At 34.1% G+C, this 66651-nt stretch overlaps 2 protein-coding genes, 1 long non-coding RNA gene and 1 pseudogene across 4 annotated transcripts; 3 read left to right on the top strand and 1 right to left on the bottom strand.

Moving 5' to 3' along the window:
• The first annotated feature begins 31879 nt into the window (after positions 1 to 31879).
• Positions 31880 to 36294, top strand: LOC126695409 (tricyclene synthase EBOS, chloroplastic-like). Of its 2 annotated transcripts, XM_050392139.1 has the most exons (7): positions 31884 to 32174; positions 32710 to 32977; positions 33439 to 33811; positions 33942 to 34160; positions 34245 to 34383; positions 35211 to 35459; positions 35590 to 36294. In XM_050392139.1, exons 1-7 carry the CDS (start codon positions 31944 to 31946, stop codon positions 35884 to 35886), a joined length of 1776 nt encoding a protein of 591 aa, XP_050248096.1. In that variant the 5' UTR covers positions 31884 to 31943; the 3' UTR covers positions 35887 to 36294. The 2 variants fall into 2 exon arrangements, with proteins under 2 accessions (XP_050248097.1, XP_050248096.1); XM_050392140.1 differs by lacking the exon at positions 35211 to 35459 and having other exon boundaries at positions 31880 to 32174.
• An 8559-nt stretch (positions 36295 to 44853) lies between these two features.
• On the top strand, positions 44854 to 45291 carry LOC126696247 (uncharacterized). Its single transcript, XM_050393016.1, has one exon. The coding sequence runs from the start codon at positions 44854 to 44856 to the stop codon at positions 45289 to 45291; it is 438 nt and encodes a 145-aa protein (XP_050248973.1).
• A 3425-nt stretch (positions 45292 to 48716) lies between these two features.
• Positions 48717 to 52454, bottom strand: LOC126695404 (probable terpene synthase 12; annotated as a pseudogene).
• Positions 52455 to 56666: 4212 nt separating this feature from the next.
• Positions 56667 to 58193, top strand: LOC126695408 (uncharacterized). The gene is made up of 3 exons (XR_007646023.1): positions 56667 to 56840; positions 57868 to 57968; positions 58065 to 58193. It is a non-coding gene; the product is annotated as an uncharacterized LOC126695408 (long non-coding RNA).
• Positions 58194 to 66651: the final 8458 nt, after the last annotated feature.

The raw sequence follows: 66651 nt of genomic DNA, 5'->3' as shown, positions 1-66651 counted from the left end.
ATCACTTCCCTTTGTCCCATTTGTGCTCCTTCACACATGACTTACCAAAATATGCCACGAAAAAATCTCATCTTATGCACCACCACCACCACCACCACCACCACCAATTCCGATGCTTGGCAAGTGCACCAACTTCACATGACCAAGATGGAAGACAATGCGCCAATTACCAGCCGAGCATTTGGAGTTACAACTTTGTGCAGTCCTTAGAGAGTGATTTTGTGGTAACTACATCTCTTTAACTCCTGTGTGTCACCTCCCCCCCCCTTCATTTCTCTTCTTTGAAAAGCAAAGAAAGTTTGTTAACTATGATTAATAATAAGAAGTTTGTTAACTGCTAATTAATAACGTACTAGACAAACCATATTTAACAGTTCAATTAAATATTTATTCACACTTGTACACACAATATCCACAAATGTACACGCAATATGCACATTTTAAAATATCAAAAAGGTGATACCCGTGTTTAAATGTGGAAAGGGCTCAAACAAGAATGAAAATGTGAAATGAGTTGTGTGGGAGAATCATTATCCTTAATTAACAGTTGTATATCTTTTTTTTTTTTTTTTTTCCTTACAATAAGTGGGGAATAAAGGGTTGGAACCCAAATTCACCATGGGAGATATTGGGTAGTGTCTTTGAGCCACAAGGTTGTTGGCATTTTTGTCATATTTTGCTATAACTCATGAGGTAGACAATAAGTGTATAGTGTTACACTACATTTCTCCTATAATCATGTTGTGACCATACAGGATGAACCATACGAAGATGGGGTAAAGAAAGTGGAAGAAGATGTGAAGAGTATTGTAGGGTCACGTTTCGCGATGAACCGCAGTAGAGTTGGGTTCGCACGTGAATGGGCCCTAACAATATCATTTGTAGAGAGTGGATTCGAAAGGCTAGGCCTTAGTTACCCAGTGGTGGTTCTGGTGGTGTTCATAGGTGATTTAAGCGCTTTCACCCTTGGAACCTTTCCTCTGGAGGTAGACTGGGAGCCTTTCTCCTTTCTTGGCCAGTCGTCCCCGCCCCCCCTCTATATTACTTATTTTTTCTTTTATACTAGTCTGCATTCATTTTCCTTCGTCCACGTGTAGGGTCGACATTTCCAAGACTGATACTTGTCCTGTCAATCCCAACCTAAAGTTGTTGGGAGTGGTTAATAAAGTTAAGGATAAGGCTCTGTTAGGCGCAGAGATATGCATGGGGAAGATGGTAAAGGCGGCCTTTCCTAGATATTTTAGATTTCCCATGTCCCTTTACCGTTTTGCCCCTCTTCTTGGTGGATCTTTGGGTCAGCCGAGGACTGCACTGTCCTCGGCTGCTTCTCCGGGCCAATTGGACCTTATTATTCTTGAACTCGGGCCATGACCTTTTTCGGCTTAGGCCTTTGAACTCTCCATCAGCAAGTGGGCCTGGCCCATCAATTATTGGACCCCACAATAGCCCCTCAAAACCCTGCTGTTCGACATCATGGTTGGAGAGGGAGGTTTTGGTAATACCGAGCCTTTATTATGGCTCATTTAATTCATCCCTTGACTGGTGCTGGCGACTCTTCACCTGCCCAGGGAATGTACCGGCCTACAAGACGTTTCCCTTGATTTGCGCACGATGCGTTTATGCCGTCTGGTTATCTGAAGCGCGTCTTTAATGTCTTCCCTTTACGAGGCCTCCTAGATTCAACGGTTTTTGATGGCGTGGAGGAATGAAACGGACGCATTTATGTTTGCAGATTTCCTTGGAGATCTGAACGTATTATGTACTCTTTTCCTCGTCCCCTATATAAAGAGAGAAGACAAAAGCTTACTTTCTCATACCTGAGTCCCTCAAATTCCTCCCAGAGTCCACTTCTTCTCTTTGGTTATACCTTATTCGATAGAAAGTTCACCACAGTAGTCAGCCATGAATAAACCACTTCATTCCCAAAAACACCATGTCCTAATAAAACTCGAGATGGCTCGGTCAGGGCAAGGATGGCGGAGACTCAAGATTTGTCTCCCCTTCCTTTTAGCCAAAATCCGAAGCAGGGACTCGTCACCTCTCACTTTCGGTGTGATCGAGTCAAAGACATCCATTATCATCACCCTCCGCTCTGTCATGAGCATATCTAACATGGCACCAGTGTGTTAGGAGTCAGGACTGGGGCAGGGACTAAGTGCCCCTGCTTCTTCCTCTCTTCGTTCACTGGCGCCTCCTTCTGCCTCTCTTCGTTCACTGGCGCCTCCTTCTGCCTCTCTTTCTTCTTCCTTCCACCACCAGATCCATCCTGGTGCTTTTCCTTTTCCCTCTTTTGCTCATTTTTCTTTCTTTTCATCTCTTCCTTCTTCTTCTCCTCCTTCTTTTACTCATGTCCTCCATCTTCCTCATTCATCTCCTCCATCTTCTGCTCATGTCCTCCATCTTCCTCGTTCATCTCCTCCATCCTCTTCTTCCTTTGCGCTCCTTGATGACAAGAGCTTGCTGAAGTGCTTCCATGTGTTCCAATTCTTCTTCCTTCTCCTTCATCTTTTTCTAAAGAAGGTTCTTCTCCTGATATGAGCAGCACTGAGGCAGAGATTGGAGAGACTTTGAAGGCGAGTTTAAAAGACACTTGACTGTTTACCTATCTGTATTGCGGATGCTATTGTTGCTTTGACAGTTCATCTTTTGTATAGGCTTGTTTAAGCCCTTCTTTGTACGTTGTAATAATTTTTCATATTAATAAAAGTTGCTGTTACCTTATTTCGCATGTTATGTTTTTATGTTTTTACGAGTTTACAAACGCTGCTCGGCACCATAATATAGCATTTGAATCAATGATGACTAAGACTAAAATGTTTGCTAATAAAAAGGTGTCACCATAGCTTTAATAAAATTATTTAACATAGCAAAGCCAACCAGTGAGGAACGAAACTCACCTTAAAATTAGCCAAGATGAGGACTAAGTGCTCGATACGGTGTAGGAAGTAACTATCCGAGGACATGTCACTCGCCAAATGGACAGTTTCCTTAGGTTAATGAAAGTTGGGTCGTTTCGCCATCTTCTTAACACACTGGTTTTAACCTTTTACAGTATTTGAGCCGAGAACCTTCCCCGTTCGAGTAGTCGGTTTCCCAAAAGGCTTGAGTCCGAGGACTTCGTAACGCCTGGGTTCTGTCTAAAACTTAGATTTTTTCTCAGTACTTGGTTTCCCCATAGGCTTGAGTCCGAGGACCATGCAAGTCCTAGGTTCTGTCCAAAACTTTTTGAGTTCAGTTTCTCCCTTTCCTCAGGTATTTCACGAGGTGCCGAGCAGGAGGTTGTCCTCGGCAACGGTTATTACTCGGCGTGGGCCATTGTCCCTGGGCCCCCATGCAGAACAGGCCTGGGCCGCGAATTCACTTGGCCCACAACTTAAAGGGTATTTATGTAGTTTTTGGTTACGCAGTACCTTTTGGCGTCCCATTGTTCGAGGTGCACCTTCCAGAGACTCCTTTAATCCCCTGGTTGCAGGTGGCGTTGGAGATTGAGCCAGAGCCATCTTGTCTGTAGCGTTCCTTAGGACGCTGCGTGAATTAAATGCCACCACCTTATCTCTTTAAATAAATAGAAGAGAAAGTTACTTCATCTTCGCACCAATTCTTTAGTTTTCTCCCAAATCACAGCTCCTATACTCAGTGCTGTCCTCCCTTAGCACAACATGTTTGAGGCGAGGGTTGGGAAGAAGGAACTCTCTCCGCCAAGGAAGCGCCGTGCCCTCCTGAGACTCAAAATGGTGAGGTATGGGCACAGGAAGCATAAGTTCAAGAGAATACTCCATTTCGATCGAGGGGAAAGGATGTCTCTCCCTCTTTTAGTCAAAATCCGAAGCAGGTTCTGTTCATGCCAGAATTTGGTGTGTTAGAAGAAAGATTCTCCGCCATCAGCGCCTTTGCCTTGTGGCAGGCGAATATTTAGAGAAAGCCCCTCAACTTCCAACTCCCTGCACCTTTCCTTCGGCGGTGTCAGGCTCAAGTTGGGTCTCTTTTGCTGTTTGAGTTGTGGGCATGTGAAAGCATTGAGGAAGAACGAGGTCTCGGAGCTGTAGCCAACCTCTCCTCTGATTTACTTCCTCGGTTTTATCTTATTCTCTAGTATCTTCCTTTCTTTTTGGTTATGTAGTGAGCTTTGACACAAACTGATTCCAGCTTTTCACTGTGCGCTGTACTATTTCTTTGTTTTAGTAAAAAAATGGAAATTTCTTTACTTGTTTTGAATACTGTTCCTTTGACAACACTACTTTGTGAATGGGTGTGCTTCATGTGTGTGTTTCTCCTCGGCGGTATTTAAAGCAAGAACTCTTGAAACACAATCCAACTAATTCTAATTTACCGACTCTACCAGGCATAATAATAATAACTCATAGTAAGTTAAACTTAGGAAACTAACCGAGATAACGGTTGAACGTTCTGTAATAAGTGCGAGAATACTGTCTGAGAATGACAGATTCTAAATAATTCATCCGAGGGAGTGACCGAGCATTGCATGACTTTGATTATGCTTTTGGAAACACGTTACTCCATTCCGTACTGGTCCCTTTAGTGTTGAGGATCCGAGGGCAAACTAGAGAATCCATGTAACGTAGTTTTTCCTTTTAAGTAGTTGGTTTCCCTAGAGGCTTGGGTCCGAGGACCATACAAGGCCTTGGTTCTAGGAATGGCAACGGGTCGGGTTCGGGTCGGGTTTTTTCATATTCGGACCCGACCCGCGGGTCTGTCCCAAAAACCCGGACCCGGCCCGTTTATTAAACGGGTTTTTTTCTTAACCCCAAACCCGGCCCGTCGGGTACCCGCGGGCCCCGTAGCCATGCCACGATTTGGGCCCAAACCGTGGCCCAATCCAAAAAAAAAAAAATTCTGCCTAAAGCCCATACCGTGGCCCAAAAATTAAATAAAAAATGTTTGCCCAGATTTTTTGAGAATGTGTTTGCCCAGATTCAAGCCTTGATTTTGGGCAAACATAAATTTTTGTTTTTTTGTTTTTTTTTTTTTTTTTTTTTTTTTTTTTTTTTTTTTTTTTTTTTTATATACTAGTAGGAGTATACTTAGGTAGAGAAAATCAAAGAAATCAAAGGATGAAAATAGAAAAATTGAAAAATAAAAAGAACCACCAGGAAATCATGGATGAACAATGACCAAAGATTTATGATTTTCCCTTTCAAAATCACAAAAACAAACACAAATCCTGAACAAACACAAACCCAAAAATTTCAAATTTATAATTTTCCCATTCAAAATCACAAACACAAACACAAATTCAGATTTATGATTTTTCCCATTTAAAATCACAAACACAAACACAAACACAAAAATTTCAGATTTATGTTTTCCCTTTCAAAATCACAAACACAAACACAAACACAAATCCTAACACAATCACAAACAACTCACATGATTGAGACGAAATGAACCCAGAAAAAAAAAAAAAAAAAGGAAAAAAAAAGATAGAGAACGAGGTGGTCCGGTGGAGACAAATGGAGGAAGCGAGGCGACGAAATGAACCCAGAAAAAAAAAAAAAAAAAAAAGATAGAGAACGAGGTGGTCCGGTGGAGACAAATGGAGGAAGCGAGGCGGTTGGAGGTGCAAGTGATGGCCGGCGGTGAAGGGCTTCAGGCTAATCAGGCCGGCGGTGACAGATGTTCAGGCTGACGGTGACAGATCGGAGACTAGGTGTAATGAAGAGGGACTGACCAAGTGAGAGTGGGAGAGGAGAATAGGAGTAGGCAGGCGGCTGATTGTGTGAAATGGGAATATGGGGTTAGGGTTTTTTTTTATAACTTATATATATACGGGGGTATTTTAGTATTTTTAACTTATATATATAAACGGGTCGGGTCCGGGTCCGGGTTCGGGCCGGGTTTTGACAAAACCCGGACCCGCTTCGGGTTTTTTTTTTTAAAACCCATACCCGACCTTATAATTAATCGGACCGGGTAAAATCCGGCCCATTAGGGTCGGGCCGGACCGGGTATCCGCGGGTCGGATATAAATTACCATCCCTACTTGGTTCTGTCCAAAACTTGTATTGTCTTTGTAAGTAGTTGGTTTCCCCAGAGGCTTGGGTCCGAGGACCATACAAGGCCTTGGTTCTGTCCAAAACTTGTATTGTCTTTGTAAGTAGTTGGTTTCCCCAGAGGCTTGGGTCCGAGGACCATACAAGGCCTTGGTTCTGTCCAAAACTTGTATTCTTCTTTGGTAAGTAGTTGGTTTCCCCAGAGGCTTGGGTCCGAGGACCATACAAGGCCTTGGTTCTGTCCAAAACTTGTATTGTCTTTGTAAGTATTTGGTTTCTCCAGAGGCTTGGGTCCGAGGACCATACAAGGCCTTGGTTCTGTCCAAAACTTGTATTCTTCTTTGGTAAGTAGTTGGTTTCCCCAGAGACTTGGGTCCGAGGACCATACAAGGCCTTGGTTCTGTCCAAAACTTGTATTGTCTTTGTAAGTATTTGGTTTCCCCAGAGACTTGGGTCCGAGGACCATACAAGGCCTTGGTTCTGTCCAAAACTTGTATCGTCTTTGTAAGTATTTGGTTTCCCCAGAGGCTTGGGTCCGAGGACCATACAAGGCCTTGGTTCTGTCCAAAACTTGTATTCTTCTTTGGTAAGTAGTTGGTTTCCCCAGAGGCTTGGGTCTGAGGACCATACAAGGCCTTGGTTCTGTCCAAAACATGTATTGTCTTTGTAAGTATTTGGTTTCCCCAGAGGCTTGGGTCCGAGGACCATACAAGGCCTTGGTTCTGTCCAAAACTTGTATTGTCTTTATAAGTAGTTGGTTTCCCCAGAGGCTTGGGTCCGAGGACCATACAAGGCCTTGGTTCTGTCCAAAACTTGTATTGTCTTTGTAAGTATTTGGTTTCTCCAGAGGCTTGGGTCCGAGGACCATACAAGGCCTTGGTTCTGTCCAAAACTTGTATTCTTCTTTGGTAAGTAGTTGGTTTCCCCAGAGACTTGGGTCCGAGGACCATACAAGGCCTTGGTTCTGTCCAAAACTTGTATTGTCTTTGTAAGTATTTGGTTTCCCCAGAGACTTGGGTCCGAGGACCATACAAGGCCTTGGTTCTGTCCAAAACTTGTATCGTCTTTGTAAGTATTTGGTTTCCCCAGAGGCTTGGGTCCGAGGACCATACAAGGCCTTGGTTCTGTCCAAAACTTGTATTCTTCTTTGGTAAGTAGTTGGTTTCCCCAGAGGCTTGGGTCTGAGGACCATACAAGGCCTTGGTTCTGTCCAAAACATGTATTGTCTTTGTAAGTATTTGGTTTCCCCAGAGGCTTGGGTCCGAGGACCATACAAGGCCTTGGTTCTGTCCAAAACTTGTATTGTCTTTATAAGTAGTTGGTTTCCCCAGAGGCTTGGGTCCGAGGACCATACAAGGCCTTGGTTCTGTCCAAAACTTGTATTGTCTTTGTAAGTATTTGGTTTCCCCAGAGGCTTGGGTCCGAGGACCATACAAGGCCTTGGTTCTGTCCAAAACTTGTATTGTCTTTGTAAGTATTTGGTTTCCCCAGAGGCTTGGGTCCGAGGACCATACAAGGCCTTGGTTCTGTCCAAAACTTGTATTGTCTTTGTAAGTAGTTGGTTTCCCCAGAGGCTTGGGTCCGAGGACCATACAAGGCCTTGGTTCTGTCCAAAACTTGTATTGTCTTTATAAGTATTTGGTTTCCCCAGAGGCTTGGGTCCGAGGACCATACAAGGCCTTGGTTCTGTCCAAAACTTGTATTGTCTTTGTAAGTATTTGGTTTCCCCAGAGGCTTGGGTCCGAGGACCATACAAGGCCTTGGTTCTGTCCAAAACTTGTATTGTCTTTGTAAGTAGTTGGTTTCCCCAGAGGCTTGGGTCCGAGGACCATATAAGGCCTTGGTTCTGTCCAAAACTTGTATTGTCTTTGTAAGTATTTGGTTTCCCCAGAGGCTTGGGTCCGAGGACCATACAAGGCCTTGGTTCTGTCCAAAACTTGTATTCTTCTTTATTTATTTATCTTCCGAAGGTTTAGCTCCTCGAACAAGGTGGGGGAAGCTAGCTTGATGTTTGAAGCCCCTAGACTTGCCCATGCCATTGACACTGTGAGACGTAGCCCCTAATGGGAACTTATGTTGGAATAGCAACAATGTGTCGCCGGTCATAAAGGCACCCTCATAGACCCTTGTTCGACAGAAGCTCAACTTCACCACCGCTCGAGCTAAAGCGCAAGCCGATTCCCACAGACGGCGCCAATTGTAGGGCCACGTTTCGCTACGAACCGCAGTAGAGTTGGGTTCGCACGTGAATGGGCCCTAATAATATCATTTGTAGAGAGTGGATTCGAAAGGCTAGGCCTTAGTTACCCAGTGGTGGTTCTGGTGGTGTTCATAGGTGATTTAAGCGCTTTCACCCTTGGAACCTTTCCTCTGGAGGTAGACTGGGAGCCTTTCTCCTTTCTTGGCCAGTCGTCCCCGCCCCCTCTCTATATTACTTATTTTTTCTTTTATACTAGTCTGCATTCATTTTCCTTCGTTCACGTGTAGGGTCGACATTTCCAAGACTGATACTTGTCCTGTCAATCCCAACCCAAAGTTGTTGGGAGTGGTTAATAAAGTTAAAGGATAAGGCTCTGTTAGGCGCAGAGATATGCATGGGGAAGATGGTAAAGGCAGCCTTTCCTAGATATTTTAGATTTCCCATGTCCCTTTACCGTTTTGCCCCTCTTCTTGGTGGATCTTTGGGTCAGCTGAGGACTGCACTGTCCTCGGCTGCTTCTCCGGGCCAATTGGGCCTTATTATTCTTGAACTCGGGCCATGACCTTTTTCGGCTTAGGCCTTTGAACTCTCCATCAGCAAGTGGGCCTGGCCCATCAATTATTGGACCCCACAAAAACAATACAATTTTTTTAAGAATTCAAATGGTAATTTAGCAAAAATATTAATTTTTTAATAAACATTATTCATAACATTTTGTGTATCATTAAAAAATATATAAAATTTTAAAATTATTCTTTTAGTTTTAAAAAAACTTTTTAAAACCCAATTTTTTCTACCATACAATAAAAAAATCCCGAAACATATCCAGAAAATCAATAAAAATCAACCAAACTACCATTCAAAATAAAAAAGAAAGGGAAAAATAAAACTCACATCAAAGTAAAACTCCTTCGCTTGAATATGTAAAACATATCAAATATGATATAATCAACCAAAATATCCAATGCATTATCAAATTCAAAATTTTTAATAAGGCTTTGAAGTAATGCAATAGAAATATGCCATTGTTTCCAAGCAAGAGTGCGGGTTATAATCCAATCTAACATCTAATTCAACATGAATAATAAATAGATAAATAAATAATTTTAAACACAAAATTGAATTTGTTTTCTTAAAAATCTCAAATGATACACTAATGAGATAATGATATTCATAAACACTTAAAAAAAAAATTACTCAAATACCTAAGAACATTATATAACAAAGACATAATAATTTTTTGCTAATATGTTAAACAAAATATTTAGAAACAGGGAAAGGATGCTGTACAAAGATCATTTTTGTCAATATATAGTCTAGACAATATATTGTCTAGACCATATCCTGTTATTTTCCAAATAAACTAAAACTTGACAACAACACAAAATATGACATATATATGATTTTCTCCAAATTATATCAACAACAAAAATATTCATTAAAAGTATTTAGTGTTGTAAATAAAATGATAAAAAAATATTTGCATCAAGGAACACTTATATATTGACTAATGACATGCAACAAATTATGAAATGCAATATGTTGTGTTAGTTTTCCCAGATCTATGAATAAATGTCATTCAAAAATCCTAGACCTACACCTTGCTCCATGCAAAAAAAGAAAAACGTTTTATTTATTTTTTTATGAGAATACCATGACTTCATGATAGAAAATCCCAGATCTAATTTTATGATGAAAAACTGTGAATTATATTTGTAAGGACTCAATTTGTAATGAGCCAAAATTGGTTTATTGGGTTCGAACGTAAAGGCCCAAACAATAAAATTGTAGAGAGTGGGCTAAAAGGCTAGGCCTTGGTCACCGGATAGTGGTTCATCGTGGTGTTCATAGTGGACGCACAGAGGTGAACTAAGTTTGTCCATGGACTTTGCCCACTGAGCTTCATATTCTTATTATTCCTCCTTTTTTTTTGGGCGCATAAGCCTTACATTATATAACACTTCTCAGTTGATCCTGACCTTTCATCTGTTGATCAGACAAGTAACTACTCGAGTGCCTGTCTCATCAGCCGCCTCCCCCCACTTTCTGTTAGTTGCAATAACCGAAACCACAGTGTTTAGGGGTCTTTTCCCATCAATGTGGCTAGGACGTTTGTTGGCGCATTCAATGCGGAGGTGACGTCTTTTCCTTGAACCATTCGCACACTGCACCCTCGGGTGAGTCCCATTCCACTCGTCTTTTCTTCTGGGAGTGCTTTGGAGGCTGCCTTTGATGACGTGTCGCTATTCCTTTTTAGTCTTTAGGATGCCGAGGACAGGGTCATTCTCGGCTGCATCTTTAGGCCATTTGGACTTTCGCTACTTGTCCTCGGCAACAACTCTCCTCAGCGCGGGCCTTGGGCCCTAATGGAAAGTGTGCCGGGACCACAAATTTTCTGGCCCCATAATAGCCCCTCAAAATCCTATTGTTCGGATCTTCGGACGGAGAGAAGAGTTTTGATGACATTAAGCCGCTGTCATAGCTTGTCAATTCTTGTCATCTATCAGTTCCAGAGACTCTTCGTCTGCCCGAGATATGTTCTTGGAGTCTTGGAAGGTGAAACGTGTCTTCATTAAATGCGGACGGTTCTGTGCTTCCCACGTTTAACGGCGCTTTGGTGATCTAATGATGGAGATTTCCTTACCTTTATGGGCGGGAAAATTCATGCAGTTACTTTCGATGGGAGGTATAAATAATTTTTAGAACTGATTTGTCTCTTCACTTTTGCGCTTAAGAGTTCTAGCGCACATATCCTAGGTTCAGTCAAACTTTCATCCAAATTTAAATCTATCTCCAGCACAAAAAGCCTGTCCTAGGAACCTTTCCTCTTTTCTGTAAGTTCTCTGCCCTCATTAACTCGTACTTTTTCTTTTCTGGGTTTATTTTTCTCTTATTCCTCTCCTTCTCCTGTCACCCTCTAAGTCTGTTTAGTAGTTCCTAGAGATGGTTAAATTGAAAAAGTTGGTTGAAACCGAAGAGACGATAGAAAAGTTCATCGCCGACTATAGGATTCCCCCCAACGTAAGTTTGAGGTATTGCAAGGAGGGGGAGTGACATCTTAAGAGAAGGACGGGCGAGGTGGTAATTCCCCTTCTCGCCTTTATAGAGGGGAGGTATGAGAATCCCCATGGGGCCGGTAATGAGGAGTTACCTTAGGTATTTCCGATTAGCTCCCACGCAGTACGCTACCAATATGTTTAAGATTCTGGGTTGTATGGATGCCTTAAATGAAAAAATGGGGTTAAGACTAACCCATCATAACGTAAATTGGTGCTACAATCTCCAAAATTTGAGGGGCAAATCCTACTACATGAAGACGAGAGACGATAGGGTTCGGCTAATCCAGTACCTTCCCGAGTCCAACAAAGGGTTGAACAAGGACCTTCTTTTTGTATTTGGGGAGTGGCACGATGGCCTTCCTTGCCCAATTATGGAGGGAGAATCAGGTGGGGTGTATAGAGTAGGAGGGTGTCAATCCTTTGCGCCGTTCTAATTTTGTGTGGTTCGGTTACTAACCATGTACATGCCTTTTTTTTGCAGATCCACATGCCTTTCACCGACACTTTCATCTGGTCAATCGGGTGGATTTGGAGACTGTTCTCCAAGCGGCGGTTTTTGTAAATGACGAGGATGGTCAAGTTAGAGCCGCTTATAAAATCTTAGGGTACTATCCCATCCAGAAGTCATTTGCCGCCCCAAAGCATGTGATTAGGGCTAACGATCCTCGGCTTTCGAAAATCACTGTAGTCGAGCATGGGTTTTTGATCTCTGAAGGATCTCCTATCCCGGAGGATATCCCGTTGGCGGGCTCTTCCTCGTCTCACCAAGTAGCGGAGGACGAAGGTGATTTGGATCTGTCCGAAGAGGGATTTGGAGTATTTGACCAAGCTGACCCATCCGAGAATCCTCCCGGTGATCTGGGTGATCCTGACTTGTCCGAAACGGAACTGTTGTCAGTGGGAGCATCCTCTCGAGCCGAGATGGGTCTTAAGAGAAAGCTCTCGACCAGCTTATTCGACCTCATTGAGGGTCAGCCGGGGAAGGGTGCACAGGAAAAGTCGCAATCCAGTGCTCCAACTCCCCCACCCCAGCCCAGCCTGTCCAGACTAGGTCTACCTCTTCCAAGTCGCAGCCATAATCTCCTTGCCCCAAACTTCCTGCTCCTCCTCAATTAGCTCTACCTCCTCGGCCTGAGCCAACTGACCCAAAGAGAAAGAGGAGTCCCAAGGATAAGGAACCAATGGATGGGGGGAAATCCTAATCCTCTCGGGAGGGGGATGAAGCCCCACGAGCGCAAAAACAGTTAAAGATCGAGCACCAAGGCCAGGGGAAAGGGATCGATGCCCAATCCGCGCCGAGTGCTTGGCTTCTCCCCCCAATGCTCCACGGGGAGCCATTGCTAGAAGACGCATCCATGAGGAGCCTTGGAGACAGTGAAGGCGGTTATATGGCCGACACGCTAGAGAGAGCCCTGCTGCTTCCTACTGATATAGAAGAGTTGAAGAATATGAGGATGCATAAGGTTTTCCTCAGCGTGAAGAGGTACCTGGGTATGGTAAGGCTCCTAAAACCTAAGACTCCGTTGATTCCTGCTCCTAGATTCTCATTCATAATGTGTTTGTCTCAATTGACAGGCTATCCAGGCCACCTATAGGATGGAGGAAGAAGTTAAGGGGCAGAGTAAGACCGTAGAGCTTGAGCGCAATAAACGTATAGACGCTGCGCAAACCTTCAAAACTTTCGAGGCTGACCTCACGAAGGCCAGGGAGGACTTAAAGAAGGCTACCAGAGCTAGGGATAGTGTCGAGGTAGGTCTGATTGGTGCTTAAAAACAAGCCGAGGAACAGACGAGGCGCCTACTTGCTGCCGAGGAGCAATTGGAGATTGCCGAGGAGCAGATCAGTGATTTAAAGAAGAAACTGATCGAGGCAGACAATGCTAAGGGCGTGGCGGAATTTGCTAGGGATAAAGCCATGAGGGCCAAGACGGAGGCTGAGTTTGCCAGGACTGAGGCTGAAACTGCTAAAGACAAGGCCGAGAAGGAGGGTTATGAGGCGGGGGTGGCTGAAACCCAGGCCCTCCTTAAAGCTCAAATCCCTAGAGTATGCAGGCTATACTGCTCCTAGGTTTGGGACAAGGCCCTCAAACGAGCTGGGGTGAAGGCTTCGTTCGATTTGTGGAAGGCGAAGAGCGTATTTTACCCTCCAGCCATCCGTGAGACCGCCTCCGCCAGTTCTGAGGCCATGAGCGTTCCACAGGAGGCTGAAGCTGCTCAGTCAGAAGCTGCTCAGCCCATTGTCATTCCGGGCGAGTCGACTGAGGGAGGAGAGCCTTATGAGGTGACAGAAGCACCTGGAGGCCTGAATCTTGAGATGCCTCAAGAGGCTGCCAGGTCTACAATCAGTGCTCAGATCTCTGGTGCCGAGGAGCCGACCCTCTTTGTTCAGCCCCTTTAGGCTATTCCCTTTGCTGATGTCTCCAAGGGCACCGAGGCTAATCCTGCTCAGCCTTCCCAGGAAGGGGATGTCTCCCAGGGTCTTGAGGATAGTCCTGTTCGGCCTTCCCAAGATGTGGCAAAAACGAAATTGAAGAAGTAGAAGCCCTGGCCATCTTTTGTATTTGTTTCTAATTTAACTGTTAATTAGTTTCCCTTTTGTTTTGAGGACTTTAGAGTTTGCATGTAATTAAACTCTTTGACCACATGTATGAAATTTTTTTTTTCTTTTTCCTTTAAATTACATGTTCGTTGCCCTTGCCGATATTTACTATTGTTGCGAATCTCATGGTTTTTGAACCAGTTATCTTAACATGTATGAATGACTGTGCATATGATATATTTGGGATCACATCCCGGAATTCTAACTTACCCACGCCCATGGGGCATTGAACTTGTATCTAAACATATTTCTGGGGAACTAAAAGCATCATCTGAGGTGCCGTGTGTGTTGTTGAGTCGGGCCTGGTACTTAAATTTTATTGGAGTATCTAGTTTCCCCATAGGTTTTAGTCCGAGGACCACGCAAGACCTTGGTTCTGTCTAGTACTTTCTTTTTGTAGTGGTTCTTTAAGTAGTTGGTTTCCCAATAGGTTTGAGTCCGAGGACCATACAATACCCTCGTTCTGTCCAAAACTTAGATTTTCTTTAAATAGTTGGTTTCCCCATAGGTTTGAGTCCGAGGACCATGCAATATCCTGGTTCTGTAAAAAACTTAGATTTTCTTTAAGTAGTTGGTTTTCCATATGTTTGAGTCCGAGGACCATGCAATACCCTGATTCTGTCCAAAACTTAGATTTTCTTTAAGTAGTTGGTTTCTCCATAGGTTTGAGTCCGAGGACCATTTAATACTTTAGTTCTGTCCAAAACTTAGATTTTCTTTAAGTAGTTGGTTTTCCATATGTTTGAGTCCGAGGACCATGCAATACCCTTAGTTTGTCCAAAACTTAAATTTTCTTTAAGTAGTTTCGAGGATTAGCCCCTCAACCAAGGTGTGGGGCGTTGACTTGATGTTGGAAGCCCCTAGAACTGCCCAAGCCACTGGCACTTCATAGTGTAGCCCCCAGTGGGAGCTGCGTTAAGGCAACCATCGTGCGCTGCTGGACCTAGTAGAGGGGCTTTCACAGATCTTTGTTTGACAGGAGCTTTATCCTACCACCGCCTGTGCCAACGCATAAGCTTTCCCACAGACGGCGCCAATTGTAAGGACTCAATTTGTAACGACCCCAAATTGGTTTATTGGGTTCGAACGTAAAGGCCCAAACAATAAATTTGTAGAAAGTAGGCTAAAAGGCTAGGCCTTGGTCACCAGATAGTGGTTCATCGTGGTGTTCATAGTGGACGCACAGAGGTGAACTAAGTTTGTCCATGGACTTTGCCCTCTGAGCTTCATGTTCTTATTATTCCTCCTCCTCTGCTTTTGGCGCATAAGCCTTTATATTATATAGTCCTTCTCAGTTGATCATGACCTTCCATCTGTTGATCAAGCAGGTAACTACTCAAGTGCCTATCCCATCAACCGCCTCCCCCCACTTTTTGTGAGTTGCAATAACCAAAACCACACTATTCAGGGGTCTTTTCCCATCAATGTGGCTAGGACGTTTGTTGGTGCATTGAATGCGGAGATGACGACTTTTCCTTAAACCATTCCCACACTGCACCCCCAGGCGAGTCCCATTCCACTTCCCTTTTCTTCTGGGAGCGCTTTGGAGGCTGCCTTTGATGATGTGTCGTTATTCCTTTTTAGTCCTCGGGATACCGAGGACAGGGTCATCCTCGGCTGCATCTCTAGGCCATTTGGACTTTCGCTACTTGTCCTCGGCAACTACTCTCCTCAGCGCAGGCCTTGGGCCCTAATGGAAAGTGGGCCGGGACCACAAATTCTCTGGCCCCACAATATTTTTAATAGAAAATACATATCTAGTTTTATGATGCAAGAAAGAATGAGTTTTATAAAAATAATTTTAGATCTGTTTTTGAGATAGAAAATAAAAAAATGAATTTTATGAAAAGAATTTTAGATATGTTTTTTGGGACAGAAAAAAAAAGAATGAATTTTATAAAAAGAATTTCATATCAATTTTTGAGATAGAAATTAAAAGAATGAGTTTATAAAAAAATTTCATATTTTTTTTTGAGATAGAAAACAAAAGAATGAATTTATAAAAGGAATTTCAGATTGTTTTCAAGTGAAAAATAAAAACAAAAACAGTTTGTCCTGCAATGATCCAGGTGATAATTAAGACTGGTTTGAAAAAAGGAAAGGGAAAAAAAATGACAATATGTAATCAACATCTAAATTAACAAACACTTACAATGTGCATTCTTACAATAAAAATTAATGCAATCAAACATTTGGATACAATGCATAGACATTACAATTAATCCTAAATTAAGACGCTGATTGCAAAATTTTGTAGATGAAGATATATATTACAAAATAGCTATACTTTAGGTGTCTATCTTTTTCATTCATTAGACAATCATTAAGTTTATGAGTTATGTACATGATGAATTAGATAATAGGAGGTATAGTGACTAGCCTTTTATCTTTTCATTTTCAGTTATAATAAACCAAAAGTAAAGTTTTAGAAAACACAAATATTCATCAATCTAAGGTAGAAATAAAAAAATCCAACAAAAAATGAAACAAATGAGAGAGAGAGAGAGAGAGAGAGAGAGAGAGAGAGAGTACCTTTTTAGATGGAAAAACTATGCATAGAATGGAAAAGAGTGACAAAGTTACAGTAAGAGTTTGGGAATAAGAAGAGCCAAAATGAATGAAGATAAATTGGCAAAAAATTATATGTAAAGTTAAACCACCCAAGATGAATATGTATAGACAATACTTTTGTTTTGAATTATTTATTTATAACATCAAAATTAAAGTTCTTGAATATGTAAAGTTAAAACAGTCTAAGATGAATTTGTAAAGACAATATATTTCTACATTTAATATTGTAAAAAAATTAAAAGTAAAAAATAAATGTGAAAAAGAATAATGATATGGTGGATGAGGTGGCTTAACAATAGCGTAACAATAATAAATACTATGCTTCAGCTTTTAGATATATAAAGATTTGGAGTTAGTCAAAGATTTAAATTGTTTGTTTTGAAGGATATTGTGATTTTGGTTTCATAGGTCTCCTGATGATGTTGTGAAAATCTTCTGGGAACTACTCATAAATTATTGAGGTTTTGATGTAAGAGATAATATCTTGAATGATTCATGAGTATAATGGAAGTCTATGCCTTGTAAAGTCATTGGTTAAGTAACTTTGGAAGTGGAAAATATTATTTGTGAGGCTAAATACTAGGCTTCTCTAATTTAGTGCTTATTTGGTAATTCCTAATTTGTAGGTAGATACAATTTCAAGTTTTATGCTTATTGTGATAGGTTTGCTTGATATTGTTTAGGTTCTAGCTAATCTCATTTGGAACTTGGAGAGTTAAGTTTTTTGCGGGTTGCAGGGTAAGTAGCTTTTTAATGAAAATTTTGAAAAATAACTATGTTTCATAAACATTATTTTTGAGTCGAACATATTTTGGAAAATTATATATGAATATATGTTTTCTTAAAAGTGTTGTGTTGTGACCCTATTATATATTATTATATATGAAAAATGCATCATATTTGGTAATGCGAATGGGAAAATGCATGATTTGTTAACTTGGAAATGATAAGCATCTTTTATAGAATTCTTAGGAATGGAATTTATGGATTTATTGCATTATTTGAAAATTCTAAAGATGTTTTTATATTGACTTGTGATATTTGAGAAATTGATAAAAAATATTTTTGACAAGAAACAATTTTGGAAAATTTGAGAACCTTGTGACCATATTGGGTACCGTGTTTTGATTTCTTATAAACTGTGAACTCTTTATGTTTTTACCCTTGGGCTGTGACATGTGATTACCCAGCTAGATACTATAGTCTGTATGACATTGGTATCTTAGCACCCATCTTTGTGATGGTTATTAGTTCTGGCTTTGTGTCGGCAAATGAATTCTGGTTTTGTGTCAACGATTGAGTTTTGGCTTTGTGTCGGCGACTGTCATGTGGCCTTAGGTTGGATTTTTTAGTTTTGGAATGGTGTTATTATTGCTCACAGTATATCTTATCGTTTCACATTGAGATATTTCAAAAAAGTTTTGTGCTATATTGTTTTAATCATTCTTTTCATATTATAATTGAAAATGCTCTTGTAATATTCAGTTAGAAATTTCCCAAATCAAAATATGCTTTGTAAACTGTTTGTCATCATGAAACTTGCATTTCCCCATGCCCCATTAATTATGCTACTTACTGGGTTTTGTCTCATCTCATTATTTTACAAACTTTTCAGAGTAGGCAACAATCGTTTTGAGATAGCTTTTTGGAGGCTAGTAGTAGTAAGACTAACTACTGATGGAGGATGAACTTTTGTAATGGAGCTATTTAGATGATGTACATCATAGAGTAGATGTCACGACCCAAATCCATGGAACACAAATTTAGATGCATGACTAACTTGCTGAACTTATATAACTAAAAAAAACATAATTGATCCAAAATAAATTAAAACTCCAAGAGACAAGTACTCTTAAAAACCTCTTACAAAAATCTAAACTCCACAAATTGAAAATAATCTCCACTATATAAAACATGAATTACAAAATAAAGATAACTGAAATTCTATAAGTTTTCAAGTAATACTGAAGTCGTCTATAACTTCCACACTCTACCTTGCACCTTACAAAGTGATCCAAAGGTTCTATTTTCCCAACTACACTTTAATCTGAAAATAGTAATTGATGGGATGAACCACACATCTAGTAAGTAATTATACAAAATACATAACAGAATAGAGTCAAGAAAAGCACGAGTATTTTGATTTTTCACAAACTCATTCAATGATATCAAAAATAATTATTCCAAAACATATAATGAATCACTTAATACATATGTAATCACATCTCAAAATCATTAAAAAAAACACATACATATAATTGATCAGAACACAGTGTTACATATACACATCACATTTTTCTCACATACAATCCTATGAGTGGATACTAACATCTAACCCCTGCTGATGAGGGATCAACACATATTTCTCACATACAATCCTGTGAGCAGATTTACACACAAATCTGATCAATTCTAAAAACACTTATTTTGGGTCACATATCACAAAAGCAAAGTTTATACAAAATATAATAATTTACTTGATATTAACAATTATTCCAAATATAGAGGCATATCAAAGATCACAATATCAATTAGAACATAAATCAAAGGATGCTTGACTCTCTTAGGGAAAGAATAAAAACGGAGGAGTTTATATATATAAAATACAATTCTTGAGTAAATCTGAAAATTCAATTTGCAAAAAGAAATATTTTAAATACCATTTGGAGGATAGGAATATGACTTCGAAATCACTTGGTGTTAACAAATTTAAAGAACAAGAACCTTTTTAGAAAACTTACATTGGAACTCAATTATTTACGAAAAATAGTTTAGTTTAGAAATCATCTTTTAAGTGAGATTTGGGCATTCAAAACGTTATTTAAAATTCGAAGTATCTCTTTAAAACATTATTTAATAGTCAAAATTTCTCTTTCAATGATGCAAAAATACTTTTGACAAACTTTAGAAAATATAAGTTTAAAATACAAAACTTTTGAAAACTTTTAACTTCTAAGAACCTAATGGACAAAACTTGTGCATATTATGCATAATTACTTGTAGCACTTGAATCCCTCTCATAGTCCAACCGAAACAACCTCCAAAAAGCCTCAAAATACTCTTAAATAAGACCTATATTCAATCATATAAATTACTTAGTATCCTCTGCAAAATATAAAACTTATTGAATTGTATAAAATATAAAAATACTGTGCTGAACTGATAACACTTTAACACTAAATTAAGGTTTCTCTAACCAATAATAATCCCTTGCATTAATCAAAACTCATATTGCCATGAGGAAGGCAGTAGGCAAAATATCATTGACCTAGGATTTAATATAAAACCCCAATGAAAAAGTAAGAGCCATATACCTGAATAGAGATTCGTAATGCATGACTTGTTCTAGAGACACACAGTGGGCAACCTAGGATTTAATTATATAACTCCGTTGAAAACGTGAAGGTCATATACATGAATAATATTTTGATCCATGACTATTTTCATGGATACACACGGTGGCCCAAAACTAGGATTATAATTATATATATATATATATATATATATGTATCCCAACGAAACAACGTTAAAGCCATCCTCTTTTGTTTTTCCAAATTGCAACTATCTCTAAAGATTCAGCAACTTTTGGATTAACCTTATTGAGGTCTTTAAAGCCATCCTCTAATGTAGTGATGGATACTGCTATGGTACAAACCTTTGAACGGTATCGGTAAACATCTCCAGTTCTTCCAAAGTGGCATAAACATCGTAGACATCATCAATTATGGTTATTAGTGAAGTCAATTTTGTTAGCCCCTTACGGCAATTACTAAATTGAGGCTCAAAGACCATTCCAACCGTCCAAAAGAAGCATTCCATTAATCTGTCTCTGGCGAAGCTCAATTTGTTTCCAAGCCCCATTTCCTCCAACCATCTAAGTAATACAATAGAAGCTAGCAGATGTTACGACATCAACAGATGCAAATTTATTATAGCATTAACACTGAATAAATATTTAAAAATTATAGGAATAATTTTTTTGATTCATTTTCTGAAGAAAAATTGGTCTCTGGATATGGACAAAATGCAATATATATTTAGGTAAAATAAACTTTGTATGGACAATATGCAATATTATAGGGACATGTTGTGAATTGTACCGTGACATGTCTTTCAGGTCTCTCTGGTGTGGTCAATAGCTTCGTATCTTTGTTAAGATAATATACCTGACTGTTTTGTTCTTATTACAGAATCTGAATCTAAATTCCCAAATTTTTAAATGTTTACATAAATTTATGATCTTTTTCTCTCATTTTTATTGTGTCCATGCTTTCATTTAAAAGATATTGCATTAAACGACGTCGTTGGGTTATTTTGGCATTTTAAAAGGTGTAGGAGTGGGGGAGAAAGTAGAAGTAGAGGTGAAGATAAAGGAATATAAGTATGAGAAATTAGTTAAAGCCCTTGAAAACTTTGAAAATAGGTATTATATCTTTCTATTCTTTTTGTTTGTTTATCTAATTCTTTGACTGGATTGAAAAGAATTAGATTCCTATAGGTGTATAAAATTTGTTAACCCTGACAAACTTTAGTAGTTTTGGAAATCCTTAAACATTTTTGGCAGTTATAAATAAACAGTTAAGTTCTTTCTCAATCTAACATTTTAATCTATTTAGATTTTTATAATTTTGGGTGTGTTATTCATGGTTGATATACGTGCCAATTTGTTTGTTCTGTTATTCGCTCATCCTGTAACTCCCTTGATATCCTTGCTCCAGGAGGTATAAAACAATGCAAGAAAGCTTGGCAAGCTAAAACTTTTAGAGTTACTTCCTTTCCAATTGAGTCTAAAATCTTAACAATTTATGTTAGGTTTGTTGATTCTACTCCCAACAATCTCCCTCTATGTTCTTGATATTTAGTTCTTCATTTTGTGAATTTTAATTATTTTTATTTTGCTTCATTCATCTCTCTTCAAATAATATGATTATTTGTTGGTGATATTTCTGCATTATGGTGTTTTTAAAATAAGGCTGCTTTTGAATCAATTTGTATCTATGCTAATGGTGTATATATTGAGAATTTTAATAATAAAGGCATGCAAGATTTTGATAAAATCATGAATCTTAACTTTTGTTGAGGGCTGCAAAAGTAGGAAATGAAAATTCTGGAATTCTGCTTTTGTCTGCACAGTTTTGCAAGGCAGGAAGCTTATGATGGGGGAGCTTTAGTTGTAGAGCACAGAGAAGAATGAAGCAATCCAAGAGAGACTCTTTGTGATACTGTGTAGAGTCAACAACAATATGCTTACACCTGTTTTCTCATATTTAATATGATAACTTAAACAAGTCTTATGAAGAAAATAATTTTTATTGATAAAATATAGTTAGTGAAGATGCCCCTAGCAATTTAATAAGATTTTGTTGTTGATCTACAAAACTCTTTGAATATTATGATCATTTGTTATTTGTTATTAGCACATGTCATATATTTTACTTTTTGTTAGTGTTTCTTTTAAATGTGATATGTAATCTTTTGATTTGAAATTTTACCCTTTTTTGTTGTGAAGGCAATAACCAGTGATAGAACATCATATTATTTTTCATCCACTCAAATTGTAAATCACAACAACAAAAAGTATGTAAGCTTCTGCCTAGAATGAACATTGTAAATTGCTTCAAATGAGCAATAATTTGCTTTGTTGGCAGATTAAGAAATATTTGACAAGGTCACTCTCTCTCTCTCTCTCTCTCTCTCTCTCTCTCTATATATATATATATATATTTATATATATATAAAAAGACACACGCACACCTACCTTGGTTGACCAGCTCAAATCCTAATGAAATTTGTATATTCCTTTTTGTGTGAGTTATTCCTTAAAATCCAAAGCGAAAAGGTTCATTTAAGTTGACTCAATTTCTCTCAACCCGACAAAAAATGCACTTAATTTGATTAAAAAAATATTTAGCATTTTTAAGAACTTTCTCGTGCACCGCACGGGTTAGCGACTAGTATATAAATAAATTGGAGAGGTATCCAAACTGAAAAAGGTGCTAGAATATTTATGGACACAAATCCTTTGTATCATATTTTGTGTTCCACTTTATGTTCTAGCAATCATAATTTGTCACATGTTTATTTTTTTCCATTTTAAACTTTGGCTATTTTATAAGGAAGATTAAATAAATATATGACAAGTTGTGATTAGTGGAACATAAAAAATGGTATTGAGGATTTGTATTCAAAGTGCTTTAATGTATAGGAAACTCACTCAAGACGCACCAATAAAATTTTGTACCTTTTACTTTTTTTGCAATTTGTGGCGCACACCCACACGGGTGCACACACAAACACACATGCGCATGCATGCACCCATGATTGCATGCACACGCATACATGCATGTGTGTGTGAACACACAAGACTTACTCCACCTTAAATCTCGATTAAAATCCATATATCCTCAAGCACATTTTTAAAAATTATATAATTTCTATAAAAAAAATTATAAGGTTATTTATATTTAGGCTGAAATGAAAATTGTACATTTTAAGTTTGACAGGAATTTATTTCAAGCTTTTAACTTTATTTTTATTCAATTGAGTCCTTTCAATTTTTTGTGTATACTCAACACCAGAAAATGTTTTCTAGCTCATTTTCAAGGCACCATACACGAGAAATGAGATGGTTTTCTAGAAAATTCTTTTTGAAAAATTACTCATTTTTCAAAAAACATTTACGTTGAACCCAGCTGCATTGGGTAAGACCTCATTTTTATGAAGTATAGGGGTACTGTCGCTTCATTAGCGGAAAAAGGCCCAAGATCTAAGGCCTGAAATGTTTAATAAATGAAAAATCTTAAAGTCACAAAATTATTTTACAAATTAATATTTTTTATAATATAATTATATATTGGTTCCTTCGAAATAATCAATAGAAAATTATTTATTCAAGATATTTTTATTTGGCCCGGCTCGGCCGCTGGACAAAGATTTGGTAAGTACATGCTGGGATGGAAGCAAAGAAAACTGACGGAGACCTGTCCGCCACAAGTCTACTACTAAGTAGACTTGGTAGGTTGCCTTCTTGTGATTTTGTTTTCTTATGATGGCTAGACTTCGTTCCCATTCTCACTTCTGGGCAGGGGTGTGTGAGTAGGATTGGGAGTTTTTTCAACATAACCCATTATATTAGGTTTAAAAAAAATCTAATTTAACTTAACCTATTATAGGGGTCCAACCTAACCCACGTGGATTAGATTGGACTTATGGGTTAGACAATTTTTTTAATTACTATTATTATTATTATTAATGCTTCGTTTGTTTTGATGGAAAACATTATGCAAAAATAGTTTTTTGTATTTTTCAGTATTTGGCAGCATCAGAAAAAATGAATCAAAAGAAAACTATTTTTGATCAATTGAAAAAGTATGACTCATTTTTAGATTTTTTTTTTTTTCCCACTAAATTTTAGGGTTGCTACCAATCTAAATACTTTTCAACTTATTTAAGGTTGCTACCAAACATAGGAAAATGAGAGCTTTATAGAAAATACTTTTTGAAAAACAACTTCTTTTCTAGAAAACATTATCACTGAAACAAATAAAGCGTTAAATTGAGCATTAGAACAATACTATCACAAATAAGAACAAATTTATAACCAAATAATCTTGAGCATAACAATAAACTAACACAAACTATATGAGGACAACATTGGTTTTAGGTTTTATTTAGGAAGAGGGAAAAAAAGTAAATAACAAAATTGTATAATATATTTTTAAATATATTTTTTAAATTTTAAATATATATTAATAATAGGTGGGTTGAGTTGGGTAGGCGGATTTGTGAATTTTATGATCTGAACCCAGCCAAACCCACTAAAAAAAAAAAAAAAAAATCTTACAACCCAACCCAATCCACCAACTCCCAAAAATCGACCAAATTCGACAAGTTTAGTTGGATCAGGTCGGTTTTAGCAGGTTGACTGCACACCTCTTCATTTTGATAGAGACAATTTTATTTAAAGCAAGACAAAAGCTTATGTCGTCACTAATGATGCTGGCAATGTTTCTTTGAGAGAGTGAAAGAGACCACATACATGGAAAGTGAGATTGCGAGGTACGAATCGATTGAGAGTGTTAGGCATCTAATTAATTTATTTTAGTAAGTATTTGGTAAATAATGATAGAAATATGTTTAATATAATAAAAAATTAATTTGGATTAAGATGAGTTAGATTAGTTTTGGATGAGGATGAGGATTAGTTTTATTTTTATTTTTTGATGGGCAAGATTAGTTTTATTGATAGATTTTAGGGAATATTATTATTATTTTTTTCATTTTTTATTTGGAAGTCTCCATTATATAAATTTTGATATTGACAATGAATAAAAAAGGGTCATGAGTTTTTAAGTTATAAATTATTTATCAATTCGGAAGACTTGGTTTCCTAGAATCATTCAAATAAATAATTAGGTGTAATAAAAAGAGTATTTTTTAGCACAAAAACTAAGAACTAAACAATTGTGATAATTTTCATTGTACTATTTTTTTTTTAAAATTATGCGTTTTTTTTAATAAGTAACAATATTGAATTGCATTTTATCAAGGAAAAAGTTTACTTATAAAATTGGTTGTAAGCTACAATCTTACTCAATAAAATAAACATTATTACATATTTTAAAAATCTAACCGTTGAATTGCATGTTCTTTACGCTTTTTATACATATTTCAAATTTTGTGTTAATTGGATATTATTTACTATATGATCTATAAGTTTATATTTTTTGCATAATTTTAAATTATGAAAACTTGCAATTTAAATAATTTATTGATGACATAATTATTGATCTTTAATTTTTTAGAAATTTTGCAAGCATGGAGGATATAAGAATAAGATGTAGTCTAATGGTGAATTTGTTAAAATTCACCTCCAATAAAAAGATATTTGGTAAGATTGTAGTTTTAGGTTACAACTAATTTTGTAGCTAAATTTTGTCTTTTTACCAAACACATTTTGGTGTTAAAAAGAAGAAATTATTTTATTTTTTCTTGTTTTTATTAACCCATTTTTGAAAATTGATATCCACCCTAGTAATAGAGTTAGGCCTTCAGTTTAGAGGTCAAATTTTATAACAGAGATACATATGTTACCATGCATATGCAGACATACGCAATTTATCTATTACACTGCCTTTATTTATTTATTTATTATTATTAAACCATATATATATATATATATATATATTTTTATAATCAAACTTTTAAGTATAATTCTCATCTAATGGATTTTAGTAGCTGAAAAACTTTAATTACAATTTACGTGACTCTTTTTTATATTTAAAATAATTAAATTGTAATTAATTTTAAAATTATGTTGTAAACATTAATAATCTAAAATTTTAGATTTTAACTTAAAAACAATACCAAAATTTGAAATTTACTATATAATTGTTTCTAAATCTTATTGCTTATAAATTAAATTTAGTGAAGAATAATAGTTTTTTATATAAAGAACTTTAGCTCCTACTATAATAATTTAATAATTTTTAAAAAGTTAATATATATATATATATATTCATTCAATTATGATTCTTACTTCTTTATTTTCCTATTTTTGTTTTTCCTTTTGTAGAAGACATTGATATATAAAAAATATTTATTGAAATTTCCGTTATAAAAGAGGTAATAATCATTAACTATAACATAAAACAAACACATAATCAAGTATAAAATGAAATAAAAAGGATAAATTTTGATTTCTTTGAGTCCCCTTTTCAGTTTAAATTAAGAAAATTTATTTATTTTCTCTAAAAAAAAATATCATATTTAATATGAATCATGCATGAAATAGATATATATTCAATTGAAAATTATGAAAGGAATACATTTCAGACAATTTTCGTTTCTTCTCATTCTTCTCATCCACGTGAAAGTCCATGCGTTCCATGTTTTTTTTTTGTGCTGTCAGTATCTTCCCATGACGCTTCTTGCAATGTCGCAACCATGTCCACGTGTATAGGGTAAAACATATATGATATTTGTCTTCTTTTAAGCAGATTAATCGTATACGCCAGTTGCTTCTCAAAAAAAAAAAAAAAAAATCGTATACGCCAGTTGTCCAGTGACTCACTTTTCAACATTTTTTTAATGTGATTGTGAACACAGAAAGTGACCTCACCTGCTGCGTCTCAGTGTCCAAAGAACTAGAATAAAGGTGAGTTTGGTTCAGCTTTTTATAAAAGTACATAATAAAAAAGTGAAATTTTGTTAAAAGTGTATAATGAAAAAGTGGAGTTTCAAAAAATTGAGTGTTTGGTAAAAGCTGTTAAAAAGTGCATAATGAAAAAACTGAGTGTTTGGTAAAAACTGTTAAAAAGTGCATAATGAAAAAGTTGAGAGATAAATTACCAAAAAAGACAATGTATATATAAGGGAATTTATTTCATACTTTTTTTTTTTTTTTTTTTGTTTGATGTGAGTTTATTTCATCTATTTCATATACTTACTAAAAGATGATAATAATAATAATATATTATTAGTATTATTTTAACAGACTCAATAGCAAAGGTTGATGTCTTTCTGATTTTCTATTTTCCCTAGTGCAATTAAGGGGTTCCTAAATTGTGAATACTGTATCTTTTCAGCCAATAAAAAAAAATTAAAAAAAAAACTATAAATCAAACAAAAAATGAGCCAAGCTAATTAGATGTAGCACAAAAGGAAAATGAAAATCCATAAAGAATGTCACCCCAATCTAATGTACTATAAGGAAAAAACTTCATAAACAAACAAGGCCAAGAACTGTTCTGGTCAATCTCAAATGTCATTTCCTCATGCAGGTAAGAATTAAACGCAGCACATTTCATTTAGGGCCAATAATACCAACGGAATAGTAGATGATCATGGGTCCAACCCTGGATCCAAACAAGAAATCAAGTTGCTATTAAGAAAATGGAAATGCTCTCTATGTTAGAATGAGAAAATTAAACATGTAAGTGAAGATTAAAAAACTTAAATATCACATATTATTAAAAACATGTACAGATTATCAATGTAAAATTTGAAGCCACCCTCCGGTCACTTCTCAGCCTGTTTGTGCACAAGAATAGCGTTCACAAGGATAAAGCTTTGAGACTGCACATGAATCAGATATTCCAGCTACTAGGTCCACCAAAACTTTCTCAGAAGATGTAGCTACCTATTTCCTGCAAAACTAGCAATGTTAGAGATTGATTGATTCCAAAAGATTTATTTATGTTTTTATTTTTTAAACATGATACTCATATATGAAGTCAATGAAGAAGCAAAATAGACTCTGAAAATAGCTGCACCTTGCAAGAAATTAGAAATGATCCCTATATCAGTGACTAATTTTCTCGGCTCCCAATCCCAACTCAAAACAAAGCCCGTCACTTTTCCTTAACATTCAAATACTGAAAACCTATCATTAAGCCATAAATTGGGCATGTAATTGCCACATCAATCATGATATGAATCCAACTAAATCCAGCTGAAAAGGATAGCTTGTTTAAATTTCCTTTCTCCCAAACAATTAATTTAAACAAACTTTAGTACTGTTCTTATTCAACCGAACAGCTTATCGGCTCATCAGTCAAACTTATCATGCCTTACACAAAGTTTATGTAAAGCCACCAATTCCTAAATTTATGATAAGCCATCAATCATTAGAGCTATAGTTGCTAATCAAATTAGCATATTGACTAGTCAGCTTAATCTAATTCAGTGAACATGTTCACCATTATCTCGCAAAAACCACCGAATTTGACCAAGTCAATATCAAACAAATCCAAATTACTCAAATTCTAGTATCACATAGTCCGCTATTTCAGACTCACAAACTATACTCATTAAACACTTCATTATATATTAAAATAGCACACTCGGTAAAAAAAAAAAAAAAATTCAGATCAGTGTTAAACACTTCATTATATATTTTTACTAACTAAATACTTCATTATATATTCCAATCAGCAAAAACAAATAACACAACAAGTAAAGGAACAATACCCATTCATAGCAAGATCCGAAATTTTTTTTCCCACACTCGGTAAAAAAAAAAAAAAAAAAATTTCAGATCAGTGTTGGTACCTGGTGGTTTTTGGTAGCAGATCAGTGTTTTTGATACCTGAGAAATCAACCAAAGAACAGAGAAATCAAAACCCAGAACCATAAGAAATCAACCAAAGAACAGAGAAATCAAAACCAACTCAGACCCATGAGAATCAACCTAGGTTCGGTCCAAATCAAAACAACCCATACCCATGAGAAATCAACCCAAAGAACACACAGAAAAATCATTACTCATAAAACAAACCACAATCCAAAACTACAGAAAGACAGAAAGACTTACGGAGAGGAAGAATAAGAAAGAAAGAAAGAAAGAAGAAGAAGAGGAAGACGAAGCAGAAAAAGAAAAGGAAGACAAAGAAAAAAGACAGAGAGTAGAGAGACTTACGGAGAGGGCAGAGCAAGGCAGAGAGAAGAGATGGAGGCGTCGTGCAAACTGCGAAGGGAGAGCAGAGATGAGAGATGAGGGGCGTGAGAGAAAGTGCTGGGTATTTCGGTATTTTTCGGGTTTGCAACGGTAATATACAAAACGCGCATAGCGCGTTTTCATTTATGGACCCCTGAGGGTCCATAATCCCTTCCGTGTTTGTCCTCAATTTTTTCTCAATGCTCAAAACGCATTTTTTGGTTGAGCTTTTTTCAAAACGCCCTTTTTGGGCTCAAAAAGTGGAAACAAACGAGGTCTAAGTCTAGGGCAACATATTGGCACAATAAATACCACAATTTGCCTATATGATGTGTTGTGGTTAGTGGAGGTATGATAGTGGATCCATGTGAAGACACTGCTTTTAAGAGAAATGACCGCACCATTTCATACAACTTTAGCCGTAACTTGTCACATGGTGAGTTGTGAGTGATAGAGGTATGATCTCATATGGACCCACCACCACACATCTAATACTCACAACTTGCCATGTGGCTAGTTGTGGCCAAAATTGTGTGAAATGGTTTGTAACAAATTATGGCAAAAAATTGTGTGAAATGGTGTGGTCTTAGTCCTGCCTTTAAAAAGCATTTTTTATTCTATAATTCTCTGCGGAGGGAATTAGCAGAGCCAGCCCAAGGATTTTAACTAAACAATATTTTTTTACTAATGTAAAATTCTGTGAGTTGTTCGTCTATAATTTTTTATACCTTTTTTTTTAAAAAAAAAAATTCTTATTTGTTCGTGAGATTTTTACCTTTTCAAAAAATTATATTGGAGCAAAAGTTTCAAAAAAGAAAAAAAAAAGTTTTTCCAACAAAATAAATATTACAAAATTAATGCTTATGTATACATGTATCATTGTATCTCACTATTTCTCATTTATTAGGGAATATGTTTGGTAAACTATAATAGGTAATGTAATATGTAGTAATAGTTATTTATATTATTTAGCTATTTTATAGTTTGGTTATGTTTTTATGACACAAGATAATCATTTTTTTATGAATAAATATTCTTTAAAATGAGGAATAACTATTCTTCTCTAAAATAGTTGTAATGATTATTTCTTAGTAAGTGTAATAATTTCTAAAATTAATATATTTTCAAATAAACAAACTTTTCATATGCATATAACAACTACGAAATTAGAAAAACATAAAATAACTAATCTCTCTCTCAAATTAAAAAAAAATTATATTTTCTAAGAAATATAATTGTATGAGTAAGATATTTTCTAAAATAGATCTTAAGTTTATTCTAATGTTTCAACTCACAACTAAACTTATGATTATGTTTAGTTATTTCATTATGATATATTTTATTCTCAGTAATAAAGATTGTAATTCTTGTTGTAAATTGTAACCCCATGCATTCAATGTACTAAACCTACCAATTACAAATAATATTAATGACTTAATTAACAAGATAATGGATAAATTAATGTGATATAAAAATTTTGTGACTACTATTTGTCTTAATGTGCTATATTAAATGTTTCATAATATATTTTATAACAAAAAAATTATTACTATAATTTTTATATATTTTTAATTAAATTACACCAACATGCATGGCAACATGTATTATTATTATTTATTTTTGACAAGAACACCAACGTATTATGTTATGTAGAGTAGTAACAAAATATATGGAGTAAGATAGGAAGTTTAGGGCTTTTTTGGTTAGTTTTTTTTTTATCACTCAATTTTTGTCACTCAGTTTTCGTCACTCGTCACTCATCACTCGTCACTTAAAATACCCCAACTCACACACCCCATCCGTTTGGCACCATCACTCAACTTGTCATCACTCAAATTTTTCAACTGTTTGTGGGCCTCATATTTGTAACTTGGTGCAGCTTTTACTTTTTTTTTTTTTTTTTTCCTTCAACCCCCAATACCCAAACTCACTGAACCCACAAAAAAAAAAAAAAAAAAAAAAAAAGAAAAAAAAAGCCAAGAACCCAAACCCAATGGAAGAAGAAGAAGAAGAAGAACCCGCCTAGTGTGAAAGGAAAAAGAAAAAAAAGAAGATGAAGAAACCAAACTCACCAAACCTAGTGAAGAAAAAAAAGGGTCAAAAATTGCGGCTGACTTTGACCGTGGGACCCAATATGTAGTTTTAATTACTGAAATGCCATTGAAAATAGAGTTATGGAAACTGAAAACACATTCCATAACTCAACACTCAAAAATTAAAGAATTGAGTGATGGAAACAATCATCCATCTGTGAGACCCACTTGTTTTGGATGATAGATCATGAAAACTGAGTGATATCACTCAGTTTTCATGCTATCCAAACAAGCTCTTAGTCTCTTTAATTCATATTTTTCACAAAGAAATTTTTGTTTTTTTGAAACTCACAAATAAATAATTTTAACGTGTGTGTTCCTATATATAAGGACTATTCTTCAAATAACTCATCACTCAAAAATTAAAGAATTGAGTAATGGAAACAATCATCCAAAACCAAGCCAAACAATCATTCATCTGTGGGACCCACTTGTTTTGGATGATGGATCATGAAAACTGAGTGATATCACTCAGTTTTCATGCTATTCAAACAAGCTCTTAATCTCTTTGATTCATATTTTTCACAAAGATTTTTTTTTTTTTTTGAAACTCACAAATAAATAATTTTAACGTGTGTGTTCCTATATATAAGGACTATTCTTCAAATTTGACTGTTTGCGGCCCCCACAGCCTCGGCCCCTCTCCATGCGTTCCACGTTTTGCGAAGTATTGAAGTTCTATATATGGCTTTCATGTGTCAGTGTAGAAATCATGAACATATAAGTTAGCTAGCTATAAGTGGAATTCATCATTAAAAGAAAGAAGCTATAAGTGGAATGGCAATATAAGGACTATTCTTCAAATTTGACTGTTTTCGGCCCCCACAGCCTCGGCCCCTCTCCATGCGTTCCACGTTTTGCGAAGTATTGAAGTTCTATATATGGCTTTCATGTGTCAGTGTAGAAATCATGAACATATAAGTTAGCTAGCTATAAGTGGAATTCATCAAAAAAAAGAAAGAAGCTATAAGTGGAATGGCACTAATCCATCACTTCCCTTTGTCCCATTTGTGCTCCTTCACACATGACTTACCAAAATATGCCATGAAAAAATCTCTTCTTATGCACCACCACCACCACCACCACCAATTCCGATGCTTGGCAAGTGCACCAACTTCACATGACCAAGATGGAAGACAATCCGCCAATTACCAGCCGAGCATTTGGAGTTACGACTTTGTGCAGTCCTTAAAGAGTGATTTTGTGGTAACTACATCTCTTTAACTCCTGTGTGTCACCTCTCCCCCCCTTCATTTCTCTTCTTTGAAAAGCAAAGAAAGTTTGTTAACTATGATTAATAATAAGAAGTTTGCTAACTGCTAATTAATAACGTACTAGACAAACCATATTTAACAGTTCAATTAAATATTTATTCACACTTGTACACACAATATCCACAAATGTACACGCAATATGCACATTTTAAAATATCAAAAAGGTGATACCCGTGTTTAAATGTGGAAAGGGCTCAAACAAGAATGAAAATGTGAAATGAGTTGTGTGGGAGAATCATTATCCTTAATTAACAGTTGTATATCTTTTTCTTTTTTTTTTTCCTTACAATAAGTGAAGTGGGGAATAAAGGGTTGGAACCCAAATTCACCATGGGAGATATTGGGTAGTGTCTTTGAGCCACAAGGTTGTTGGCATTTTTGTCATATTTTGCTATAACTCATGAGGTAGACAATAAGTGTACAGTGTTACACTATATTTCTCCTATAATCATGTTGTGACCATACAGGATGAACCATACGAAGATAGGGTAAAGAAAGTGGAAGAAGATGTGAAGAGTATGATTAATGATGAAAATGCGGACTTAGTGGAAACACTTGAACTAATTGATGATGTTCAACGATTAGGTTTGGGGCACCGCTTTGAGAAGGACATAGCAAGAGCCCTTGTAAAGTTTGCATCTTCCAAAGGTTGTAACGAGAGAGTAGAGAAGAGTCTGCACGCTACTGCTCTCAGCTTTAGGCTCCTCAGACAACATGGCTATGAGGTTTCTCAAGGTATAATTAAATATCTACCTTCTGGGACATCATGGGTTCTTTTCAATATATGGTCCTCATGATTTCTAGATTTTGTGATATTAAGGTAATACAAATTTTACTGCATAATTTTTTTTTTTTTTTTTACAAAGTAATGCAATCACCAGTCATAGAAAATGTAATTGGGACATACATATATTATATTATTAAAATTTGCCCATTATATTTATTTTCATATCAATTTATAATTTTTACTACATTTTATAAAGTAAAAGTTTTTCAAAGTAATACAATCATGAATCATAAAAAAAAAAAATTGGGACATATATTTATTATATTGTTAAAATTCACAAATCGTATTTATTATCATATTAATTTGTTATTTTTATTATGGTAAAATTTGTAATGTCTATAGCATTTTTCGTCTCGTGTCAACCTCATAACCTCATAATCTTATTGGAAAATGTTTGTATGGAGTCCAGATGTATTCAACAGATTCAAGGACGACAGTGGCAATTTCGAGGAATTCCTTGGAAAGGATGTTAAAGGAATGCTTAGTCTATATGAAGCCTCGTATCTTGCTTTTGAAGGAGAAAATCTCTTGGATGAGGCCCTGGCATTTACAAGAATGCATCTCAAGGACCTCAAAAGGGATGTATGTAAAAGCATCGCAGAACAAATAAGTCACGCATTGGAGGTTCCATTGCACCATAGAATGCAAAGGCTGGAAGCTCGATGGTATATTGAGGCATATGGTAAGAGGGAGGATGCCAATGGTGTTCTACTTGAACTTGCCAAGTTGGATTTTAACATTGTGCAATCAGTACATCAAACTGAACTTCAAGAAATGTCGAGGTAAGATAATTCTCAATGTATTTATATGTGATCAATTAGATGGGCTTTTGCTAAATAACGTTACCAAAGAAAAAAGAAAGATTGCATGTTAAGTGGGAACTAATTAATTTTGCTTCCCACATGCATTTAGGTGGTGGAAGGGTATGGGTCTAGCAAACAAGTTGAGCTTCAGTAGAGATAGACTGATGGAATGCTTCTTTTGGACCGTTGGAATGGCCTACGAACCTCAATTCAGTCATCTTCGTAAAGGGTTAACGAAAGTGACTTCTCTTATAACCGCCATTGATGATGTCTATGATGTTTACGGTAACCTGGATGAACTGGAGCTATTTACTGATGCCGTTGAAAGGTTTATACCAACCAACTCTTCAACCTTCCAATTTTTATAATAGCAAGTCATAGCTTTAATTTGAATTCTTAATGAATTTTTCAGATGGGATATCAGTGTGGTGAAAAATCTTCCCAACTGTATGAAATTGAGCTTCCTAGCTCTCTATAACACAGTTAATGAGATGGCATATGACAATCTTAAGGAGAATGAAGAAGACAGCCTTCCATACCTAACAAAAGCGGTAGATATATGTAGCCATTTAATCGTTTCTTTTAATGAATAAATAGCATGTAGGTTTTCTTTTATAGTTAATGGGTGTTCTAGTTTATTTGATAACAAAGCCGTTAATGCAATATGATGCAATCCTACTACAACCTTGTAGTAATTTTTTTAAAATGATAGGATCATAAAAAAATTTACAATTTTTGCCACAATTCTCAATTTTTTTTGTGGTCTTAGAGCATCTACAACAGATGTGCCAAATGTGCCACAATTCTCAACATTTGGCATACCAAACACCAAAAAACTGCTTTTATAAGATGTTCCAAATCTCATAATTTTTGCCACATGTGAATAGTATTGTTCCATTTTAGAACGGTACGGACAAGAATGCTAAAAAAGAAGAAGAGTTTTTTATTCATTTCTCTCTCATCATTTTTTACTTTCTCTCTTCTCTCTCTTTCTTAGTGTTTGGTGGGAGGAGTTAATATATTATTTTAATATGTAGTAAATATTATTTTAATGTATGTAATTGAATGATAAAATATCTTATAAATGAAATATTGTAAAATGATGTGGTAAAATAATAAAGTAGACTTTTAATGTGTTAAAATGACATTTTTTATAGAACATCTGCTGTAGATGCTTTATGCTTTTATAATACATACATGCACTTGCCAATACATTTTCTCGATTTCATAAAAGAAAGGTATATTAATATATATATATATATATATATATATTGAAACCTCAATAGTTGCAGGGACACATGTTAATAATTGCTTTCTGTTAACACATAAATAGCAAGTGGAGAAATCTAATGCATGTATCTTGTATGTTTTACTTTAGTGGGCTGATATGTTAAAAGCTTTCCTACAAGAAGCAAAGTGGAGTTACAACAAAGATGTGCCAGCATTCAGGGACTATCTTGACAATGCATGGGTATCAGTATCTGGGGTTGTCATACTAGTTCATACTTATTTTTTATTGAACCAAACTGTCACAAAGCAACCACTTGGGGGCTTAGAAAAATACCACGATCTCTTACGTTGGCCATCCATGATTTTTCGACTCTCCAATGATTTGAGTACTTTCGCGGTATTAATTCTATTTTTCTTTTTCCACCCCCATGTTGTTCTTTTTTGTGCTAAACTGGATTTTAAAATCTATATCATAGTTGGTAAGATTACTTTACATTAATATATTTTGTCGTTTGTTTGAAAAACAGGCAGAGTTAGAGACAGGTAAAACTGCAAATGCAATCCATTGCTACATGCGTGAAACTAGTCTTTCAGAGAAACGTGCTTGCAAAGACATCAGAAATATGGTTGAGAGAACTTGGAAAAAGATAAATGAAGAGCGAGTAGCTGATTCTTCATTTGGAGAACCGTTTGTGGAAATAGCAATCAACCTTGCTCGGATTGCCCAATGCACATACCAGTACGGAGATGGGCATGGGGCCCCAGATGAGAGAGCGAAGAACAAAGTATTATCATTGATGATAGAACCTGTTTCACTAATTTAGAGATAAAATATGTGTGGCCTATGTCTGAGCTTAAGATAAAAATTGTAATCTTATCGATCGGCCCAAGTCAATAGTGGCTACGAAATGGGTGCTAGAGGGTGCGGTGGATGGAGTGTGGGGTCTAATATTTGTTCTTTGTGTTGAGAAGTTGAATAAATAAGGACAAGAGTATCTGGGGTTCATACTTCAAATTGATTAAGTTTGATTATTGCCAAGTGCTAAGCAATGTGGCCTACGCAACAAATGGAAAAGACATTTAAACTACTAGATTGATGAATGTGGCCTAGATTGATGAATGCTAAGGATTTAGTTTCCATTTAGTCTCACATAATTTAAAATCTCATGCTGGGATAATGGTATTAATTTGTAATTTAATAATAAAAAATCCTGAATGATGGGATAATGGTATCTAGCTCTTTGTATCTAAATTTTTTTTTTCCTAGTAGGTATTTATACTTGAAATGAAAATTCTAGAAACTAAGAACTAAATAAAATAAAAAAAATCCTGTACAGGATATTTTTTATGTACAGGATACCTATGTACGCACAGGATTTTTCTTTTTTATGTTCAGGAATTTTTTTAGCTTCTAGAATTTTCGTTTCAAGTATAAATACCTATTAGTGTAAAGCCTTTATGTATAACAGAAATTCAGTCTTCTCTGCGGCAAAAGAAACTGAACTCAATCCATTGTGTTGTAACCAGCCCTTAAAAAAAAAAAACAGATTTTTTATGGAGCCACACGTGACCCTCACCTATCCCCTTAATTCCTCACCAATCCTTTTCACTCAAAATATCTCACTCCCTCCCACTTGGGCCCTTGGCCGGCCATCTCACTTCTCTTTTCTTTTCTGTTTTGTTTCTCGCTCAAATACTCTTCTTACTCCCTCGTACACTCCCACCGGTGCCACTCCATACAACCATTTTCACCATCATTTTTTCAGCAAGATCACAGAAAAATCTTTAAGAATCTCTAAACACCTTCACATATTTTATTTGAGATAAAAGTTTTTAATATTTTTGGTGGGTTTTACACTTTTGCTTTAGCTTATTTTAATCTAAGTCTTGATAATGATATTCATGCGATTTATGAGCTTTGGAAGTGATATTTATGTGTTTATATGTATAAGTTTTGTATTGGTGGAATTATTTAATGAGTGGTTTTATAGTTTTTACAATGGTGGATATCTATGCGGTGAAGATTTGAGAGTTTTGGCTTTTTAATGTAAAATAATGGTGAATATAATTTTTATTGATTACTAGTCGCTAACTCGGAGGCTGCGGGTGATAATATTTTTAAGGTGGTTTCATTAAATTTATTTTTTTACAATTTGGCCTCATTTAATAAATAGTAATGCATTTCATAATTATATTTTCGTTTATTATGGGGACCATCACAAATGTAATATATATAATTTATGTTGTATCAAAATAAAAACAATACAATATTTTTAAGAATTCAAATGGAAATTTAGCAAAAATATTAATTTTTTAATAAAAAGTATTCATAACATTTTGTGTATCATTAAAAAATATATAAAATTTTAAAATTATTCTTTCAGTTTTAAACAAACTTTTTCAAACCCAATTTTTTCTACCATACAATAAAAAACATACCGAAACGTATCCAGAAAATTAATAAAAATTAGGGAAAGGATACTGTACAAAGATCATTTTTGTCAATATATAGTCTAGACCATATCCTGTTATTTTCCAAATAAACTAAAACCTGACAACAACTCAAAATATGACATATTATAATATGATTTTCTCCAAATTATATCAACAACAAAAATATTCATTAAAAGTATTTAGTGTTGTAAATAAAATGATAAAAAAATATTTGCATCAAGGAACACTTATATATTGACTAATGACATGCAACAAATTATGAAATGCAATATGTTGTGTTAGTTTTCCTAGATCTATGAATAAATGTCATTCAAAAATCCTAGACCTACACCTTGCTCCATGCAAAAAAAAGAAAAACGTTTTATTTATTTTTTTATGAGAATACCATGACTTCATGATAGAAAATCCCAGATCTAATTTTATGATGAAAAACTGTGAATTATATTTTTAATAGAAAATACAGATCTAGTTTTATGATGCAAGAAAGAATGAGTTTTATAAAAATAATTTTAGATCTGTTTTTGAGATAGAAAATAAAAGAATGAATTTTATGAAAAGAATTTCAGATATGTTTTTTGGGACAGAAAACAAAAGAATGAATTTTATAAAAAGAATTTCATATCTATTTTTGAGATAGAAATTAAAAGAATGAGTTTATAAAAAAATTTCATATTTGTTTTTGAGATAGAAAACAAAAGAATGAATTTATAAAAAGAATTTCAGATTGGTTTCAAGTGAAAAATAAAAACAAAAACAGTTTGTCCTGCAATGATCCAGGTGATAATTAAGACTGGTTTGAAAAAAGGAAAGGGAAAAAAAATGACAATATGTAATCAGCATCTAAATTAACAAACACTTACAATGTGCATTCTTACTATAAAAATTAATGCAATCAAACATTTGGATACATTGCATAGACATTACAATTAATCCTAAATTAAGACGTTGATTGCAAAATTTTGTAGTTGAAGATATATATTACAAAATATCTATAGTTTAGGTGTCTATCTTTTTCATTCATTAGACAATCATCAAGTTTATGAGTTATGTACATGATGAATTAGATAATAGGAGGTATAGTGACTAGCCTTTTATCTTTTCATTTTCAGTTATAATAAACCAAAAGTAAAGTTTTAGAAAACACAAATATTCATCAATCTAAGGTAGAAATAAAAAAATCCAACAAAAAATGAAACAAATGAGAGAGAGAGAGAGAGAGAGAGAGAGAGAGAGAGAGAGAGAGAGAGAGAGTACCTTTTTTGATGGAAAAACTATGCATAGAATGGAAAAGAGTGACAAAGTTACAACAAGAGTTTAGGAATAAGAAGAGCCAAAATGAAGGAAGATAAATTGGCAAAAAATTATATGTAAAGTTAAACCACCCAAGATGAATATGTATAGACAATACTTTTGTTTTGAATTATTTATTTATAACATCAAAATTAAAGTCCTTGAATATGTAAAGTTAAAACAGTCTAAGATGATTTTGTAAAGACAATATATTTATATATTTAATTTTGTAAAAAAATTAAAAGTAAAAAATAAATATGAAAAAGAATAATGACATGGTGGATGAGATGGCTCAACAATAGCGTAACAATAATAAATACTATGCTTTAGTTTTTAGATATATAAAGATTTGGAGTTAGTTAAAGATTTAAATTGTTTGTTTTGAAGCATATTGTGATTTTGGTTTCATAGGTCTCCTGATGATGTTGTGAAAATCTTGTGGGAACTACTCATAAATTATTGAGGTTTTGATGTAAGAGATAATACCTTGAGTGATTCATGAGTATAATGGAAGTCTATGCCTTGTAAAGTCATTGGTTAAGAAACTTTGGAAGTGGAAAATATTATTTGTGAGGCTAAATACTAGGCTTCCCTAATTTAGTGCTTATTTGGCAATTCCTAATTTGTAGCTAGATACAATTTCAAGTTTTATGCTTATTGTGATAGGTTTGCTTGATATTGTTTAGGTTTTAGCTAATCTCATTTGGAACTTGGAGAGTTAAGTTTTTTGCGGGTTGCAGGGTAAGTAGCTTTTTAATGAAATTTTTGAAAAATAACTATGTTTCATAAACATTATTTTTGGGTCAAACATATTTTGGAAAATTATATATGAATATATGTTTTCTTAAAAGTGTTGTGTTGTGACCCTATTATATATTATTATATATGAAAAATGCATCATATTTGGTAATGCGAATGGGAAAATGCATGATTTGTTAACTTGGAAATGATAAGCATCTTTTATAGAATTCTTAGGAATGGAATTTATGGATTTATTGCATTATTTGAAAATTCTAAAGATGTTTTTATATTGACTTGTGATATTTGAGAAATTGATAAAAAAATATTATTGACAAGAAACAATTTTGGAAAATTTGAGAACCTTGTGAATATATTGGGTACCATGTTTTGATTTCATATAAACTGTGAACTCTTCATGTTTTTACCCTTGGGCTGTGACATGTGATTACTCGGTGATTACCCAGTTAGATACTATAGTCTGTGTGACATTGGTATCTTAGCACCCATCTTTGTGATGGTTATTAGTTCTGGCTTTGTGTCGGCAGATGAATTCTAGTTTTGTGTCGAGATTGAGTTCTGGCTTAATTTGTGTCGGGGACTGTCATGTGGCCTTGGGTTGGATTTTTTAGTTTTGGAATGGTGTTATTATTGCTCACAGTATATCTTATGCAGTTTCACATTAAGATATTTCAAAAAAGTTTTGTACTATACTGTTTTAATCATTCTTTTCATATTATAATTGAAAATGCTCTTGCAATTAATATTCAGTTAGAAATTTCCCAAATCAAAACATGCTTTGTAAACTGTTTGTCATCATGAAACTTGCATTTTCCCCATGCCCCATTAATTATGCTACTTACTGGGCTCTGTCTCATCTCATTATTTTACAAACTTTTCAGAGTAGGCAACAATCATTTTGAGATAGCTTTTTGGAGGCTAGTAGTAGTTAGACTAACTACTAATGGAGGATGAACTTTTGTAATGAAGATATTTAGATGATGTACATCATAGAGTAGATGTCACGACCCAAATCCATGGAACATGAATTTAGATGCATGACTAACTTGTTGAACTTATATAACTAAAAAAAACATAATTGATCCAGAACAAATTAAAACTCCAAGAGACAAGTACTCTTAAAAACCTCTTACAAAAATCTAAACTCCACAAATTGAAAATAATCTCCACTATATAAAACATGAATTACAAAATAAAGATAACTGAAACTCTATAAGTCTTCAAGTAATACTGAAGTCGTCTACAACTTCCACACTCTACCTTGCACCTTACAAAGCGATCCAAAGGTTCTATATTCCCAACTATACTTTAATCTGAAAATAGTAATTGATGGGATGAGCCACACATCTAGTAAGTAATTATAGAGAATACATAACAGAATAGAGTCAAGAAAAGCACAAGTATTTTGATTTTTCACAAACTCATTCAATGATATCAAAAATAATTATTCCAAAACATATAATGAATCACTTAATACATATGTAATCACATCTCAAAATCATTAAAAAAAACACATACATATAATTGATTAGAGCACAGTGTTACATATACACATTACATTTTTCTCACATACAATCCTATGAGTGGATACCAACATCTAACCCCTGCTGATGAGGGATCAACACATATTTCTCACATACAATCCTGTGAGCAGATTTACACACATATCTGATCAATTCTAAAAACACTTATTTTGAGTCACATATTACAAAAGCAAAGTTTATACAAAATATAATAATTTACTTGATATTAACAATTATTCCAAATACATAGGCATATCAAAGATCACAATATCAAATAGAACATAAATCAAAGGATGCTTGACTCTCTTAGGGAATGAATAAAAACCGAGGAGTTTATATAAATAAATTACAATTCTTGAGTAAATATGAAAATTCAATTTGCAAAAAGAAACATTTTAAATACCATTTGGAGGATAGGAATATGACTTCGAAATCACTTGGTGTTAACAAATTTAAAGAACAAGAACCTTTTTAGAAAACTTACATTGGAACTCAATTATTTACGAAAAATAGTTTAGTTTAGAAATCATCTTTTAAGTGAGATTTGGGCATTCAAAATGTTATTTAAAATTTGAAGTATCTCTTTAAAACATTATTTAATAGTCGAAATTTCTCTTTCAATGATGCAAAAATACTTTTGACAAACTTTAGAAAATATAAGTTTGAAATACAAAACTTTTGAAATCTTTTAACTTCTATGAACCTAATGGACAAAACTTGTGCATATTATGCATAATTACTTGCAGCACTTGAATCCCTCTGATAGTCCAACCGAAACAACCTCCAAAAAGCCTCAAAATACTCTTAAATAAGACCTATATTCAATCATATAAATTAATTAGTATCCTCCACAAAATATAAAACTTATTGAATTGTACAAACTGACTCACTAGGAAAAATACTTTGCTGAACTGACAACACTTAAACACTAAATTAAAGTTTCTCTAGCCAACAATAATCCCTTGCATTAATTGAAACTCATATTGCCATGAGGAAGGCAGCAGGCAAAATATCACTGACCTAGGATTTAATATAAAACCCCAATGAAAAAGTAAGAGCCATATACCTGAATAGAGATTCGTAATCCATGGCTTGTTCTAGAGACACACAGTGGGCAACCTAGGATTTAATTATATAACTCCGTTGAAAACGTGAAGGCCATATACATGAATAATATTTTGATCCATGACTATTTTCATGGATACACACGGTGGCCCAAAACTAGGATTATATATATATATATATATATATATATATATATATCCCAACGAAACAAAGTTAAAGCCATCCTCTTTTGTTTTTCAAAATTGCAACTATCTCTAAAGATTCAGCAACTTTTGGATTAACCTTATTGAGGTCTTTAAAGCCATCCTCTAATATATATATATATATATATAACCCAAGAAAAACGATAAAGCTACCTAATATATATAACCCCAAGCGTTAAAGCCATATTCATAATTAAGATTTGAAATTCCATGATTTTGTTTTAAAAATACTAACCGTAGGCAACCTAGTGAAATCGTGCACTGACTACTATCAAATTAATCTTATATATATATATATATATATATATATATCATCTCTTGTTAAACCCAAATTCCTCAAATTCAATGGGCAACCAATATAAATTACAACACCACCATAAACATAAGAGTATAACCGTCAGATCTTTATTTGAATAACACTAATATATAAACATCTTTCCACTGTAATCGAATTAACATGACTTAATCTTACCACGTTGCCAAAACCATAAATATATCTCAAGGTTTATAAACAATATGGTAATATTAAGATGGAGTTTTCACCTTGATTTTATAACCAAACCTTGTGCCCTTAAACAATTTTGCCTCCTTCTGTCATGCCACCTCTCTCTCCCCCTCTCAAATTTTCTTTGGCGTCCACTTTTACTAAGAAACCCTTCTAATGAAAACCCTAATTTATCTTTTCCTCTACCTTATATTTTAATGCATCAAAGATGTGGGTTTGGTGGGAGAGTGGGCTGGAGTTTAAAACCCACTTGAACTTATCTCTTTAGTCTCCAAGAAGCCCGTAAAACATCTTCATTTTTTATTTCTTTATTATTTTAATTGCCGCACTAAATTGTATGCACTAAAACTTTAATTTTCTTACCTATTTTTAGCACCACAAAATTGTCTACTCCCATTTTACTATGCATACACATATAATACCTCAACTCTATATTAAAAATGACAAGGTACGATGATAATCATAAAAACAAAATTGGGATATTACAGTAGACTTGACTCTTTTTTTGTATATATAGTGGTTATGATTTTATTTTCACTGATGGGACAAGTTATTGATATGTAATTATATTTATTCAGACCTCCATTCTTTTGTGGCCAATGGTCCTTATAATTATTGCATAGATGTGGGTTTGGTGGGAGAGTGGGCTGGAGTTTAAAACCCACTTGAACTTATCTCTTTAGTCTCCAAGAAGCCCGTAAAACATCTTCATTTTTTATTTATTTATTATTTTAATTGCCGCACTAAATTGTATGCACTAAAATTTTAATTTTCTTACCTATTTTTAGCACCACAAAATTGTCTACTCCCATTTTACTATGCATACACATATAATACCTCAACTCTATATTAAAAATGACAAGGTACGATGATAATCATAAAAACAAAATTGGGGTATTACAGTAGACTTGACTCTTTTTTTGTATATATAGTGGTTATGATTTTATTTTCACTGATGGGACAAGTTATTGATATGTAATTGTATTTATTCAGACCTCCATTCTTTTGTGGCCAATGGTCCTTATAATTATTGCATAGAGCTCTGACTTATTTTGGGAGTATTGTTAATGAAATTATTATGATAATTCTTGATGTTGGTACTTGATATGAATCATTTGGATTGAATTGTCAAAAAAAAAAAAAAAAAAAAAATCTACCAATACCTTCGAGATGTGTTTTCTCATGCTTTGAACCCTTTTGGGTTTAGGGCGTGACTTGTGTTCTAAATTTTTCCTTGCATTCCCATCTTGCTTCCTTCAATTAGCCAACATAGAATTGATCACATTCACAAATAATTGGCATTAGAACTTTAGTTGTCTAAACATTAATAAAACGAAAAAAAAAAAAAATCTATTTTGGCATATATACCTATCACAAAAACTGTTGAAAAGAATCCCAAACCAGATATGTGTCTTCTGCAGCAACAAGCTTTTAAGCAGGAAACTAGCACCCAGTATCAGGGGAAGCTGCAGGTCTGTGTAGCTAAGCGTGCATTGAAGCATTAGGGTGCAATCAAGCATGCACCACAGGAGTAGGGAAGGTTGCGATTGAATGTAGGACACAATGCATCATAGTATCAAAGGAAGAATAGAGGTGTAATGTTGAGCAATGAAAACTTAGAAGACTTAATAGAATCAATCCCTTATCATGATTAGATTATGCATTCTATACAAGGAATGATGCCAAGTGACTGGTAGATACAGGTTGATGTACACGTGTCATAGCTAGGTAGTTTTAGTTGTAACAATTTTCTCCTTGAAATCAGGGGAGTTAGTTATTGTGTTTTCTCTGTACATGATTGTTTATAAAAAGATAGGCATAGTTAATTAGTTGCTCAGTTGGATTGTAATCTTTTTCAATCAATAAAATCAGTTTCTATTTAGAGAGAGAGAGAGAGTCTAGAATTTTACATGGTATCAGAGCAAAGATATTTTCTCTTCTAGAATCTTCTTTTTCTTTCAATTTTCTCTCTCTCTGCTTCAAGGTCCTTCAATGGCGTCCTTAGAGATTGATGCTCACTCTGATTCTCACAACACACAATCCACACATGCAAACACAAATTCCAATAGTGAATCCAATGCTTCTAATCCGTATTTTCTCAATTCCAATGGGAATCCAGGAAATACTCTTGTCACTCAGCCAATGCTAGGGATGAGAAACTATCATTCTTGGTCCAGAGCAATGGTGCTTGCTCTCATTGCCAAGAAGAAAATTGGCTTCGTGAATGGAAAGCTTCCAACGCCAGATGTTGATTCACCTCTATATGAGGATTGGCAAAGTTGCAATACCATGGTTTTGTCATGGTTGATTAATTCAATGCCTGCTAATGTCTTTAGCAGCATCATGTATTGCGAAACAACAAGAGAGATGTGGCTTGAGTTGAAGCATTTGTTTTCACAAGGAAATGGACCAAAGATCTACAACTTGTAGAGGGAAATTTCTCACATTTCTCAAAATCAAATGTCTGTCACTGAGTATTATACTAAATTCAAGCGATTGTGGGATCAATTGCTGAATTTTGAGCCTTTTCCTGAATGTTCTTATGGAGCAATGAAGATTTTGAGTGCTTCACATGACAAGGCTTATGTTATGAGGTTCTTGATGGGATTGAATGAGAATTATGAGACTTCGAGAAGTCAAATTCTCATGTTAGATCTATTTCCCTCAATGAGCAAAGTCTATTCCTTGGTACTTCAAGAAGAATCTCACAAGAACATTGGTCATGGAGTTGTTGGATCTTCCCAATCAAATGCTATGGCTATGTTCACCAATTCCAAAGGAAATTCCAATTCCAATTGGAACAAAGGGAATGGTAAGAAAGAGAGACCTTTTTGCACTCATTGAACATGCAAGGGCATACAATTGAGAAGTGCTATAAGTTGCATGGGTACCCTCTTGGTTACAAGCCTAAAGGGAAGCCTAATGCAAATGCTAATGGAAATCAAGCATCTTGCAATTCAATCAATGGAGCAGACAAAGCCTTGGTCACAACAAGTCAATGTCCCATTTCTAAGACATAATATAAGCAACTTCTGGCTTTTCTCAACTCAGGAAGTACCAATTTAGGAGTTGTTCTTGGAGATGCACCTCATGCTGTAAGTGTAAGCTCTTCTTGTACTTTTGTTGGTGTGGAAGGAATGTCTAATATGACTTCTGATATGGTGGGGACTTTTGCACAAATCAATCCACAATTCAATGTTGATCTAATGTCAGGTACACATTCTAATGTGCCTTTTACTCCCAATTTAGAACATTCCATCTTTTCAGCCAAAATATAGAAAAGCTTTTAGTGCTTCTGATTGGGTGATTGATACAGGAGCAACAAATCACATGGTACATCCTATATCATGTTTCACTACTATTATTGCTACCCTAAACACTCTTACAAATGTTTTGTGTGTTCCCTCATTCAGTTTTAATCTCCTTTTTATTAGTTAATTGGCTAAAACCATTTTTTGTTCTACAGCTAGATTTGTAAATAGTGCTATAAATAATGTTATCAAGCTAGAAATTTGGCATTCTAGATTGGGGCATTTGTCAAATGCCAAGTTGGCTTTGATGAAAGATAATAATGTACCCCTTTTCAATGATAATAAAGAGTTTCATTGTGAAATTTGTCCATTAGCCAAGCAGAAAAGATTGCCTTTTAATTCAAGTACTCATGTTTCAAATCAATGTTTTGATTTGATTCATTGTGATTTGTGAGGTCCTTTTAATGTTTCTACTATTAATGGATGTAGGTTTTTTTAACCATTGTGGATGATTGCTTAAGATGTACTTTGGTTTATTTGCTCAAGCGCAAGTCTCATACTCAATCTACTTTAGAGCAATTTTGCATTATGGTTGAAACACAATTTTCAAAAAAGGTTAAAACCATTAGAACTGACAATGGAACTGAATTCATCATGTCCTATTTCTTTTCCATCAACATCTTCCACTCATGATTCTTTAGCTTCTAATTCAACCACGCTATCAGATTATGTCCCTACTGTTGTTACTAACCCTTTTGCAGATCCTCCACCAATAAGAAGGTCGACTAGAGTTCACAAAACAGCAATGTATTTACAAGACTATGCTGGCACTGTAGCCACTACATTACCAAGTCCAGTTACAGGTTTTCATGCTTTAGGATCACCTTATGATATCTCAGCTTGTTTAACATATTCTCATTTGGATCCTAAGTACATGTCATATGTCATGACTGTTAGTGAAGGCCATTCAACACCTCAATTTTTCTCTCAAGTAGTTCAGGATCCATTATGGAGAGAGGCAATGGATAAGGAGATTCAAGCTTTGGAAGCAACCAAAACTTGGGTGCTTACTCCTCTACCACCTAGAAAAAGACCAATTAGATGCAAGTGGGTGTATAGGGTGTATAGGGTGAAACTTAACCCTGATGGCAGTGTAGAAAGGTACAAGGCAAGGTTGGTGGCTAAGGGTTATACTCAAAGAGAGGGTCTTGATTTTTTAGAGACCTTCTCACCTGTTGCCAAAACTATCTCAGTGAGAGTGCTCATTGCCCTTGCTTCAACCAAAGGTTGGCCCTTACACCAACTTGACATCAATACTGCTTTTCTTCATGGTGATCTTGATGAAGAAGTATATATGGCTTTACCTCCTAATTATCACAGTAAGGGGGAGTCTAATTCTACCACTACTGCCACTCTTATGGTGTGTAAGTTAGTCAAATCTCTCTATGGTCTTTAGCAAGCTTCTAGGCAGTGGAATGCCAAGCTTTTTGCCACTATTTTAGGTCTTGGTTTCATACAATCACAAGCTGACCACTCCTTGTTTGTTCATTCTAGTGACTCTCACTTCATTGCCTTGCTAATCTATGTGGATGACATGATCATCACAAGCAATGATTCAGCTTGTGTTGCAAGATTGAAAAGGATATTAGACCAGAAATTTGGGATTAAAGACCTTGGTTCCCTTAAAAATTTCCTAGGGCTTGAAATTGCTAGAAGTCCTAAAGGAATTAGTATCAATCAAAGAAAGTATGCACTTGATATACTCAAGGAAGCTGGTATGACTAATTGTAAGCATGCTAAAACACCAATGGAGCAGCAACTAAAGTCGTCCAAAGGTGATGGATAGTTGCTCAAAGATGCTAGTCAGTTTAGAAGGCTGATTCACTAAGTAGACCAGACATAACCTATGCAGTGCATAGGCTCAGTCAATTTTTGGCACAACCAAGGGTACCACACATGAGAGCAACTACTAGAATTTTACAATACATTAAAGGTACACCTGGTCAGGGGGTGTTTTTCCTTGTTGAATCAGATTTACAACTTAAAACCTTCTATGATGCAAATTGGGCAGGTTGCCCTGACACTAGGAAGTCTTTAACTGGATATTGTGTATTTTTAGGTGATGCCTTGATCTCATGCAAGTCAAAAAAGCAGGATGTGATTTCAAGATCTTCTACTGAAGCAGAGTATAGATCTATGGCCACCACTACATGTGAAGTAACTTGGCTATTGTATCTATTGAGGGATTTACACATTCCACATGAGAAGCTAGTATTGATGTACTGTGACAACCAGGCAGCATTGGACATCTCAACTAATCCAGCCTTCCTTGAAAGATCCAAACACACATAGAAGCAGATTGCCACATAGTGAGGAATAAAATCTTGGATGGTACACTTGAGACTTTTTATGTATCTTCAAGAAATCAATTGGTAGATATCTTTACCAAGGCACTTGGAGTTGAAAACTTTTTGAGGTTATTAGCAAAATTGGGAGTGATTATATTTTTAGTCACAAAATCCAATTTCCAGATTATACAAGTTTTATCAAACCTCCAAGCTATTATCTCAATGTAAAACTGAGCAATTGCAATACTATTCAACATAAGCAGCTTACAACGAGATTTATTCCTTTATATTCGGCTACATGGCCGTACATGGCTGTGGCTGGCTAACAGGATTAACTAACTATCAAACATGTGCCTAATTTGCCAAAGTATAACACACTAAGCATAGGCAGCTTAACTAACAATATACAGGTTTTATATGTCTAAAGGTGGATCTGGCTGTGGAAGTTTGTACTAGGGTCATAACATGGTATGGGTTCTATTATCAATGATAAAACACAGTCCTTTGATCTTGAATCTGGGGCACCATGCCCATCTCCATGCTGGTATGTGCAATGGGATATCCGAGCAAGGTTAATTGCTGTTTCTAGAAATGGTTCTTCAAATGGAGAATCGCTGAACCGATCTTTGTTCATTTTCTTCCAAGTTTTATCAATCAAATTACTTATATGTTCTCGAGCAAAATCTTCAGAAAGACTTGTTTCACACATGTAGCACAGGATTGAATTTGCTGTTTCACCTCTCTCTAACTCCGCCTGTACGTATCACAAATTTTTTTTTTTTAATAGCTTGTCAACGTAGATAAATCACTGCCACTCTTAATGAGTTCTTAGAATTTTGATTCAATGCCAAAAAAGAAAGAGCCTACCATTGAAGTACCCAAATCATTGCAAAGTCAAAAGATGATTGAAGGCCAACGTAAGAGATTATGGTAATCTTCTAAGCCCTCTAGTGCCTTGTTTGTGATACTTGGACTCATTAAAAAATAGGTGTGAACTAGTATTAGAGCCCCTGATACAGACATCCGTGCATTGTCTAAATAGTCCTCAGATGATGGTGTGCGTTTATAGTAACGCCACTTTGTTTCTTGTAGGAACGCCTTGCATAAATCCCCCCACTGAAATAAAAGGAGAAATTGCAAGTTACATTTAATTTCTCCGTACTAAAATTATCAATTTAAAGTAATTTTGAACAAATATTAACATTGGAAATTAAATTGCTATATATATAATACATACCGCTTTTGTTAGGTATGGAAGAATATCCACTCCTTGCTCTTTTAAAGTGTCATAAACCATCTCGTTAACAGTGTTATAGAGAGCTAGAAAACATAACTTCATATACTCAGGGAGATCTTTCACGGCCTTGACATCCCATCTGCTTGAAAATACAAAATTAGAATCCAAGAAAAACTTAACTATAATATAGTGATGAATACTACTATAGTACAAACCTTTGAACAATATCGGTAAACATCTCCAGTTCTTCCAAAGTGGCATAAACATCGTAGACATCATCAATGATGGTTATTAGTGAAGTCACTTTTGTTAGCCCCTTACGGCAGTTACTAAATTGAGGCTCAAAGACCATTCCAACCGTCCAAAAGAAGCATTCCATTAATCTGTCTCTGGCGAAGCTCAATTTGTTTCCAAGGCCCATTTCCTTCCACCATCTAAGTAATAGAAGCTAGCAGATGTTACGACATCACCAGATGCAAATTTATTATAGCATTAACACTGAATAGATATTTAAAAAGTATAGGAATAATTTTTTTGATTCATTTTCTGAAGTAAAATTGGTCACTGGATATGGACAAAATGCAATATATATTTGGGTAAAATAAACTTTGTATGGACAATATGCAATATTATAGGGACATGTTGTGAATTGTACCGTGACATGTCTTTCAGGTCTCTCTGGTGTACTGATTGCACAATGTTGAAATCTAGCTTGGCAAGTTCAAGTAGCTTGCGATCATGAGCTTCCTTCATATTGTATGCATCTATATACCACCGTTGTTCTAGCCTACGCATTCTGTGGTGCAATGGCATCTCCAAAGAGTGTCTCACTTCTTCTTTTAGTGTTCTGCTTACATCTCCCTTAAGGTCCTTGAGATGCATGGTTGTGAATTCCCTGGCCTCATCTAAGAGGTTCTCTCCTTCAAAACCTAGATATGAAGCCTCATGTAGACTCAGCAATCCTTTGATGTCCTTGCTAAGGCACTCCTTGAAATTTCCCTTTTGGTCCTTGAAACAATTAAACATATCTGTGTTTTTTAAGGAAACAATCACACACTTAAGTTCCTTCCAATAAACGACAAAACCAAATTACATACAGTTAAAAGAGTGTGGGTACCTTGAGAGACACCAAACCCATGTTGTCTAAGGAGCCTGAAGCTGAGGGCAGTGTCATGGATACTACCATTTGTAAACTCTTCACATCCTTTCAAAGTGACAAATCTGTCAAGGGCTCTCATTATTTCTTCCTTGAACCGGTATCCCAAACCGAGCCGTTCAATGTCATCAATTAATTCAAGTGTGGTCAATAACTTCGTATCTTTGTTATTGATCATTCTCCTCACTTCGTCCTCCAGCTTCTTTGCCCTATCTTCATACAGGTCAGCCTGCATGATCATGATATTTGACAATAATTGAGCATATATAGGTAGTGGCGGCTCTAGAAATTTTTTCTAGGAGGGTCAACAAGAAGATGTATTTTGGGTAAGAGATGAATTTTGCGCTTTACAAAGATTTCTTATTACAAATTTGCCCATAGTATGCACGAGTAAAAGAATAAAAAATAAACTATAAGTTCATTTAGCACATTATTTCTCAATATAATAAACATATTAATTATTTTTATTAAGTGAACTTTAGTTATTACTATTTAAAATACTTTTATCTATTAGTTTAGGACAATGATATGTTAATATTGTACTATTAATGTAAGATTTAAATTGTAGACTAAACAAATGTGTGCAATATTATACAAATTTGCAAAAAATGTACAATACACATTTGTTTAGAGACAATGTAAATCTTATATATACAATGTAAACTAAGAATTTTCTATTAGTTTATTTCAAATTTGTTAAAATCTAAATAGGCTTTTTTTTTAAGGTTTAAGACGAAATTTTTATTATTTTTGTTGTTGGGCTTTTTTTGTATGTTTAAAAAGACCAAATATTGTTAAGAAGATCATATTTAAGTTTATTTCAATTGTACTAAAAAAAATTAGGGTCAGGGTATTCAAATTTTCATTTTAAGAGGGACAAATCAAAAATTAAAATTAAAATTAAAAATATTATATTATAAATAAAAAAAAATGCCAGCTCATGGGGTTCACTTGAACCCCTGTACTCTACATAACGTTGCCCCAATATAGGATTTGCTGTCTTACATATATAGAACTAAACATGCATATATATACTATGATTGTTGAAGATATGTTATGTTCCAGGTTGTACATATGCACATTCCAAACTTCCAAGGAAAAATAGAAAGAAAGAATGTTTAAATTAATAAATGATAGTATAAGAAAAGCAATCCCACCTCATAACCATTCTTCAATGACTGTATATATTCGTAACTCCAGAGGTTCGGCTGGTAATTGGCCGACTGCCTTTTAGTTGCTGTATTGGAAAGCACTTGTTTGCTCGCCATGCACCGCATATGCCTAGGCCTCAGTGTTCCATGAGGTGTTAAGGAGCTCCAATGGGGCAAGAAGAAGAGATAGACTTGGAGTGCTGCCATAACTGGATAATGCTACGAAGTTTTTGTGACAGGTATATATGCCAAAATGTAGATTTTTATTATTATTAATGTTTAGATAGCTGAAGTTCTAATGCCAATTATTTGTGAATGTGATCAATTCTATGTTGGCTAATTGAAGGAAGCAAGATGGGAATGCAAGGAAAAATTTAGAACACAGAGGATTGAAAACTAGTTTCTGTTTCTTTTGCTGCAGAGAAGACTGACTTTCTGTTATACATAAAGGCTTTACACTAATAGGTATTTATACTTGAAATGAAAATTCTAGAAGCTAAGAACTTAAAAAAAAAAAAAAAAAAAAACCTAAAACCCTGTACAGGATTTTTTTTTTAATTTTTTAATTTTTATTTAGTTCTTAGCTTCTAGAAACTAGAATTTTCATTTCAAGTATAAATACCTACTTAAAAAAAAAAAAAAAAAAAAAAAAAAAAAAAAAAAAAAAAAAAAAAAAAAAAATTCTAGATACAAAGAGCTGGCCCTTGGAAAGACCAACAGCCTATCATATTGGAAATACCATTATCCCATCATTCATGATTTTTTTTTTTTTTTATTAAATTACAAATTAATAACCGGTATTCATGTTATTTGCTTTTGTTATGTATGATAGAATATAGAAATTTCAAGAAGGTTGATTTTGCTCATGGTTCTTAGGGCTTATGACTAAAATATAGTATTCATGCTCTTGCTATGACTAAAATTTATGATGCAAAACTAAAAAATAAGGACCATAAAATTAGTTAGAATATATATTTTCATTTGAAATTAATCTATTTTATAGTTTTTGAGCGATTGATTTTGGTCTTAGTAGTGAAATAAGTTATAGAAAGCGATAAAGTATTGCACTAGGTCAAGTGCACTTTCCCCCAAAATGTAGGCCACAATAAAGGCATCATGGATCTTCTCACATTCCAAAATCTAGACCTTATCTCATTTCAAGTACATTATTATCTTATGTGTGGAACTATAAATGAGCTTATTGTTAAAGATTTAGAGACTTGTTCATTTAATTTTATTGCGAACACAAGTCGAGCTCGAGCTCATCGTCAAACATAATTATATATTCAAGTTTCGTTCATTTTATTGTCGGTTAAGTTCAAACTTGTTCACAAGTTACTTAATTTACTTATTACCTTCATAAATCAATTAATTTTTACTACGAATTAATTGATTATATTATCAAATAACTACAATAATAACTTGATATTATATAAACCTACTTACAAAATTACATGAACCATTCTCATGTCTATATATATATATATATATATATATATATAAGGGTATATTTTTAGACAAATATACATATAAAAGTATAATACTATGTACAGTTAAATTGAGCCTCGTTCACAAGTTTATTATGTTTGGTCTTGGCTTGTTTACTAAACAAATGAACATAAACAAACATTTTCATAGACCAAGCTTGGACTATTCCTAGATAGTTTGGTTTATCAACAACTATAATCTTACGGAGTTATTACATGCAATCATCCTTATAATATGTGAGTTTCATGTGTTTGTAAGACCCAGATTAAGAGAGTTAGCCACCAACTTTTTTGAAATATTTTTTTTAATTTGTTTACTAATATATAAATTTTTAGGTACATTATTTTACATTAACCGAAATTTAATAAAAACATACTAACAAAAAATCAAGGAAAAAGCTTACCTCCAAACTAGTTTTGAAGAAAATTTTCTCCTACCCACTATGTGACACTTAAAAATATCATTTTTATGTATAGTTTTGGTCACGTGATTTTTATATTGAAAAACAAAGTTTAACTCTAACCCACACTATGTGACGATTTGTAAGACTGACATGTGTGTTATTTAAACAAACCATGTCACTCATTAAAAAGTTATGTGACTAAAATTACACATTAATAGTTTATTTATTCGCCACATACTAGATTGGAGGAAGATAACTCTAAATTGTTTTAGAGAGCTAAACTTTTTTCTTTAATAAATTATGTGACTTGCATAAATAACACAATAGTCTTATAAGTCCCTTTGTATTAGTAATTAGTTTGAAAGTAAACTTTTTTTTTTTTTTTTAATTAACGGTGCCATGCAGATTTTGTCAATTTGGGGTGATCTGTCCGCCAATTTGGAGTGACAGATAAAAGATTATTGTACCATGACCATCCAGGCCACATATTTGTATCTGGAGGAAAATGGTTCGGCATTATTTGGAGTTACAGATTATAGTACCATCCACACCACATATTTGTGTGTTTCATATTTTCCCCAAATATTTGTGTGTTTTATATTTTCTTTGTTTTCGTTTTTTTATGAGTTATGTGTCTCATTTGTTTGTTTGACATTGGCCAAGCTAGTCGGACAAGATTGTTTCCTCGTAAGTCGTACCACCTAAGCAAAACCAGAATTTTTATTTTTCCTGAATAAGAGCACTAGCATTGAAAAATGCTATCCTATACTATTATACCATCCCAAAAAGTCACTTTATTACTTATACCATCCCATTTTACAATACCTCTCACATCCTAAAACTCTATTCTTATTAAAATATTATTCTTTAATCTTTTTTTTATTATTTCTTTTTAACCAATTTTTTTTTTTTCAGTTCTACTTTCCTACTTTCCTAGGCTTTCCAACCGTTTCTTTTTTTTTTCCTCAGCCTCCCTCAACCTCTAGCACCAGCTCCTCTCACAAAACCACACAGACCCATCACCGATCAACCCACCACCGATCAACCCACAACCCAACCACTACCCAAACACGACCCAAACCCCGGACCCAACCACCACCCACAACCCCTTTAAGCACCGGTCATAACCAGAAAAAAAAAAAAAAAAAAAAAAAAAAAAAAAAAAAAAAAAAAAAAAAACCAGCATCACAACAGAACCATCACGCACAAACACAACCATCAAACCTTAAACAGAGCAACAAACACACATAATCCAAATATCCGCCGGCGATTCGATTAACTGATTCCGGCGACATGTTCAAATGAGTTTCTCTAAAATCCCACCGGAACAAAAATCCCAATTAAAAAAAAAAAAAAAAAAAAAAAAAAACCAGCATCACAACAGAACCCGATCTCCAATCTCCGATCTCCGCGACCCACGCCGTGACCAATTAGCCATACCCACAACCCACTTCAGCCCACTCCGATCTCCGACTCCGCGACCCATGCCGTGACCCGCACCGTGACCCGCTTCAGCCACTCCGATCTCCGATCTCCGTGACCCACGCCATGACCCACTCCGATCTCCGTGACCCACAACTTACCTCAGCCATACCCACCACTTCCTTTAAGCACCGGTCACAGCCAAAAAATGTTTGGGTTTGAAACCCACCACTTCCTTTAAGCACCGGTCACAGCCCAACATCACAAAGCAGATGAGAAAGAGATGATGATGTTTGGGTTTGAAAGAGGAAAGAGCAGAGAGATTGAAGAGAGCGGAGAGAGCAGATGATGTTTGGGTTTGGAAGAGGAAAGAGCAGAGAGAATGTGAAGAGAGCGGAGAGAGCAAATGAGAAAGAGAGACTGAAGAGAGAGACTGAAGAAAGAGAAATGGCGTGGATTAAAATATATATATTTTTTATACCATTGTGCTACAGTACAATTCTAAAGATAGAATTGTACTGTAGCACTATTGTAAAACATTTTACAATAGTTGTGTTTAGCATCCTTTGATGCAGCACATTTTAAGCCATAAAATGCTAAAAAAGGCTTAGATATAGCATTAGCATTTTTCAATGCTAATGCTCTAAGAAGATCCGGCTTTTCGTATGTCAGTGTGATTGCGTCATTGGGCTTACTCCTAATATTTGAAGGGAATCACTTAAAAAAAAAAAAAAAAAAAAACCATCACACACTTGGTCCAATGCTTGCTAGTAAGCTCATGGGTTGGGGAAAACAACTATGGCGAAAAGAAAAGGTACCACCAAATTTTTTACTGTTTTTTTTTTTTTTTTCTTTTTTGGGTACCATGGCAAAATGTGATTGGTGAAAAAAATAATAAGCTCATGTATAAATGATAATTAACCACTTACAATCTTCTACATCAGAGTTAAGGCAAAAAAATTGTGAAATAATTTGTGGTTATAAATTTACTTAGGTGTAAAACATCTTTAGCTCACTATTCCTTTGCTTACATATCCAAATCAAGTGGACAAGATACTACTAACTTAACACTCAAGTAAGAAAGTTACTGCTCTTCAATTATTTTATTTATTAAAAAAATAATGTATATGATGCTTCAAAATATTTATTTTTTGCAATGTTGTTATTATTATTATTATTATTATCTATATATATATATAAAACCGAAGCTTTTGAAGCTTCCACAATTTTCCACGTCACCATTATTTTCTTTTTCTTTTTCTTTTTATTTTAAATTCTTTTCTTTTTATTTTAGGTTATATTTTAAACTATAAAATTCGGTCTTCTTCACTTTGCGTTTGCGTAGAACAACACAATCCCAAAGCAAAGACTCAGAGTCACAGTGAGAGAGAGAGAATCCGAAACACTAAAAATGGCAGATGATGCGGCGGTGGAGGTCTCCGTACCCGAACGCACCACCATTCCCTCCGACGACGACTCGGTCTGGGCTGATGTGTCGCCTCTTCTTGAATCCTCATGCAAAGGTTCTTTCCTTCTTGCCCTAACTCACTTTCTCTCTCTCGCTTTCCATCTCTGTTTGTTTCCTGAGAAATTAGATTTTTTTCCATCCCCTAAACCTAAAACTCACCCTTTCCTTCCCCCAAAATCAAAACCCAAAACTCAGATTCTCCCACCGTCGCCACCGCCGCCCTTTTATGCAAACAGAGGAATTTTTTTAGATTTGGAAATATGATTTAGGTTTTGGTATTGTGGTCTGATTGGTTTTGATTTAGGAAGAACAGATGCTTAACTTTGATTTGTAAAGCCTTTGCTTTTTTTAATTAGGGTTATTTTAGGCAGGGTACCAATGGTCGTTTTTCTTTGATTTTTTAAATTCCTCAGTTTAAATTATTTAACAAATTTACCATCTTTGGCTTCATGTTGACCTTTGGTTCTTTGCAGTTCAATTCTCTACAGGTCCACCAAGTTTAGGTGAATACCAGTTGCTTATTTTGGATTCTCAATTGTTATTAAGGTTCTTTGCATTAGAATCAGTAGGTAGAGGTATTTCTTTGGTGTGTTTCTAAACTTATAATGTAAGCCTACTGTAGGAATTTGATTGGGCTTCTGATTTTGTTGGGTTCATTTGATTGATAATATTGGTGGATATATGCCAATATTTTGCATCATATTTCTGCTTTTTAGTGGGAAAGATACTATCTTTAGGTGCTTTCAAGCTTTATATTATGTTGGTTGCTGTATTAAGTTGGTCTGATTTTTGATAATAAACCATATTGACAGTGGTAGTTACATGTGTTTTATGCAGTTTAGCTTCTTGAAAGCATGTTTTTGGAGTTGCAATTTCAATAGAATTATTAATTTTCTGTTCCAATTTTGTTTCGGGCCCTTTTGGTGCCCTCTAATACTGATGAATACAGATGAAGCATGGAGTTGAATATTACGTATATGAGATTGTTCTGGTATTGGACACATGATGCTCCCCATAAGTAGATGTTATTGGTGACAATTATTTAGGTATTCGAAGGTTCTGATTCTACTTCAAATGTACAGATGCTTTGCTGAGGTTACCATCAAGACTGACCCACAAAATTTCAACTATATTGTTGAGTCTGGTGCTACCAAAAATTTTGAACCCGTGTGAATAGGATGAGGTAAAATAAAATAAATATAAATAAAAGTCTTGCAATCTTTTGTACATATAACATGGTTTTTGACTAAATATTTTGATTATTCTTTTAATTCATTAGGCAGCAGAGACAATAACCATAAAAGAGAAGTTGGAGAGATGGAAGATGCAATGAAATCTTTTGAGAACAAAAACCTTGGATTTGAAAAGAAAAATGGACATCATTACTACATTGGATGGGATGAAATCTATGAAGGTATTATTTGCTTTACCAATTCTATTTTTATTTATTAGGGTAGACTATCATCTCACAGTGCCACAAATGGAATCTTAAAGTCTCAAATAGCCTCTGTAAATTTTAAGATTACATGATGATAGATCAAAGTAGAAGGCCATGAAGGTTGTCTCTAGCCTTTCAGGTATAGTTTTTTATTTTTTGTGATGCTCTTCAAAGCATATACTTGGTTATGTGATGGCAATGTTTCTTTTAAATTTTCCTTCAAATTCACTCACTTTCTTAAAGTAATTTTTATTTTCTTTAGTTTATAATATTTGGGTCTTTATTTTTCGTTCAACTTTTATGGGTTCAGTTCTTTTTCTTTTATTTCATGGACTTAATTGGCAAACAAGGTACCCCTACATGGTACTGCTATTTCTTATAAATTTTCAGCTTCAATCTTCTTGGGTTTAATCCTTATTCAAATATGTTAAAACTTTTAAGGTTTTTGTTTTAATTGGTGGTAGTTGAGACTTGAGTGAGGATCTTGCAAAATATGTAGAAGTGTTAGTAGTAGGGGCTGATGGATTGGGCTGTGAGCTACTAAAAGACTTGGCTCAGTCAGGTTTCCAAAATCTCAAGGTTATAGACATAGATAGGATTGAGGTAATCAATCTTAGGAAAAAAAAATATCAAGTTTCGGTTTTTTTAAAAAAAAATCATCACACCCATGTCATAGGTAATTTAGAAGATGTTACCATATAATAATAATAGAAAATTAAAAAAAAAAAAAAAGGTTATTTGGAAGATGTTCAAGCACTTGGGCAAAGTAGGTAAATGAGATCTATCAAGTATTTATCTTCCTATTTAATGATTAATTGTAAGCATATAAAACAGGCAGTTATGAAGGTTTCAGTTGCAATAGTGAAACTTGGGGTAGTATTTAACATTTTATGGCTTTTACAGAAATTATGAACTTGTAGCAGAGGAATGAATTTTGTTGCCAAGTTGTGATGTGTGTGAATCCTCATCCCTCAAGTTTTAGCAAAGACAACATTCCTAGTGGCTGTGATGTCAAAGTTTACTTCATGCTTTTTCATTTCATTTTTTACAATTTTTTGGAAAGAGTAATGGAATTGAAGTTGAATAAGACGAAAGAGAATCTTTTTTATGGTATGGCAATGGTATCTTCTGCATCGTCACAATTTGGCATTCCAACTTCTATGATTGGTGAGAGCATGTATTGGTAACTATTTCTTCACTGTGTTGGCGTGCTTGACACAACAATACGTGATGGAAATGTATGGTGCTGAGGACATAGATATAGTTGTTTCTTCAAGTAATTTCTATTTGAAACCGAGGTAAACTACATATAGTTTTGATAATGTTTTATATAAAGAGAATGATTGAAACTTTACTTTTAGTTTTAATATAGAGCTACATTCCATTTGCAATGAGATGTTGACTCCAATTCCATTGATGATTTACGGAAGTCCCCTCTCTATATACCTGTTATCATTAAGTAATTAATGAAATGTTTTCCACATTGTCATTTGACCCTTTGACAATAGATTAATAGTTTTGTACATGAGCTATGATGCCACTTAGGTTGATTACTTTATGAACAAATTCGTCTCTTAATGATTTTTTTTTTTTTTTTGCCATGTGGTTGATTAATTTTCTTTTTATTTAACTAGCCCGTGCATCGCACGGGTTAGCGACTAGTATATATATAAAACCGAAACCTCTGCTGACACCACAATTTTCCATGTCAACACAATATTTAAAAAATAAAAAATAAAAACAAAAATATTATAACTCCTCAAAACCCTAGCAACCTTACCACTCTCTCAAGTTAAGAAATATAAAGCCACGGTTTTTGCAAATTCTCTCTCTCCAAACGTAAATATCAAATTCAACCCCTTTAATTTCTCTTTATATTTTTGAGGCTTCTATAGAGTTATAGTGAGTTATGTTGATTTTGTTTTTTGTGTGTGTGTATAGATGGTCATAATAATCCGGTATTCCAAGAGAAGTTTGTGTTTTCGTTAATTGAAGGCCTTAGAGAGATAAGTGTTGTAGTTTGGAACAGCAATATAGAAGACGATTTCATTGGCAGCGGAAAGTAGTTACTTTGTCTCATATTTTTGTTTTTGAATTGATTTTGTGTGCTTTTTAGACCCTTTTGGATCAAGAATTAAACCAAAATTCTAACTGCGCTATCATAAAATATTATTATTAGTATGAATTTTATGGAGTTACAGTGTTCATGAATTAAACCAAAATTCTTTTAAATTATTTATAATATTTTGTCCTCCGAAAATTTTCTCTCTTTAATTTTCGTATATTGTGTTTCTTAAACTATAGAGAGATTTTCTTTGTTTCTTATTTTCAATAATAAATCATTTTATTGCAATACCGGTAATTGTTTGAGAAATCCAATATGTTCATATCTCTATAGAATAAAGAATAGTAGAAGCCAATTTTATTACAACTACTTAAATTGAGTTGACTTAATTCCGTACAATTACAAATTATAGCATGAAAGATAATGGAATTAATTGTTGTAATTTTTATTTTCTTTCCATGTTTTGAATTTCCTCTATATTATTATTACAACTGAGCAAAAATTGAGAAAGTAACATTACTACTCTAATTTGAAGTTTAATGCGTCATTCTCAAGTCATGGTCTTTATTTATATATTTGCAGTTTATATTTCTAACCGTTGATGAGAAATTAAGGCTTAATTGCACAATATGTGTAAATTCTTCAGAATGCTACTTTAAATAGTAAGTCAATGTGTCTCTTACATTTGGGTATTAGTTAGAATTATTTTCAAATGATTGTACCAATAAAAGTGAATGTGTATAAATTTTGTTTAACTATCCCGTGCATCGCACAGGTTAGCGACTAGTTATTATTATTTTGGATCCATTATTGAAATCATTTATGTCATTTCCACGGTTATGAAATATTTTACAAAAATTTTAGTGGTTTTATACTAATTATTATTATTATTGTTATTATTGGATGATCAAATACTACATATTCAGCACCAGAAAAAATATCAGGATTGAGAGGCAAATGGTTAGCCCATCAATCAGTGTTATAGATTATTGGCTATTTGGCATGTACCGCAAAAATAAAAATTTGTTGAACCAGAACCAGTTGATAGTTACTATCAGTTGGTGGTTGCTGTTTTGACAGTTAGTTAGTTGCTGAATTTTAGGGAAGCAGTTTGTTAGGATTAGCTAGCTGTTAGGCAGTTGGTGCAGGGCAGTGATTGTAGTTGATTGTAATGCATATATTGAGGGATATAGAGATTGAATGATTCATTCAGAAAAGCAATAAGACAATTTTCATTCTTGGATTTTACTTTCGATAGCTTCCAATACAAATTAAATTGTTTAGATTTTTACTATCATTTTTTCTTTGAATTAATGAGCATATGGTTTATACTGTTTCTATTTAGATATTTTATATGTGAAGATATTGAACATAATAAACTATAATTGAGCTGAATGATCTCCTACACCTATCCTCATTCAATTTATGAGATACTACTTGACAAATTTATTATTTTATACTGTTTGATCAATTTATTATTTTATTTTGCGTTATATTTAGTAGAATTTCACAAACAATAATTGTAATTGATATTGTATATGTAATATTCAATAATGATTTTAAAAATTATATATGTAATAGTAATGTAATGAGAAACTTGGCATAACTAATATTATGAAAATTGTAAAAAAAATTATTTTAGTATCTCCAAATATCCTGGTCGAACTCTGTTTTATATGTTTAATAATTCAAACTAACATTAATAGCATCACTACAACTCATTATTCCTGTGCATAAGCACGAGTTACATACTAGTACATATTAATAGGCAAAAATTTAGAGAAAATCCAATTAGATTCTACAATTAGATTCCAATTTTGCACCTTATTTTCTAAATTATTTATTTTTAGAGAGATCTTTATTTCTTAATTTTGAAGTCAAATGTGGGACTATATCATAAATATTCATCAAAGTGAGTTATTGCATACAAAAACCAAAAAGTTTAGAATTAATGAACATAAAAAAAAAAAAGTTAAAAAAATGGATAGTTTACATTTTCTACCTAATAATATTCTTACAAGACTTTTTAAAGAGTTAAAAATATATATAAGAATGACTATCAATAATATTTAAATTATATATGTAAAAATTATACTATACATCTTAATGTATATCTTTTAAGAATATCTATGCATATGCATGCAGTTACAAGTTAGTTTCATAGAATTACATACCGTGAAATGTGAATATATAGTTATGTACCTAGGAAAGGAAAATCCCTTTTGAGGGTGATTTTGGGAATTATGAGCCACATTACTATTGTATAATCTTTAATGGTCAGTTTGGATTGTGAGGGAAGGAGGGGGAATAGAGTAGAATTGGCACAAAATGAGTTTATTTTCAGTCAACTCTATTCTACTCCCCTCTACACTCCCTTAATCCAAACGGGCCCCAAAATTCTTGTCACACGCATAAGAGTATGAAATAGAATAGGATCATAGAAGGACTAGAACATCGAAGTCCCACAACAACCATGGACTGATGGAATTATTTGGAATTCTTCGATTAGCAGGTTCAACCCCCTTTTTTTATTTTTGGGATAATTCGATAGTGGCATCGGAGAAAGGTTGAGGACTTAAACCTTGAACAAACACCTCTGTTAAAAACAATATAAAATGCCCACCAGTTGGATTTGAATTACAAAGCTATAGACCCCTCGTATAAAATGTTCATGTGTCTGTTCCAGGCCATGAGTGATCACTATTCACTAACTAATTTAACTTTCCAAGGTCTTGGCCCGTTCAAAGGCAATAGCCCATGGTTTCTATATTAGCCCATAGTTGGAATAGTCTTATTCTCTCTTCAATTTGTCTTGATCTTGGGGCCTTCAATTTGTAATATTATTGTAATATCCGGAAAAAACAGTTTATTAAATTGGTTTAAAATTTTAATTAGCAACTTAGTTGGGTTTAAGGAGTAAATTATAATTTTGTAGAAATCCAAATACGAGGTTATTTATCTGTTGAGATCAAGATCAACCTCTCTCTCTCTCTCTCTCTAAAAACCCTTCCTTAGGTATTACACAACAACAACAAAAAGTAAATAATAATTATAAAGAACTTTTGAAAGGTGGAGCGATGAGGAGAGAAAAACTAGGGTTTAGAAGGGCATAAGGCTCCTCTGGTCCTCTACTCTTAACTCTTAAGTTGTTTTTCTACAAATCAAGTGGCAAAGAGAAACGCGATTCTTCAACTATTTAAAGCATGGTAAAATAAAAATTTCTTCTTTCTATTAATTTTAGTTTCTAAAGAGAAGGTATATGTAGGATTTTGTAGAAATTTTTTTTTGTTATTTCTATAATATTATTTGATAACAAGCCATTGATGAATTTGAGTTCTAGAGTAATTACGTAAGGGTTTCGGTTAGGGGATAAAACAAATTAACTATTGGTCTATTAGAAAAATAAATGGAGTTTTTCTGCAATTTGGTTATAGTATTATTTGGTTTACTGTATCATGTAATTGAGATTTTGGCATCAGATTTCTAGGTTGGAGTTATCATTTTAGAGTGAACATGTATAATAGGAAAAATTATTTGACCTTGACCTCTTTAAGTTGGAGTTATGTGTTTGTTTGATATTAACTTCAACTTTTAACTTTTAAGTTTTAGTTTTTATGTATAATTTTTTAAAATCTCACTTTTTCAAAAATTTTCAAGACACGAGTATACTTTATTTTTAGTAAAAAATTTTAAGTAGAAAGTTAGATAAATTATTTCCAAACGAATATTATGTAATGTCTAGTTTATAAAGTTATGAATGATAAGCCGTAATTCCAATTTATATATGGAAGTGAAGAAAAAAAAGTAAAAATAATAATAATAATTTGAATAAGCATATCCCACAATTTCATTTGACTCAACATCAACATGTGCGCAACTGGAAAGAAATGATCAAACTTGAAAGAAGACATTAGCGTACAAAAGAGGATGCTAATCCAAATGAAGTTTTTTTTTAAAGTTTATTTTGATATATATGAATGACTTTTGAGTTTGGACTTGATTTTTAAGGGCAATTCGCTGGAACCAAGAACGTAAATGAAATGCTGCAATCTTTTTTCTTAGACGTCACTCGACCTCCATTCCCAATTCCCAAGGTCTGAACTGAATATATATCATTTGATCCAAAATAATATTACTCTTTTTATTCATGGAGATATTAAATTATTAATAGAAAAACATCCTGCATTAATCAATGTGTTTTTTAGCTGCTGCTTCTACAATCGCTGGAATTAAAGCCACGTACTCTCTTATCAAAAAATAAACAAATAATTAAATCACCAACTCTAAGAACTTTCGGTGGAATCAAAAATTTTGACCATGGAATGTGTGTGCTTTTATTTATTGGTCTACTAATTTAGGAGGGAAAAAAAATACTTGGGCCATTAAATATTTAAAAAATAAATGAAAAAGGAAACTAGTTTAGAGGAAAAACAATGTGTAAGGATGAAAGACGAATTGTTTTTTTTTTTTAAATGGATGAAAGAGGAATTGATATCTAGGTATTGAATCATATGTAATTGCTTTCAATCTCAATTATTAAATAAATAATATTAAAAGAAATAAAAAAAAGTTAAGAGTTAAAAAGGGAAATGGTAAAAAGAAAAATTGTAAAATTGAAAAGGAGTAATTGCATCTTGCACAATACCCTAGGTACAAGGTATTATATTGGATATTGATCTCCAAAAGAATTTATAGTTCCTACTTACATGAGTTTTAAAAACATAATTATAAGGAGGAAAAAGTTAATCGATGCTCTAAGGACATTAACTTATTACATTTTTAGAAACTCTTTGCAAAAATAATTAAAAAAAAAAATTTACAATTTTTCATATATCCTATAAAAGTAGTATCAAAATTATTTTTTTTACGTTTTCTGGGATTCAACCCACCAACACAAAAATTTGGCTAGACACTCACCCATCACTTGACGCGCACTGCCTAATAGAAATAAGTATTGTAAATGTGGTTTGAATTAAATTCTTTTTTTAGAAGTAAATTGGGATTGAATAAATTAACTTTGATGAAACTAATAACATTATTTTTACTTAATTTTTTTTATTTGAGATGGATTCAACTTATTTCTGTATAATTTTACAAGAGATAATAATTATAAAAAAAAAAAAAAAAAAAAAAAAAAAAAAAAAAAAACTTACCTTGTGAAATAAAGACCACGGGTCACGAGGCCTATTACGTGAAGAAAAGTGGTTGTGTACTTGTGTTCCACGAGAAACCTGTTGTTTGTAGAAATTAAAAATAAAATAAACGCCCCTCTTTCGATAAAAATTTATGATTGTTACCTCTAGATGGCACTTGACCATACTTACGAGCTCTTTTTTCAAAAATAAAAAAGACAAAGTTACGAGATTGCAAAAATGAGACAAATAATTGCATTTCTCACTCACCTATAGTGACATATTACCTTAGACAATATTTTTTCTATTTTTTTTAAATTATTAATATAGTATGTTGTGATTTGAAAAACCATTTTCATAACACTTTTATTATCTCTAAAATTAATGGTGAAAAAATGTTTAAACATATATTGGCCCCCCACAAAGCGTGGGCTGTACATGGGCCATGGCACCGGCTTCTTTTGTGACATAGTCGGTGCGAATATTCGTTTAAAGAAGTGATACATTTAGAAAACATAATGTGAATGCCATGTTTCAGAGGAAATGAGGAATTCGAGGTACACCAAATGCATTAATTGTCAGGTTTCCATGATTAAAGGTCACACTTATATAATTCTTAATGCTTGCTTCCTGTGGGGTTAAGGGGTACATGGGGTGTTAGATGGTCATGGTGAACATTTGCGTATATTAAGGTCAAGAGTTGCCCTACTTTGTGGTGCTTCTGTACATTGGCCTTACTATTGCAGGTCATTTTGTTACTCAAAGTGGAGCAAGGCAAAACAAGTGGAAGGGAAGTAGGGCTGTTCTGTTTCTTTCTAATTCCTCCAACTATATTTACACTTTTTTTTATAAAAAATAAATAAATAAATAAAAATTTACAGATGTATTAAGTTATTGGTTTAGAAAATATTTATAAAAACTTTTTATGGTAAAAGAAAAAAATAATTGATTTTTTTGACAATTTTTTATATTTTTATAAAAAATGATATTAAAATTTTTCTAAAATAGTCCATTAACAAATGTCCTAAAGAAAATTGTTATCTGGACCTTATTTTTTAATACATAACTTATTATTTCTGGGACAACCTTATAATTCACCTAATCAATGAATTTTCTTTGATGTATAGCTGGATTTTGTTGTTTGATTGGTAGCAATATGCTAGAATTCATTGGTTCATAAAGGGAATAAGAATCAGTATAATTGTTGATCTCGGTTTGTAGGCTATATTCA

The sequence above is a fragment of the Quercus robur genome, chromosome 8, assembly GCF_932294415.1.
Source record: "Quercus robur chromosome 8, dhQueRobu3.1, whole genome shotgun sequence".
In the NCBI taxonomy this organism is placed as follows: domain Eukaryota; kingdom Viridiplantae; phylum Streptophyta; class Magnoliopsida; order Fagales; family Fagaceae; genus Quercus; species Quercus robur.
Note: the sequence above shows the minus strand (reverse complement) of the source record. Positions and strands in the feature narration are given on the sequence as shown.

What these genes read in the sequence shown, in the direction of transcription:
- LOC126695409 (XM_050392139.1), top strand. Translation starts at nt 31,944, where the DNA reads ATGGCACTAATCCATCACTTCCCTTTGTCCCATTTGTGCTCCTTCACA. An exon ending in TGGCTATGAGGTTTCTCAAG is followed by an intron (nt 32,978 to 33,438) that starts GTATAATTAAAT and finishes TATGGAGTCCAG; the next exon opens with ATGTATTCAACAGATTCAAG. An exon ending in ATGATTTGAGTACTTTCGCG is followed by an intron (nt 35,460 to 35,589) that starts GTATTAATTCTA and finishes TTTGAAAAACAG; the next exon opens with GCAGAGTTAGAGACAGGTAA.
- LOC126696247 (XM_050393016.1), top strand. Translation starts at nt 44,854, where the DNA reads ATGGCGTCCTTAGAGATTGATGCTCACTCTGATTCTCACAACACACAA.